Here is a 72,089-nt window from a genome sequence, read left to right as displayed (position 1 = left end):
ATTTGAGAAAAGCTGAGTTAAAGATTTCTTTACTATAGTTGCTAATTTAAGAGGTGCAGGTGGGAAAGGGCTCAGGGGTAAGCCTGTGTGGTAGCGGGTACTGTGCTGTTGAAGAGAATTTCACTTGCTTTGTCTTTCCCCAGTTGCAGGAAGAGGCCGAGGCCGGGGTAGAGGAAGAGGACGTGGTCGCGGCAGAGGAAGAGGGGGTCCTAGGCGATAATGTCTCTCAAGATTACTGTTCAAAGTGATAAGGAATTTGGGGATATTTTTTGTACATGTTTTGTTTGTTTGTCAGTTTTTAATAAACATAAGCGTAGGGACAGAGTTGTCTGCTTATCAAATTAAAGTTTTAGTGTCTACGGTATTCACGTAGTATGTTCAGTTCTGGGAGTCGGTCGCATGAAGTACATAAGTACTAAATGTGGGTTTGATTTCTTTGAGTCCATTTTTTGGGCCCCTTTTGAGATGAGATAAACTCTTGGTATTTCAATACGGTTCTTGTGGGATGAGGTCTAAACCTCATGCTCTTCAGTTTTCCTCTATGGAGTCTTCATGGTAAAAGCAAAAGAATAAACGATTTTGCCTGGTGGTGGTGGTGGCGGTGTATGTCTCTACTCCCAAGCACTCAGGAGGCAGGGGGGAGACTTGATCTCTTGAGTTCAAGGACAGCCTGGTCTACCTAGTCTGTTCTAGGACAAGCCAGAGCTACACAGAGAAACCCTGTGTCGGAAAAAAATGCAAATATTGATTTTGTTATTAATGTGTTTTTCGAAGAGGAAGTTATCAATAGACTATAGTATTGGCTGTCCTGAAACTCCCTAGGTAGGCAGGGCTGGTCTCTTCAGTCTCAGGGGTCTGCCTGTTTCGGCCGCCTAAGTGATGGAGTTAAAGGTATGCATCCCATGCCAGGCCTCATAAGGAGACTTAATAAAAGAGAAAAACCTGTTTTGATAGCAAAATAATTCTTACAGGTTTTTGGCTCCTTTTTAAAAAAAGATGTATTATTTTTACTTGTGTGCATATGTTTGGGTGTGTACATGTGAGTACAGGTGCCCAGAGAGCTATTTACATAAATGCATACATAATGAGGTCTCTGCCTAGATGGTTGTGAGATGCCATGTGATTGCTGGGAATAGAATGTTAGGACCCCTGCTGTTAAATGTTCTTGTCTGCTGAGCCGTCTGTGCAGCCCTGGCCTTGAATTTTCTATGTAACGAAAACTGACGTTGAACTCCAGCTACTCAGGCATCCATCCACCTCTCATGAATTTAGATTACAAGTTTGAGTTACCACACTCATTTTAGAAGTTATCTTAGGTGGTTAAATGTAGAGGAAGATACACCTCAGTATATACATTTTTATAGTGCTTGTTACCAATTATATGTTAGGGGAAGCCATTCCGAAGATATTAGAGCCTTAGTCTGTATTTTTTTAATTACTTTTGATAGGCATATGGGTTTGGTTTGGTTTTTTTAATTAAATTTTCTGGGAGCTAGGGAGATGATTGTATTTGTAAAAAGCACTTGCTGCATAAACAAGGATCTGAATTCAGTCCTAAGAATTCAAAAAAGCCAAGCATGAGTCAGCTGTGGTGGTGTACACCTTTAGTACCAGCACTAGAGGAAGCAGGCAGATTTCTATGAGTTCAAGGCCAGCCTGATTTAAGTTTAAAGCCAGCACTTGGGGTTTAGAGACAAGTGGATCCCTGAGACTCTCCAACTGGCCTAACAATCTGAATTTTGGAAAGCGAGGTAGATAGTGCCTAAGTAACACTCAAGATTGTCTGAGTCTTCACATATTATGCACACATACATAGAATAGTTCTGCAAGGATCATTAGTTTTTAGCGGGGGAGAGGGTCTGGGGCTGGGGAGATGGCTCAGCAGTACAGGTTCTTCCAGAGGATGGAGTTCATTCCTAACACCCACATGGCCTTTCACAACTCTGTAACCTCAGTTCCAAGGGATCCAACACCCTCACCTGGCCTCTGAGCGTTGCATGCTCAATGGTATACAGGCATGACTGCACTGAAAACATCCATGCTAATGTGATATCTCAGTATGTAATGGGTCTCGCCACTGAGCCTGACAACCTGAGCTTGATCCTTGGAATCTACTTGGTGGAAGGTGAGAGCAATTTCTCCAAGTTGGGCTCTGAACTCCATGTGTATATTTGTGTAGCATATGCACGCTTGTGCACATAGACATACACATGCACACAAAATAATCTCCACAGTGTATAATGAAGGACCAGTGAGATGGTTTAGTGGGTGTGAAGGTTTGTATGTTGTTGGCCCAGAGAATGGCACTATTAGGAGGTGTAGCCTTGTTGGAATAGGTGTATGACTGCAGGTGTGGGAGTAAGACTCATCCTAGCTGCCTGGAGGCCAGTCTTCTCCCAGCAGCATTCAGATGAAGATACAGAACTCTCAGCTCCTCCACCATGCCTGCCTGGATGCCGTCCTGCTCCCACCTTGATTATGGACTGAATCTATAAGCCAGCCCCAATTAGATGTCGTCCTTACAAAAGTTGCCTTGGTTATGGTGTCTGTTCTCAGCAGTAAAACTAATACAGTGGGTAAGGACTGCAAGGCTGATGACCTAAGTTTAATCCCCAGATGCCACGTAGAAGGGTGTTTATTTTTGTTTTGTTTTTTTAAAGATTTATTTATTTTATTATGAGTACACTGTAGCTGTCTTCAGACACACCAGAAGAGGGCATCCAATCTCACTATGGATGCTTGTGAGCCACCATGTGGTTGCTGGGATTTGAACTCAGGACCTCTGGAAGAGCAGTCAATGTCCTTAACCACTGAGCAATCTCTCTAGCCCTGTCATCAAGATTTTTTTTTAATGCATTTTCTCTTGAAAATTTTAGTGTCAGTCTTGGTCCATGCCTTTAATCCCAGTACTTAGGAGGCAGAGGCAGGTGGACCTCTGAGTTTGAGGCCAGCCTGTTCAACAGAGCAAGTTTCAGGACTACCACGGCTGCACAGAGAAATAAAACCAAAAAGTTTTAGTGTCTGGGAAGTTTGCTTGCTCTATAGACAGTTTAACAGGAACATACTACAGTGGGTACTTGGTGAGCTCATTCTACTAGAGGTTATCATTTTATTATTTTTGTTTTGTTGGTTGTGGTGTTTTTGTTTGAGACAGGATTTCTCTGTGTAGCCCTAGCTGTCCTGGAACTCGCTTTGTGGACCAGGTTGGAGCTCAGGGGGATCCTCCTGCCTCAGTGTCCCAAGTGCTGGGCTTTAAGGTGTGCACTACCACACCCAGCTGTAAAAATATTTAAAATGTGTGAAGAAAAAATTTTAATTGGCTTAAGCTCTGCAGCATAACAGAAAATGGACTGGATTTTTAACTCGAATCTCTTGACCTACTCCTCAAAGAAGCATGTACTTTTCCTTCATTTTGTACACATATACCTAAATCTCAAGGTGTTTTTTTTTTTTCTGTAAAATATGTGTATTTGTGTGTGTTCATGTGGAGGGGGCACTTATGGGAGGGCCAAGTGAGTGCTGCTGGAGTTTGCTTCAGTCTCCACTGTGTTCACTGAGACAATCTCCCAGTCGATCCCAGAGCTCACAATTCCTCTAATCAAGCTAGCCAGCTTGCTTCAGGGTGCAGGAGTTACATGCAGGCTGGTATGTCATCACATCTACCTGAATTATGGGGATTCAAACTCCTGTCCTCACACAGGTAAATGCTTTATCCACTGAGCCATCTCCCTAGGCCTGAAATCACCTTTTAAAAGATATAAGTATAGATTCAAGGCTCAAAGAAAAATATTAGAAAATCAGAATTCAAAGAACCTTTTAAGTGTTTCAATTATGGCTTAATATTTAGAAATGTAACATTGCAGGTCAGTAAAGCCATGCCAGCATTGGTAGGGTAGAGTGGGTCTGAGACCTAAGACTCCTCACTCCCCTGCCAGACTCCTGGCCTAGAACATGTACCACAGTCCCCACGTAAGAAAACATGGCCTGTGGTCACGTAGGCCCAGAACAGAGTTCTCCATGTTAATGAGGTACCTAGACGTCCCAAGGGCTTAGCCAATAAGCTTCCCTTCTCAGACATTCCTCCCTGCAAAAGGTACTTAATCTTGGGTCCACCCTGAGAAGTGGATACAGTATGGTATGCATCCATTTTCTTCCATGAACAACCACGTGGGGGACATGCAAAGGTCTTCGCCTACAGAGCCACTTCTAAATCTTCCTTCCATAGGCCTCTCTGCACTTCCAGCCTACCTCCACCAAGCTAAAGACAAACACCGCTAGGAAAAGCAGGGTTCCCCTTTTCTCCCTGCCCCAGGCTAGATGCTGTCTCCAGCCAACAGTACCCCCTCCCCACTCTGTTCTCAGATCTTCCTGGACTCCCAGCAGCACCTGGATGTCGTAGAGACAGAGACTCTCCTCAGCTGGCCTTGTTCCTGGGATAAGTGCAGTCAAATTCCCTTCATTCCACCTTCCCAAGAGGCCATGCCCAGTGGTGGGACATAGACCCACATAACATGACCAGCAAACAACACTTTTGTACCGTAAATTTGCTAACACTGCATCATGGCCGACAGCATTTTACTCCTGCCAACACAAAATGTCTATCATCTAAAAGGCACATAGTGGCCTTGAGCTAAAGAACACAGGACAGAACTATCTATACTTAGTGTCCACTGAGTTACAAACCAAAGTACAAAGAAGTGTCTCTAAGTAGACCATGTAAAGGACAATACACAAAAGTGGCACTTTGTAGGCTAGGAAGGTGCTAGTCAGGTGACAGATTCCACTGCTCTGTGCACACCTGTGTCACTGTAAGTATCTATTTCAGGATTACAAATTTTAGCAAGCAGATTACTTACAGAGACTGAATAACTAACATTCACCTTAGTTAACATATTCTGATAGGATTATATCTAAATAACTGGATATGGCTGCCATCTGCCTATAATTCTAACACTCAGGAAAGTTGAAGTATTGAAAGGCTACTCTGAGCAAAGCATAGCAAGACCCTATCTCTGAAGCAAAATATTCAATTGGACTTTCTAAGTGATGGATGTATAGCTTAGTGGTAAAACATTTGCCAGGCATACACAAGCCCCTGGTCCAACCCAAACAGTACCAAGAAAAACTAACAGAAACTGTTGTACTGGCTGATTTTGTGTGTCAACTTGACACAAGCTAGATTCATCAGAGAGGAAGGACTCTCAGTTGAGGAAATGCCTCCATGAAATCCAGCTGTAAGGCATTTTCTCAATGATCAATGGGGAAGGGCCCAGTCCATTGTTAATGGTGCCATCCCAAGTCAGTTGTCCTGGGTTCCACTAGAAAGTAGGTTGAGCAAGCCAGGGGAAGGAAGCCAGTAAACACTACCCCTCCATGGCTTCTACATTAGCTCTTGCCTCCGAGATCCTTCCCTGTTTGAGTTCCTGTCCTGACTTCCTTCAATAATGAACAGCAATATGGAAGTGTAAGCTAAATAAATCATTTCCTCCCCAACTTGTATTTTGATCATGGTGTTTCATTGAAGCAATAGAAACCCAAACTAAGACAACTGTATAGAAAGTTGTCAATTTATCCCAAAATTCAAGTGGCAACACAAACCTGTAATTACAGCACAAGAAAGCTGAGGGAATATGATTGCTGCAAATGGGAAGCTAGCCTGGCTTACATCCTTGACCTGTAGATACATCTATGTGATGAGGTCAGCTGAAGACTCTCTGTGAAACATTTTTAAAGCTGTGCTTGCAAACGTCACTACAGAGAATACAAGTACTCTTGCTTCAGCAACATTGTCTCTAACAATTCCATTGGTATTGATAAAATTTCTTCTCAGGAGACAAAAGTCACATCTACCCCTTTTCTTTTCATGAGTTGAAAGCTTAGTTGAGTGGGTCGTGCCATAAAGGCATCCTTCCCTTTAGTGTATTTTTGGATCAGGTCCTTTTTTGTTGTTGTTTGTTTTTGTTTTTCAAAACAGGGTTTCTCTGTGTAGCCCTGGCTGTCCTGGAACTCACTCTGTAGACCAGGCTAGCCTCGAACTCTCGAACTCAGAAATCCGCCTGCCTCTGCCTCCCAAGTGCTGGGGTTAAAGGTGTGTGCCACCACTGCCCAGTGGATCAGGTTTTTTAAATCTTTCATCACTTTCAGCGCAAGTCTTGACTTCAACATTAAATTGTCTGATGCTCCTTTTCTCCTCAAACTATAAAGATTATACTGATTTTTTTTTTTTACCCTCCTGCTCTTTTTCACTGTATACTTAAATGAAAGTGAATTCTGGTAACTATGTGATAGAATCAATATTAAGCCATCTTGAAATCTCCTCAGCCAAAGAATTAGTTCATTACTTTAAATTTAGCCTCAGGCCGATTCTTAGGACAAAGGAAAAAAGCAGCCACATTCTTTGTCAATATATTGCAAGAATGGTTTCTAGCAGTTGCTATCACTGTTCCCTTCTGAAACCTCCTGAGCTGGGCCTCCACAGTCCACATTTCTCTCAGCACTGTTTTCTTCCAAGCTCCTCCAAGGATGGTCTGCCAAACCACTGGAAGTGTTCACTTTTTTTTTTTTTTCTGAGACAGGTTTTCTCTGTGTAGCCCTGGCTGTCCTGGAACTCACTCTGTAGACCAGGCTGGCCTCGAACTCAGAAATCCGCCTGCCTCTGCCTCCCAAGTGCTGGGATTAAAGGTGTGCACCACCACCGCCCGGCTCAAGCACTTTCCTAGTCCAAAGTCCCACAGTCTCCACATTCGTCCAAAAAGCAGCGTAGTCTGGCTGCTCACAGCAATACCTGTAGAGTGAAAAATTATAGATACTGGGTATATAGAATCCTTTTTAGACATAAAATATTCTTTAGGCTTTCTTTACAAAGGCATGGAGGCATGAAGCAAGTTAAGAATGTAGACAGACTAATTACGGGAACTGGCTAGAATACAATTTAGCCAGGTGGAACCAAGCTGAGAACCATAGTGACAGGACAAGGCTGAAGTAACAGGGCAGGACCACATTCTTGAGGAAGATAAGCGTACAGAGAGTTTTCACCTGACCCTGACTCCCGTAGGTTGGGTTCCTTTGGAATGTTCCACTATTTTCATGTTACACCACCCTAACAACCTCTCACCCCCTCCCCATTCCTTGGTTTGTGGTTTTTCCCTATAAAAACTCCTTTCAAACTGGCTGTCGGGGTCAATTCAGCTCCTGCGTGGGCATACGAATTGACCGGCAGCTAGTTGTCACGCCCTAATAAAATCTCGCAATTGCTCCGGTACATGGTGTCTCGAGCAGATTACTGGGTGGTCGTGACTTTCTGAGACTTGAGAGAGGGTCTCCCCTCTGCGGAGGTCTTCATACCCAATGCTTGGTACCATCTTCCTAGCTATTGTTCTGTTGCTGTGAGAAAACCATGACTTACAGAAGTAAGAGTTTATTTAAGGTTCACAATTTCAGAGGGCAAGTCCATGTACTGGCTGGTTTTGTGTCAACTTGACACAAGCTGGAGCTATCACAGAGAAAGGAGCCTCCCTTGAGGAAATGGCTCCATGAGATCCAGCTGTAAGACATTTTCTCAATTAGTGATCAAGGGTGGGAAGGTACTGCCCATTGTGAGTGGTGCCGTGCCTAGGCTGGTAGTCTTGGGTTCTATAAGAGAGCAAGCTGAGCAAGCCAAGGGAAGCAAGCCAGAAAGTAACATCTCTCCATGGCCTCTGCATCAGCTCCTGCTTCCTGCCCTGTGTGAGTTCTAGTCCTGACTTCCTTTGGTGATGAATAGCAATGTGGAAGTGTAAGCTGAATAAACTATTTCCTCTCCAACTTGCTTCTTGGTCATGTTTGTGCAGGAATAGAAACCTTGACTAAGACAGTCCATGATTTGATATAGTGGGCTTGACCTAATGCTGCTTATATTATGTTAATTTGGGCCCCCCAAATTGTTTGTGCAAGAATCTGCAGGTCCTCACATAAGACACTAAAGGACCCTGCTCCCAGTCGGTTATGATTGGTAAATAAAGTTGTTGGCAGCCACTGGGACTTTTAGGATTCCCAGGCTAGGGAGAGAGAGAGAGAAGGAAGAAAGAAAGAGATCTGCCATGCCAGGAGAAGGAGAGGAAAGATGTCAAGCCAAGAAAGTGTGGGACAGAGAGCAAAGCCACCATGTAGGAGAAGGGGGAGACCCATCTGGATCCAGAATGGTAAAGATGGAATATAGATTTTAGTAAGTAATAGCTTGGGAATATTGAAGGGAGGTTGATTAGCCACGTGGAGGTTGGGAAATGGCCCAGCCATTGAGCTGTTTAAGGCATATCAAAATATATGTGTGTAGCTTTCATTTGGGAACCCAGAACATTGGGGTGGGTAGCAAGGAATGCTGTCACCTCCAGGATCAATTTGAGTATTTAATTGGGTACTGTTAAAACTTGAAGGTGAGCAGGGCATCAGGAGGCAGGCATGATAGTAAAACAGCAGCTGAGAACTCACATCACATGACCACTAGGCAGAAAGAGAACAACACTGGGAATGGCTGGTCTTTTGAAAAGCATGTATCCCATGACATGACAGCACCAACAAGACTATACCTCTTAATCCTTCCCAAACAGTTCCATCAATTAGGGACCAACTATTCAAGCCACCACAAATTAGATATTTAACATTTATAGATATGAATAGCAGTATTTAGCTCATGGAAGGGGCTACCCTCTATATTAAGAGTTAGGTGTAGTTTGCATGACTGTAATCTTTGCCTTTTGGAGATAAAGGTTGAAGTATCAGGAGTTCAATGTCATGCCATTCTCAACTACATACCAAGTTGGAGGCCAGCCTGGGATGAATGAAACTGTGTTTCAAAAATCAAATCACAACATTAACAATAATAACAATATATGTACACACATACACTCACATAGATATACTTTACAGAGAAGTAAATAATTTTAAATAATTTTATATATATTTCCTATTCCAAAGTCCTCTTTCAAAACTGTCCACAATCCTTTGAAAAACAGCATAGTCAGGGCTTTCACAGCAATACCCTACTCCTGGTACTAAGTTTATTTGGGACACAGACACACACACTTTGCAAAAAGGTAGATAATTCTTTTGAGGACATGGTTTCTCTACATAGATCTAGCTGTCCAGGAATTTACTATAAAGTAAAGACCAGGATGACCTAGAATTCACAGAGATCCACCTGCCTGAGTGCTGCAATTAAAGGCATGTGTCATTATGTCTGGCTAGAGAAGTAAATAATTTTAATTATTTTCATTATTACAGAAAAATTTCCTATCTCTGTATTTTGCAAGGCATAAAAATCCCTATGTTTGGGTGGTTTAAAGACAGAGTCAGAAAAAAAAATGTCTATAAGGTTTAGTACTGGGAATAAATCAAATGGAATTTGATTAATTCCCAACTTTATAACACATTTAAAAAAACCAGATGGCATACACCTTTAATCTCTGCAGTTGGGGGCAGAGGCAGGAGGAGTATTTCTGAGTTTGAGGCCAGCCTTCCAGATCACCCAAGGCTACACAGAAAAACCTTGTCCCTGCTCCCCCCCACCAAAAAAAACATAAAGAAAAAGAAAAACATTTTAAAAAAATCAGAATACCCCCAGAAATAGAAATATTTATTTATCTGGAAATCAAAACATTAAAAAAATTACATATGATAACTTTTACTGTATTAGTCAAGGAGAATATTATAATGTAGGAAAATGAGTATTAGTGTTTATTTTATATTTTGCTCTGGTCTTAGAAAAAGTTGGGACCAAATGCTGTGTTTTAAAGAGACCAACTCTCTCTAAAATGTCTAAACAAGACATTTCCTAGGAATTCTTTATCACCTGACCTCACATATTGTCCCCCTCGATTCCAATTAAGCTCTAGGAAGTTGAGCGCTTACCTTGTGACAAGTGCTATATTAGGCTTAGAGTAACTGTGATTTTTTTTTTAAATTATCACTTTGAGTCTGAAATCTGTAGGGGAAACAGACTGCTTCAAAAGATACTCTGAATCATAGAGAGGTTGAAGAAATCTGTGCTCTCCTCATTCTGGTTTATTTGTAAATTCTGCCCTTAGGTTCTACCTAAGCGTCTGAGATTCAGTCGAGCATTATTAAGTATTGAACACAGTATTTATAAGTAACAAAGGCCTATGAAGGGGCTACAGCCAGACTCTGTGTTGGGTTTAGAGGATAAAATGAAGCACAAAATCACATTTCTTGACTTTACTGTACTTCCAATCTCCCAGTAAAAGCAGATATAAAGAAACTTCTAGCAGAACAGTGATAGACACATACCTTAAATCACTGCACTTTGGAGGCAGAGGCAGGAGGCTGAGTTCAAGGCCAGCCTGCTCTACAGAATAACAGCCAGGGCTACACAGAGAAACCCTGTTTCAAAAAACAAAACAGAAAGAAAGAAAAGAAAAAAGAAATAAAGAGAGAGAGAGAAAGAGAGAGAGAGAGAGAGAGAGAGAGAGAGAGAGAAAAGTTTCTAGGAGGTTTTTAGCAGTTCATGTTTGTAATCTCAACATTTGGGAGGCTGAATTTGGATGGCCGCCAGTTTAGAGCCAGTATGGGTTATACACCAAGTTCAAGGGATCCTCGACTGGGCTACAGGATGAGAAAGGAAGCAGAAAGGAAGGAAGTGGAAAAAGAAGGCATTATTACTTCTTGTGACAATTGCCGCAGGCAATAATCATTTCCTTCTTGTAAAGTTTTTGGAATTCCAGTATTTAAGAGAAATCTATTGCATTTATTATTTATTTGCACATACACGTGTGCTTTATGAATATAATGTGTCAGGATTTGCATGTGTCCACCAGAGGCTTCCAGGGGTTGTTGGTTCTCTTTCCACCTCCTGAGTCTGAGAGATTAAAATAACCACGGTCATCCGGCTTGATGGCAAATGCTTTCATCTGCTGAACCATCTCAATATTTTTTATTTTTAAACATTTAACAATTAATTTTATGTGCATAAATACTTTGGGTGCAAGGAACACATGTGGTACATATACATACATGCAGACAAAGTGGTCAGAAGAGAGAATTGGATCCCCTGGAACTGGGGTTACAGATGGAAGAGCTGCTGTGTGTGCCAAGAACAGAACCCAGGGACTCTGCAAGAGCAACAGGTGCTCTTAACAGCTGAGCCATCTCTCCAGCTAATTTTTACTAAATTTCTGCACTGTTCAGGAAATGTGTTAATTGCTTGAGATGTAGAAACCAGGACAAAACAGCTGTCATATTTGTTACTTTTGTTTCACACTAATGGAATCCTATATACATGAATCAATTTGTTTTTATTAAATAGCATGTCAAAAATATCTTTGGAAAGTATGGGGCTGCATAATGTGAATGTGTCATAATTTGCCCACTGTTGTACTAATAGGGTGTAATACTGTATCCCAAAGATGCACACCGTCAGCTGTCTTTTCTTGTGTTTTGTTAGTGTTTGTTTGTTCTGTGGGTTTTAAATTTTATTTAGCTTTTTATTGATTCTTTGTGAATTTTACATCACACACCCCAATCCCACTCATTTCCCTGTCCCTTCGTATCTGACCTTTCACCCTTGCAACCTTCCCCACAAAAGAAAAAATAATCCTGTGGAAGCTGGAGCGTGTCACAGTGTGTACACCCCTTTGTCCACACATCTTTACTTGCAAATAAGAGTCATTTTTCTGGTTCGAAGCCTCTGGCTTCTGCTACACCATCAATACTGGATCCTCAGTGGGACTCCTCTCAGATACCTTGTCCTTGCCCTGTATCATGCATCTGTAGGACCTGGCCCTTCAGTAGCTCCAGCAGTTCATTGATTGGGTAGATCTTATGGTGGTCCAACACAAAGCCCTGGTCCTGGGTGGTAGCTGAGATGGTCGGCCTGCCAGTTCTGCATACACACTACTCTCCAGCACTGCCCCAGTTAGCTTGCCCAATGCTGTAGCCTGCAGGCAAGGGGCAGGACCAGCTCTTCCACTCTCATGCCCTTGGGGTTGGCTCACTCTCAGGCCCTCGGAGCCAGTTCATCCCGGCCTACATCACCAGGGCCAGCTCTACTGTGCTGTCTAAGCAAGGTATAGGGCCCACTCTCCTGAGTACTGCAGCTGGCAAGGGGCAGGGATAGCTTTCCAGCTCTTAGGACAATAGATGAAGGGCGGGGGCGTGGCTCTAGGTTAGGGGTTATCTCGGGTGTGGACTCAGGTTTTAATTAATTTATTTTTTTAAAAAAGATTTATATTTAATTTTTAAGCCATTTCTGCAGTCACATGGGCTTTTTGTTTTTGGAGGTGAGGTCTCACTATGTACCCCAGGCTGGTCTCAAATTCAAATTCTTCCTTCTCAAACCTTCCAGGTGTGTGCCACTATGTTCTGGTGGATTCTTACTCTTAAGGATGGGTAGATTAGGGCTGGAGAGATGGCTCAGTGGTTAAGAGCACTGACTGCACTTCCAGAGGTCCTGAGTTCAAATCCCAGCAACCACATGGTGGCTCACAACCATCTGTAATGAGATCTGATGCCCTCTTCTGGTGTGTCTGAAGACAGCTACAGTGTATTCAGAAATAATAAATAAATCTTATAAAAAAAAAAAAAAAAAAGGATGGGTAGATTATTTGCATAGAATTCCACCTAAGTGAGTTCACAATACTAATGTCTAGTTTAGGAGAACTGGGTAGAATTATAACATATTCTCATTTTTTACTTTAATACTGCTAAAATTTGCCAGGCATCATGTTACTGGCTTTATATCTTTTGGATTGAATTTAGGTTGTTAGACTTGGTGGCCTTAACCTGCTGAGCCATCCTGTTGGTTCAGCTCTGTTTATCTCATTCGATATCCAGAGTTCTTCTGTGTTCTAATGAGATGTTACAGTGCTGCAATAGAGCTAAAACGGAAACATAGACCCTGCTTTTTCCATGTGGAGATATCTTGTGTTTGGGATTACTGGTGTTTATCCATCACACCCAAATGAAGGTACTGGTGTGTGTGCATGTGCATCAGTGTCTGTGTGCATGTGTGTATGTGCACGTGTGTGTGAGCCTGTGTGAGTGTGCAAGCCTGGAACTCATGGCTGTCCTCCTGTCGTAGCCTCCTAAATGCTGGCATTATAGCCATAAATCACCACATCTGACAAGATACTGTAAGTTAGTTTGGTATGTAGAACAATTTGCAGTCTGGCTGCATATCATTGCTTGGCAATACTACAAAGCATTCACATTTGGATTTCTCACATTTTCTTCATGGATGATTAACTAGCATTTGAATATCATCGTCTTGGGTTTCTCAGAGTTTTCTACCCCTGGCTTTCCTGCTTGTCCTGTTTCTTATAGTTTTTTTTTAAATTTATCTTTGTATTTTAAAGATAAACAATTAGTATAATGATTTCCAGAAGCCAGGACCCTCGCCCTTACCCTCACCCCCTACCTTTCCCCACCTGCATAATGTCCCCTGCAGCTTGGCAACTGCAAGATCCTGCTTGGCAAGCAGTGTATAGCAGGGAGACCATAACTCAAAGCAGTGTACCATATCTTCTGAAGAATAGCAGGTAGATCATAATTCAAGGCAGTGTACCATATAGACTATGACATGTTTCAAGGCACAGGCCAAGAAGATTCTGTACTTTTCCACCACCTGGCCCCTCTTACCCCCTCCCCTTGTAAAGCATATTATAAAAAAGCATTTCAAGTTCAAATACATGACTCTTGACAAGCAAATGTTTGCTTGAGTCCTTTCTCTCTCTCCCCCGTTCTTTCAGGTTGCGGTCCTCCTCACCCCCACGAATAACTAGGACCTGCTGGTCGGGTCAAATGATTTTTTAAATTCTTACATGTTCACTTTTGTGTGCATGTGTGTGAGCACATGTGTGTCGTGGAGCATGTGTGGAGGTCAGAGGACATCCTTTTCAGCAATCTGTTCTTTCCTTCTGCTGGGTGGGTTCTTGGGATTTCACTTGGGTCATCAGGCTTAGCAGCAAGCCCCTGTACATGTGAAGCCATAGATACAACAGTAGAGAATTTTAAAGACATATTTTCCATTTGTTTCCTATTCCTAAGTTTATCTCCCTAGACCAAATTACTGTACCTAGTTTTTCTGTATCCTCTGTGAGTCTCCTTGTGTGCATTTTATTGGATATTTTATTTCCATTTCAGATGTTATCCCCTTTCCCCACCCACCCAGAAACCCCCTATCCCATCCCCCCTCCTCCTGTTTCTATGAAGATTACCCTCACCCACCCACCCACTTCCACCTCCCTGACCTCAAATTCTCCCACATTGGGGTATCCAGCCTTCACAGGATCAAGGACCTCCTCTTCCACCTATGCCTGACATATACAGTTGGAGCCATGGGTCCCTCCTTATGCACTCCCAGGCTCATGGTTTAGACCCTGGGAGCTCTGGCTGGTTGGTATTATTGCTCTCCCCATGGGGCCACAAACCCTTTCAGCTGCTTCAGTCTTCTAATTCCTCCATTGGGAACCCCCTGATCAGTTCAAAGGTTAACTGTGAGCATCCACCTCTGTTTATGTCAGGCTCTGGCAGACCTCTAAGGAGACAGCTATATCAGGCTCCTGTCAGCATGGCATCCACATGAGCATCTACCTTTGGTGACTGCACATGGGATGAATACCCAGGTGGGACAGTCTCCAGGCGGCCCCTCTTTCAGTTTCTGTCCCACACTTTGTCTCCATACTTGCTCCTATGAGTATTTTGTTACTCCTTCTAAGAAGGACCGAAGCATCCACACACTTTGGTCTTCCTTCTTTTTTTTTTTTTTTTTTTAAGGTTTATTTATTTATATGAATACACTGTAGCTGTCTTCAGATACACCAGAAGAGGGCATCAGATCCTACTAGAGATGGTTGTTAGCCACCATGTGGTTGCTGGGAATTGAACTCAGGACCTCTGGAAGAGCAGTCAGTGCTCTTAACCGCTGAGCTATCTCTCCAGCCCTTTTTTTGCTTTTTTGAGACAGGGTTTCTCTGTGTAGCCCTGGCTGTCCTGGAACTCACTCTGTAGACCAGGCTGTCCTCGAACTCAGAAATCCACCTGCCTCTGCCTCCCAAGTGCTGGGATTAAAGGCATGTGCCACCACCGCCCGGCTTGGTCTTCCTTCTTAATGAGCTTCATGTGGTCTGTGAATTGTATCTTGGGTATTGCGAGCTTTTGGGCTAATATCCACTTATCAGTGAGCGCATACTATATGTGTTATTTTGTGATTGGGTTACCTCACTCAGGATGATATTTTCTAGTTCCATCCATTTGCCTAAGAATTTTACAAATTCATTGTTTTTAACTGCTAAGTAATACTCCATTGCTTAAATGTGCCACATTTTCTGTATTCATTCCTCTGTTAAAGGACATCTGGGTTCTTTCCAGCTTCTGGCTATTATAAATAAGGTTGCTATGAACATAGTGGAGCATATGTCCTTGTTATATGTTAGAGCATCTTCTGGGTATATGCCCAGGAGTGGTATAGCTGGGGCCTCAGGTAATGCTATGTCCAATTTTCTGAGGAACCACCAGACTGATTTCCAGAATGGTTGCACCATCTTGCAATCCCACCAACAATGGAGGAGAGTTCCTCTTTCTCCACATCCTTGCCAGCATCTGCTATCACCTGAGTTTTTGATCTTAGCCATTCTGACTGGTGTGAGGTGGAATCTCAGGGTTGTTTTGATTTGCATTTCCCTGATTGTAGCGAGCCGTTCTGCTGCTCCAGTCCACGGGTCAGGGAGCAAGAGAGAGAGTGGGGACAAGGAAGCAAAGAATGGAGACAAGACGAAGTCTGGTCAAAGATGAAGTCTGCCTGCTGGAGACAGAGTCTGAGGCTGACTAGCTCTCTGTCTAGTCTGACTAACTCTGACTCTGGGTCTGCCCTGGCCTCTCCCATTATATCTCTCCTGAGTCAATCAAGTGCTGGGATTAAAGGCGTGTGCTACCACTGCCTGACCTTGACTGAAAGGATCAAGATAATTATCAGAGTGTGTTCAGCTGTTGTAAACAAGTCTCTTGTCAGGGTATATGGCTCAAGATAGCTGCAAAGATAATAGCCGCTTTCAGCTCAGAATCGGCTCCCAACAGGTCCCCCTTTTTAAATTTGTTTTTAAAAGGGAAGGCTGGGAAAACTTCGGAAACCGTGCCTGTTTTAGGTTGGAACAAAGGACCCCCAGTCTCCCTTTCCTGTCTCTGGATACTCAACAGCCATTGGTTGAGCTCCTGTCTTAGGATGGTGAGGCCTCCCAGTTTGGGGCAAGGGTCTTGAACTGTTCTCTTACCCATCATTGACTATCTGGCTTAGCGCATAAGTTAGGGGTTAATCCTCATCAGTCTTGATGACAGAGGTTTTGGAGTCCCCTACTTCCAGCCTGTAATAATGGATCTGTATGGGTTTCATTTGAATAGCATCTATCTGTTGCCGTACAAAAGCCATCAGTCTGTTGAACAGCATGAACCCAAGAGACAAGAGGCTTAGCAATGTCTGAATGGTTAGTGCAAAAGCAACACTCTTTATAGGGTAGCACATAACTTTCTCTGTTGGAGGAGTAAAAAGTATAAGCCTCTTCTATTCTGTAGCACTATTTCAGCTAAGAAGGATAATGAATTTTACAAATGCATTATAGCAGATTCCATTCTTTCTAAATCTAAATCTATAGAAGTTCAGAACTAATCATAGCTTTGATCTTAACAAAACAAAGAAAATCTCCATTCCTGTCCCAGTTAATCCTAAACCCAAAAAACAATTATAGTAACTGTGGTAATGGGTTTTCTCTTGAGTCTAAACAATGTACTCCCACTAAATCATAAATTATGAAATCAAAAGTCCAATAGAGCCACCCTGGAGGTGTGGGTGGTGATGTCTTCTTCCGCACTGAGAACTTCCCAAGTCTGATATGTTGGTTGATCCGCTCTTGTTTGAAGACAATTGTGAAGCATCTTCATGTTTCCTGTAAAGAAAAAATATGCCTCTCAGAGGGTTTCTCCTCCCTGGATTTGTTATTGTTGTCTATTTGCTTGATCAGTCTCTCTGGCAGCCAGCATGCGGCATCTGCTGTTTGGGAATATAAGCAGACAGAACCTCTTCCCCAGATAAGCACTGGATCTGGCCCATTCCAGGTTCCAGTTAATGGGTCCTTCCAGAGGACTGTTGCAAAATTCTTTTTGGTATCAGGATGCCAGAATCTATCTGCAGCAGATTTTCATTCAGAATCCAAAGTTAAAAAATTTAAAATAAAGAGTGTGTGATGAAGGATATTTTTTGGGGATCCCTGAGTAGGGTACCATTCCCGATTTTTAATTTTTTCAAATTGACATTTAATGGTTTGATGTGCCCTTTCTACCATACCTTGGCCCTGTGGATTATATGGAATACCCGTTTTATGTAGTATTCCCAATTTTTCACAAAATTGGTGGAATCTGGAGCTTGTATAACCTGGGCCATTGTCAGTCTTGATCTGTTTTGGCACACCCAATACAGCAATTGTAGCAAGCATATGATTGATCACATGTTTGCTTGCTTCTCCAGTTTGTAATGTCACATAAATGAAACCACTGTATATATCTACACATACATGTATATATTTTTGATTTCCAAATTCGTTATAATTGGTAACATCCATTTGCCAAAGACTGTTTGGTATCAGTCCCTTTGGATTCACACCTAAGTGAGGAACTGGTAAAAGTTTAACACATGATTGACATTGTTTGACAATTTGTCTAGCTTGTTCTCTGGTAATTTTAAACATGGCCTTTAAAATTTTAGAACTAAGGTGATGTAATTCATGAGCCTTTATGGCCTGTTCTAAGTTAGATGGCAGATCTGATAAAGTCTATACAAGTGGCTAGATCTGCCTTAGTGTTTCCTTCAGCGAGAGGACCTGGTAGCCCAGTGTGGGCTCTCAGGTGTCCTATAAAGAATTTACACTTTCTCCTCAAAATTAATTGTTGGCACTGTAAAAACAAATCGGCTGCTTCTGAGGAGTGTTTTATTTGTGCAGCAGTTTCTAGCAGAGGAATAGATTGAGCTATATATGAACTATCTGTGTAAATATTAATGGTTTGATTTGGAAATGCTTGAAACACAGCAACAACAGCATGTAATTCAACCAATTGAGCTGACACAGCTGATGTAGCAAAGGAAACTACCTGATCTTTAAAGGCATAAGCAGCCGTTCCTGATGAGGACCCATCAGTGAAAACTAGCAATGCTTCCTTTATAGGTGCATGCACAGTACGAGATGGAAAAACAAATTCATGGCGATTTCAAAATTGAACTAATTTGTCTGGCGGATAATGGTTATCTAGTTGACCACCAAATGAAGCACATGCTATAGGCCAAACTTCAGAATTCTGCATAAGCCAATTAACCTGATGTCTTGTATATGGTTGTACTACGACATCAGGATCTTTTCCAAAATATTTTCGACTGTTATCTCTGCCTAACATAATCATATCTGCTACAGCTGCATAGTATGGATAAAGAACCTTTTTAGGGGATGAGGGAAGATAAACCCATAATATGGGTGCAGTTTGCCAAAAAACTGCAGTAGGAGTTAGTTTAGTGTTAAAAATAAGAAAACATAAAGGCTTAGAATAATTATTATGAGTTACAAATTGGGATGAAATAGCATTCTCTACCTTCCGTAAGGCTTTTCTACCCTCCTCTGTTAGAGGCCTGCCAGACTTAGGGACAGGTTCTCCTTGGAGAATGTCAAACAAAGGTTTCAACTCTCCTGTTGTAAGTTTCAAATATGGTCGTAGCCAATTAATGTCTCCCAACAATTTTTGAAAATCATTAAGTGTCTTAAGGGAATCAGTCTTCAAGGTGGCCTTACTGTTAATAATACGTGGACCATTAATCTGAAATCTAAATAAGTATATGGATCTTGTAATTGTACCTTTTCTGGTGCTATTTGTAACCCGCAGTCTGTAAAGCTGTTTTAAGATCATCAAAGCACTGGAGTACCTGTTCTCTCTTTTCCTGCTATTAAAATATCATCCATGAAATGAATCATGTAGATTTGTTTCCACATGGTTCTAACACTCTATGGCGGAAGCCACAAACTTTTGGCACAAGGTAGGACTGTTAGCCATACCCTGAGGCAAGACCTTCCATTGATATCTTTTCATAAGTTCTCTGAAGTTTATAGCGGGAACACTAAAAGCAAAACACTTTCTATCATTAGGATGTAAAGGGATAGTAAAGAAACAGTCTTTTAAATCTATAACTATTTTATAATAGCCTAAAGGTATGGCCACTGGTGTGGGCAGCCCAGGTTGTAAGGCTCCCATCAGAACCATGGTTGCGCCGGGCAGTGGTAGCACATGCCTTTAATCCCAGCACTTGGGAGGCAGAGGCAGGCAGATTTCTGAGTTCAAGGCCAGCCTGGTCTACAGAGTGAGTTCCATGACAGCCCGGACTATAAAGAGAAACCCTGTCTCGAAAAACCAAAAAACCAAAAACCAAAAACCAAAACAAACAAACAAACAAAAAACAGAACCATGGTCCCTTTAACAGCCCTCAAGTCTTGTAACAATTTCCACTTTCCTGACTTTTTCTTACTGACAAATATTGGGGTATTCCAGGGAGAGTTACTCTCTTCTAAATGTCCTGCCTGTAATTGCTCCTGCACTAGCAATTGAACAGCTTGCAATTTTTCGGGCGGTTAGGGACCACTGATCCACCCAGATGGGTGAGTCATCCTTCCAGGTGATTGGATCGGCACAATGCCCTAGGGGTGCAGCTGAATCAATAGTCCCCATCAAAAATACCCTAAGCCTCTTCTTCTAGAGTTACCATGGACTTCAATAGGATGAGTAATCCCATTTTCACTTTTTCCTAATCCTTTCCCTGGAGAAAATCCAGAGTTTATCATTTGAGCCATGATTACTTCATTAGGGCTGCACATAATCAATCCCAACTGGGATAACAGATCTCTGCCCCAGAGACTAATGGGAAGGCCCGGGATGACATAGGGTTGTATATTCCCTGTATTCCCTTCTTTATCTTTCAATGTCAGCACCTTAGAGCTTTGCTGTGGATTTTGACTCTGGCCAATACCCCTTAAATTAGTTAAAGTTGGGGTCGGAGGCCAGGTGGCAGGCCAATTGCTTTGTTTGATAATCATCACATCAGCTCCTGTATCAACTAAACCTTGGAATGTCTTCCCATCGAGAAATATTGTTATCATAGGTTTTTGTTTAACTATAAGTTGTACCCAGTATGCATCAGAGGAACCAAAGCCTTGATCCCCTCTCTTAGGACTCTTATATTTGTGATTAGTAGGAATCAGTGGAAGTAACAATAGTTGAGCTATCCTCTTTCCTGTAGGAATGGTGACTATATTCTGTATTGCCCTGGCCATTACCTTAATCTCACCTTCATAATCATTGTCTATAACTCCAGGAAAAATTTGTCTTCCCTGCATAGTAGCACTGCTTTTTCCCACTATCAGGCCAAACACATTTGGATGGAATAGTCCAAACACTCCAGTGGGTAAGGCCTGAGGTCCCATTTCTGGAGTTAATGCTGTGTGGGTGACAGAACTGAGGTCTAGTCCTGAGCTTCCTGGGGTTGCACGACTAAGTTCAGAAAGGGATTGTTGTTTGATGGCATGATACTGACTGCCCCATAAGCCTGTTTTGGCTTGTGTTGGCTCTGGGCCTGGGACTGGCCCGTTCCCGTTTCCCTGATTATGGGAAAGGGTGTTTCCTTGTGTATCTGTCTTGGACCTACATTCACTAGCCTAATGCCTTCCACATTTGCAAAGTGGGCATAGCCCAGGCTGTTTTCTGGGCTGTCTCTGGGTTAACTCATTTTTTGCTTTGCAATACTTTGCAAAGTGTCCAGGCTTGCCACATTTAAAACAGGTCTTTTTGTCTCTGTTTGCCAAAAAGTCTCTTACTGATTGTCCTTGCATGGCAGCCGCCATAGCTTAGCCCTGTTGATAGGAAGGCCCTATGTCAGAACAGAGTCTGATATACCCAGTAAGGTCTGTCTTTTTAGTGTCTAATGGCCGAGTGGCAGGCAGGATTGGCATTTTCATATGCAAGCTGTTTCACATAATCTACACCTGCCTCTGCATTACCAAAAATCCTTCCTGCTGTTGTCATTAATCGATGAACAAAATCAGAAAACTGTTCATCAGGCCCTTGTCTGACTGAGGTCAAAGATGTACCAGGGTCTCCCTTTACCAGGAGTTTGCGCCAAGCCTTCATGGCTGCATTTTGAATTTGAGCGAATAAGCCTGGGTCATATTGTATCTGGTTATCACTAGAAGCAAATTGCCCTTCTCCTACTAAGGCTTCAAAGGACCAGCCATTACCTGCCTGAATATTTCTCCTAGCTATCTCTTTACAATTCTCATAATATTCTGATTTCCAAATAAGATAGTCACCACCGATAAGAACTGCTCTCACTAGAGTATTCCAATCACCAGGAGTCAGCCACTTCTCTGCAACAGACTCTAAGATTGTAAGAGTAAAGGGAGCAGTGGCACCGTATTGTGACACCGAATTTTTTAATTCTTTAATAATTTGAAAATTAAACCCTGTGTGATGTCTCCAAGCAACCTCTTGAGCGTCTCTAGTCTCTGATACAGGGAAAACCTCAGCCTGTCCCTCCTCTGGCTGATCTGTGGCTGAACTAAAACCAGAGGGCAGGGGCTGCCTTTGGACTCCGGACTGAGGAACTCGAGGACCTGAGTGATTTTCCCAATTAACCTCGCCCTCTCGAGACATCTCTGTCCTTAATATTTGTAACTGATTAATTAAGTCCCGATACTCTTTCTCTAACTCTATTTGTTGTTTAAGCAGAGAAATTTTGTCCTGTAACTCCTTTCTGGGATCTATAACCACCGTCTCCATAGCAGGAGCATCTGGAGGTGGAGGAGCAGAGGGAGTGGGTCTTCAGGAAGAGGACCATTCAGGATCATAATTTTTGGCTGTCTCGTCCTCTAGGTTAGCAGAATCCGGCTCTGTCAAATCAATTACTTCAACCTTTGGTCATATTTTGGATTCTATACTTTTCGTTTTCTTTTGAACATGAAAGACAGCATTTAAACAGCAAACAGAAGCAAACAATTAACACATGTAAGCAGCAAAGAACAAAATAAAATCAGAGAGTTGAAATCAGACTGAGAGTTGAATTCAGGCTGACTTATTACTTGCCCCATTATTATGACCTACTGATCTCCACACGGCAGGTTCCCACGGCAATCACCTCTGTTTCACTTCTGAATTTTCAGTTGACCCTTCTTCTGGTAACGTCCCTCACTGGGTCTCTCATTCTTGCTGCCCCACGTTGGGCACCAATTTGTAGCGAGCCGTTCTTGCTCCAGTCCACGGGTCAGGGAGCAAGAGAGAGAATGGGGACAGGGAAGCAAAGAATGGAGACAAGACGAAGTCTGGTCAAAGATGAAGTCTGCCTGCTGGAGACAGAGTCTGAGGCTGACTAGCTCTCTGTCTAGTCTGACTAACTCTGACTCTGGGTCTGCCCTGGCCTCTCCCTTTATATCTCTCCTGAGTCAATCAAGTGCTGGGATTAAAGGCGTGTGCTACCACTGCCTGACCTTGACTGAAAGGATCAAGATAATTATCAGAGTGTGTTCAGCTGTTGTAAACAAGTCTCTTGTCAGGGTATATGGCTCAAGATAGCTGCAAAGATAATAGCAGCTTTCGGCTCAGAGTCGGCTCCCAACATCTGATGTCCTTGTGTACATTTTTATTTCTTCACACCTAGTTTTGTATCCTGCTTTTTGTTTTATCCTAATATCCCTTAGGTATCTTTTTATATCACCATAAAGGTTAAACATCCCAAATCTCAAAATTCAACATCTGAACCTTTATTTCCTGAGCCAAGTCTCCTGTGGCCCACATGGAAGAACTGACTGGGGTGCCCTAACCCTCTCTCTCTCTCTCTCTCTCTCTCTCTCTCTCTCTCTCACACACACACACACACACACACACACACACACACCAAATATTAAGTAAAATACAATGAAAATAGTAAAGTTTTGTCAACTTGGAGTGGGACTTCACAAGTCCCTCCCTTATCCACAGTGGAACTGTGACTGCTGTGCAGGTCTTGTGCTTGCAGTCACAGCCACTGTGACTTGATGTGCACAATGGTCCAATAATGTCTGGAAACCACTATAGTGGAGACCAGAGGAAGCCCTGAGCATGTCAGGTGCTGAGTGAATGTATGATGTGGACTTGGACACTTTAATACTAAAGATCCTAGCGTTATACCTGGAGGGAAATGGCAAAGCCCACTCAAACCCCTACTCCTGTCCTAGCCTGAGCCCAGGATCAGGATCAGAGGGAAATGACAATGTTGACAGCATGCGCAGACAATTGTACATCATAATTCCCCCTGCCCCATATTTATGCTAGAGAGTGTTCTCCAATAGAGGCTGCTCCTGTCTATAGGAGCTGAACCTGTTTCCTTGATCCAGCTGATACCATAAACCCTGCCTCTTTTATTTATCTGTAATAACCCCAGCTCCGTGTTCATCTATGTACTAGATGTGCTGAGTTTCCAGGACATCGATTTCCCATCAGAGTAGTCCACCTGACCCCAGATTTTCTGTCTACAATAATCTTTTCTTCATTTCTCCTTTGCCCCCATCAGGTCAAGTGCCTTGACTGTGCACAGCTGCTGCACACTACTTTGCTATAGTCCTTCATTCCCACTGGTTCTCACAATCTTTCTACCACATGATGGTCCCTGAGCCTTGGGGATAGGGGCACTATATGCAGCTAGTGGTTACTGGGGGAGGGGGGAGTTCATTCTCTTTGGAAGCAGCTCCTGACAGGCTGTTTTTCAGTTGATGGCCTTATACTAAGTAGATTCACTTAATTAAAAAAAAAAAACCCATGAAGTTAGGAGGGACAAAAGGCAGGAGTGGGTACAGAAAGAATTGGAGGAAGGAGAGGGGATATATTTGATCAAAATGCTTTATATTTATGTATGAAATTGTCAGTTTTAGAGTGGGGCATGGTTATACCTTTGTGTCTCAGCTATCAGGGATACACCGAAGCCTGAGGACTGAGAGGTCAGCACAGGCTACAAAATGAGAAACAGATCAAAACAAAAAACAATCCACAGTTCTGGAACCATTCTTGGTGGTAAACACCATTAATCCCAGAATTGAGAAGAAGAGGCTGGTGGATCTCTGTAAACTGGAGGCCATCCCGACTGCATGGCAACTCCAGGCCAATCAGGGCTAAACAGACAAACTCTGGCAAAAAAAAAAAAACCCAAACAAACAAACAAACAAACAAAAAAATAGTTTTGGTAGGAATGGTGGTCACAGGCACTGCTGCTGGGACCACAGAAATGGTACAACTTCTATAAAAGGTAATTTGCCAATAAATACCAAATTACTATTTTTTCCTGTGATATTGGGGAGTTGAATTCAGGGCCTTGGACAAAGATATACACTCTGCAGCTGAGCTAATCTGCTGACCTAAATTACAAGAGTCTCTTCACAGATACTCTTGTAGCTCAAGGTGACCTTGAACAACCTCCACAGTGCTGGGATTACAGGCTCTACACTTAGCCACATGATCAATTCTATGTAGTTTTGGGATTTAAACTAAGGGTCTCTGCAGACTAGGCAAAACCTACCAACTGATCTACATCCCTAAGTCTTGAATATATGCTTAAGTAGGGCACTATGTCAACTTTTATTTTGCAAATAGTGAAGCAAAAAGTTTTCTTGATAATACATTCATGAAATTACTATTAGCGTATTTTTTAGGTATAATGCTCTGGCCCTTTTTTCCTGTTTTGAGACAAGGTCTCACTGTATAGCCCTGGCTGGCTGCAGCTCATTATAATCTAGGCTAGCCTCAAACTCACTGCAGTCTACCTGTCTGTGGCTTCCAAGTGCTGAGATTAAAGTTATATGCTACCATACACAACAGGGCTCTACTTTTGTAGATAAAAACTCACAAAGAAACAACTTAAAATGATAGAATTTATTTTAATATGATATATGTATTCACAAATACTATTTTAAAAATAAGCATGTAAATGATAATTATAAAACATAAATCAGCCCTAATTTGATATTATCAGAGAAGACAGCAAATACAGAAGTCAGTCTAGCATTGTTGCATTTGCCTTTTAAAGTCAGAAGGAACACTTAGCACATTATAGTTATCCATTTTCAGTTTCTTGTTACCATGAATGCCCCTCTTGTAACTTATATTCAGATCATTAAAATGTCTTAATAGTTATTAAAGTACTATTGAGTCACCTAAACTGAGTAATCTAAAAATATTAGCCTAAATTAAAACCCTGAGGAATTAAAATCTTTTTACACAATAGTTTTGGTTAAGTGCAATTCTGCTCCATACGGACTACTTAATTTTAAGGTCATATTTGGTAAGGCATAGGGAAAATAAGATTTACAACAGTAACAATCTAAACTATCTTTAGTTTCTTGCTACAAAATGGTTTTATTTTCCTAAGAAGTAGTTTTTGCATGTCATGCTGGACCCCTTTACCCATCTGCTGGCTTATCAGCTTTACCCTCAGTAGTTAAAATTTGTGCACCAAGCTGAACTGCTGTAACAACAGTGGTTCAGGCTTACTGTCACCAAGAAACTACATGTTGGAGAGTTCATGTCCATGCTCAACCATGGCCTGCACAAATTGCTTGAAGACTCGATCCATGTAAGTGCATTGCCTAGGCCAGATTCCCTCCAGAAAACCAATGTGCCCTCCATAGGATGTAAGGACCAAAGCCACATTAGGGTTTTGCTTAGCAGTTTCTATTGGGATAGCTTGAAGAATTGAAGCAGTAAAGGCAAGAGGAAACAAAAAGAGAGGGGAGGAGAGGGAGAGAAGGGAAAAGACAGGGAAATGGGGTGGGGGAAAGGGGAGAGAGGGAGAGAGATCATTAACATTTTTTGTTAGGAAAAGAATACTTTATCATTTCTAATCAGTAAAAATTTTAAACAAATACTTGTAATGTGTATGGCTAACTGCAATGAGTTTGACTAATTTATACTAATTTATACAACCATCTATATTCTTATAACAAGTCATATTTATAGTCTTGTGCTAGATCGTTATGTTTAAAAGAATCAATTCAAGATTTTATAAAATCTAAAAACACAGGTTGTTTCTTGGGCTGCTGGGATGGCTTGACTACCAAGGTGCTTCTGCAGAGCCTGATAACCTGAGTTTTATCTTTGGGACAAACATGGTATAGAGACAGAAGTACCTCTGACGATTCTGTATAATTTTGATAAATCTATTCTGTATAATTTTGATAAATCCATTCTGTATAATTTTAATATAACTTTACATAAATTTAAATTTATGTAAAGTTATATTAAAATGTAAAGATGATTGGTACCTTTATAAAGGACTTAAAATTCCAAATGTAATATACATATAAAAAGCAGACATGTAAAGATAGCAAAAATAAAAAGAAATAAAACTCTGGTCAGTGGTGCTGCGTATTTACCCGTCTGTTGCTGAGACATGTAAGTCTAGATGCTCACCTTTTCTATCTTTCTGATTTTCTGTTTACACTCAACAGAATATAAAGCATTATTGGCAAACAGCTGAAGTGATTTATAACCCACTCTAACAGCAGTGACTGTGTATTCTCCAGCAAGTCTACTTCTAGAAGAAGTTTTAAGGGCAGGAATTAAAGTCATTTTCTTTTTCTCCCAGGCTTTAAACTTCAGACTGTGGGAGAAAAAGTGTGTGTGTGTGTGTGTGTACGCACGTGCTCTCACCCCCTCCCCAGACAAACTAAGGGTCTCATGAATGCTCAGCCTAAGCCCTCCCACTGAGTTTCACCCTGGAACTCTCAGTTTCTAACCCTGATTGCTACAGTCTCGTCAGAACAAAAGGCTTATCCATACTGCAGTCATGTGAACTGTAGGCCACCTGTTTCTTCAGCCTGCAGACAATTGTCCACTATGTGGTAACACTATTTTAAGGGCCTGGGGAAAACATAGGAAATAATGAATTTACCCTATTTACCCTATCGGGTTAAATGTTGGGAAACTTGTTTGTAGCAGAGGCAGCAAAGTATAAAAATGGATGGAGAAATATCAGAACTTATCCAGTGAAGTTATGTGAGGCAACCACCTCGTAGACACTAAAGCAAGTTTCATTTTCTCATAACCAAAGGCTCAATGTGCCAGCTATTGAAAATTACCTCTGGTTAAATGAACGATGGGTGATTTAAAATACTGTATATGCTGGGATTTTCTACAAGGCTTGGGATCTGGGTAGCTTTGCTTTTTCAAGGTGACTGAACTCAGGGCCTCTCACATGCTGGGCAAGAATCCTACCCCCAAGCTCCATCCCAGCCCCAAATAAATGCTTTTAATTAAGTAGCTGGAGAAAATGTTTAAAGGATTTTTTTCTGAGGGACTGGAGAGATGAGTTGGTGGTTGAAAGCACTAGTTGATCTTCCAGAGGACCTGTGTTTGGTTCCCAGCTACCACATGGTAGCACACACCCATCTGTGGCTCCAGTTCCAAGAAATTTGACTTCCTCTTGTGGCCTCTGAGGCACTAGGCACAGACACACATGCAGGCAAAATGCCCCATACACAAAACAGCTTAAAAACTGATTGAAAAAAAGGTGTTTTTGAGCCAGACATGGTGGCTCACACTTGAAATACCAGAACATGGGAGGTTAAGGCAAAAGGATCAGAATTCCAGGCAAGCCTGAGCTGCACAATGGCATCCTGTGTTGACAACAACAAAAGCAATAACTGCCCTTAATAAAATGTCACCCAGAACACCTAGAGGCCAAGCCTACAGGACTCTTACTGTCAATAAGAGAACGTATGTGCTTATTGCTGGTTTTTGTGTTTTGTTTTTCGAGACAGGCTTTCTCTGTATAGCCCTGGCTGTCCTGGAACTCACTCTGTAGACCAGGCTGGCCTCGAACTCAGAAATCCGCCTGCCTCTGCCTCCCAAGTGCTGGGATTAAAGGCGTGTGCCACCACCGCCCAGCTTATTTTTTTTTTTAAAGTCAGGAGGCTTCTTTTTAAGATATATTCCCCCCTTCCCTTTTCCTGCTCAATCTGGCCCCGCTTGTTCCAGCCCAAAGGTTTTTATTTATTTATTATATGTAAGTACACTGTAGCTATCTTCAGACACCCCATAAGAGGGCATCAGATCTCATTACAAATGGTTGTGAGCCACCATGTGGTTGCTGGGATTTGAACTCATGACCTCCAGAAGAACAGTCAGTGCTCTTAACCACTGAGCCATCTCATTATGTATGTGTGGGACAGGATATGATCACATGAGTGAAGTGCCTGTGGAGGTCAGAAGATGGCCTTAGATCTGAAGCTAGAGGTGATTTCTTTTTCTTTTCTTTCTTTTTTTCTTTTTTTTTTTGAGACAGAGTTTCTCTGTATAGCTCTGGCTGTCCTGGAACTAACTCTGTAGACCAGGCTGGCCTCGAACTCAGAAATCCGCCTGCCTCTGCCTCCAAAGTGCTGGGATTAAAGACGTGCGCCACCACTGCCCGTAGAGGTGATTTCAAGTTGCCTGTGTGCTGGGAACTGAACATCAGTCCTCTGTAAGAACAATGCATGCTCTTAACCACTGAGCCATCTCTTCTACCCAACTGCTATTCTTGAATTAAAGACAGTATAAAAGTTAATCTTGGAATAATTTTCTTTCTTACAGCATCCAAGGGAAAAGACTAGACTTTTTCTTTAGAGATGAACATTTAGTCCAAATTTGCTTCCAGGATTAAAGTACTTAAGGACACTGTGTTTCTAGACTCTTTTCCAGGTTAAAGGGAAGAAAACTTCAAACTCATTTACTTTGGGTCTCCAGGAAGAAGAGGCAAACAATGACAGATTCTTCCCAGGCAAAAATGCTGGAGCATAATCTGTTGAAAAACTAGTATTTGAGAGTAATGAATGGTTGTATACACATGTGAACATATAAGATATCAGAGTTCTAACTGGGCTGAATCTGTGATAACAGACAGGACCCTGAGACACTTGGATATATTAGGAAAGACAAGCTTCTGTTAGCTTGCTCTATGTTTTGAGATAATGTCTTGCTAGCCCAAGCTAGCCCAGGCTGCTTTTCATCTTATCAAGCTAAGGCTGGCCCCAAGCTCTTTTCATCTTTTTGCCTCAGTGTCCCAAGTGCAGGGATTACAGGAATGTAGAACCATTCCAGGAAGCTTACAAAATCATAATGGAAGACATTATATGACCAGGCTTTTTTTTTTTTAAATCCTATTTCTTAAAAAACAAAACCAAACCAATATTTTAAAAGTTAAACCAGGAGCCAGGGAGATGAGTTGGCAGTTACTTGCTGCTCTCTCAGAGGATTCTGATTTAGCACCCAACGATCTGCAGCTCTGGCTCCAGGACATCTATCTTCGCCCAGCCTCTGTGGGCACCAACACACACTGCCATCTACTCACATAGATAAATACAGAAATAAAACTAACAAATGAGCCTTTGAAAAAGAAAGTTATTTTTTGCCAAAGTGTGTAGCCAGACGGCAGCCTCTTTTACCGTGGCTGGGTGAGAAAACATCGTCCGCAGCATTCAGGCACAGCACTGGGATCCCCACTGACTTCAGCCTGCGGTTGGGACTGGCATCAGTGTAGTAGTCATCAAGCGTGCGGTATCCAAACATGACCGAGGTGAACCGCTTATCAAACTCTCTGATTGACTTGGCCTGGAAAGCAAAACCAGACAGAATGGGCTCTTGGAGTCACAAGAGGAAATGAACAGATCAGGAAAACTCCATCTCACCTTCATGACCTGGTCCATGTCAATCTGTTCCACAAACATATGCTGGTGCCTGGAACAAAACAGATGTCAAAATGAAAACTTAACATCATCTCTACCTTAGTCATACCTGAAATATATAAAGCAGATAACTGTAAAGCCTGGCAAGGGGCACAAAGCTTATACTGAAATAGTAGTTCCTGGCCCAGTGAGGTCACTCAGTGGGTGAGGGAAGACACCTAATTAAGCCTGGTGACCTGAGTTCTGAGTCCATACGGTAGAAAAAGAATTTACTCACAGATTATTCTCCAGCCTCCACAGCATATGGCCTATCCAAAGGAAGTTAATAAAATATAATGAAAATATTTTGAGTTTACATAATTAGATATAGGAGTAGTAAGTACATTAACATTGATTTTCTTTTCTCTGTTTTTTTTGGTTTGGTTTGGTTTTCTTTTTTCTTTTTTTTTTGGTTTTTCGAGACAGGGTTTCTCTGTGTAGCCCTGGCTGTCCTGGAACTCACTCTGTAGACCAGGCTGGCCTCGAACTCAGAAATCCGCCTGCCTCTGCCTCCCAAGTGCTGGGATTACAGGAGAGCGCCACCACCGCCCGGCTTTAAATACTATTTTTAAACTAAGAAAGAATAAACTAGTTTCATAATAATAAAAATAACTTAGAGGTTGTCTTATAGCAAAGTATATCTATTCACTGCTGCTAAAAAGTCAGTATGTTCAAAAAAGGCTAAGTAAGTTATCTAAAGAAACTGCTTCTTTGTGTGCGTGTGTGTGTGTGTGTGTGTGTGTGTGTGTGTGTGTGTGATGCTATAGTGCACATGTTCCGGTTAGAGGACAACTTTGGTGTAGGTTTCCATTTTCCACCTTATTTGAGACAAGATCTCTTACTATCTGTCACTGTGTGCACCAGGCTATCCCTGTACTGTTTACCACTGCATACACCAGGCTAGACCTGTTTCTATCTCCCATCTTCCTAGGGAGCTGGGACACAGACTTATACCATGTGGGCTCTAGAGATTCAAATGACTTGTGTTCACAGCAAGTGTTTTACCTACTGAGCCATCTCCCCATCCCAGAAACTGCTTTTTCTTTTCTTTTCTTTTCTTTTCTTTTCTTTTCTTTTCTTTTCTTTCCTTTCCTTTCCTTTCCTTTCCTTTCCTTTCCTTTCCTTTCCCTTCCTTCCTTCCTTCCTTCCTTCCTTCCTTCCTTCCTTCCTTCCTTCCTTCCTTCCTTCCTTCCTTTCTTTCTTTCTTTTGGATATAAATTACAGGATATAATTACCAGAATATAAATTACAACTAATATTTTTGTAAACTTGTATTAAACATTGGTCACTTTTTCCTTCCTTCCATTTATTTTTTTGAGACAGCCCTAGCTGTCCTGAAACACATTCTATAGACTAGGCTGGCCTTGAAAAGCATGCACCACTATACCTGGTCCTGGTCACTTTTGTTGTTGTTGTTGTTTTGTTTTTTTGTTTTTGTTTTTTTTTTGAGACAGCGCTTCTCTGTGTGTAGCCCTGGCTGTCCTGGAACTCACTCTGTAGACCAGGCTAGCCTCGAACTCTCGAACTCAGAGATCCGCCTGCCTCTGCCTCCCAAGTGCTGGGATTAAAGGTGTGCACCACCACTGCCCGGCCCTGGTCACTTTTCTTTCGTGATCAATATATATCGGTCTAATAGCAGAGGTAGGAATTGCACGTAGGACATGGAACACAGTGCCCACATATCCTTAGGCCCTCAACTAATACATTAATTCAAATGATTCTTTACTTTTTCTTGCAACTATGCCTGTTTCAACGACCATGTCAGTGATAATAACCGTGGCTGTGATAAAGAATGACACGGTGATTCTTTAGTATTTTAGGAATATTTATAATCAATATTTGCAACTAAGCAAGTAGGTAAATCTAGTCTTAGATAACAATGTTCAGGATAATAGTTTTCATTAAATCACACACACACTTCATTAAATCATATACATATAAAGTATATATAAATACTTTTAAATATATTTATCAATTAATTTTAAAAGGTATCATAGGGCTAGGGTGGGGCTCAGTGATTGAGAATGTGCTTAGCATGTATGAGATCCTAGATTCAATCCTCAGCTTTGAACAAACAAGCAAATAGAATTAGTTATTACAAAAATATCAATAGAACCATCTGTATGCTCTGTGCCAATATGCTGAGTTCACTTTAGGAAGTGCACAGTTCCAGAAAAATGGATGCAAAGACATTATTATGGAAGCTATGACTATACAAATGAACTACATTCTTTTTTTCTTGTTTTGAATACATTTTCTTAAAATGGAAAACAATTATTTATTTGGTGTTCATATGTGTATGCCAGTGTGTGTGTAGTGGTTAAAGGTCTCCAAGAGGGTATGTGTTCTCTCCTTCCACCTGTGGGTCACAGGGATTGGAAGGTCATTAGGCTTGGTGTCAGGTACCGTCACCGCTGAGCCATCTCCCCAGCTTATAGTCTCTCATTTCTGAACACACCATGCTTGTAAGAACATGGGGCACTCTTTTGTTTGTTTTTTGAGGCAGATATGACGGTTTAAATAGGAATGGCTCCCCATAGACTCATGTGTTTGAAAGCTTGGCCCATAGGGACTGACATTATTAGGAGCTGTGGCCTTGGAGGAAGTGTGTCACTGTGGGTCTTTGAGGTCTTAGAAACTCAAGCTATGACCAGTGTGGCACACAGTCTCTCTTTCTGCTGTATGATGATACAGATGTAGAACTCAAGTCTTCCTCCAGCACCACATCTGCCTGTGTGCCACCATGCTTCCCACCATGATGATAGTGGACTAAACCTCCAGACTGTAGGCCAGTTCCAAAGAAATGTTTATAAGAGTTGCTGTGGTCATGGTGTCTCTTCACAGCAATAAAAATCCCACAACAAAGGGTCTATCTATGTAGCCTAAGCTGTCCTGGAGCTCACCTTTTAGACCAGGCTAGCTTTGAACTCAGAGATCTGCCCGCCTCTCTATCTCCTGAGTGCTGAGATCAAAGGGGTATGCCACCAGCCAAGCTGTATAGGATACTCTTAACAATTTACCTGAGAAAAAATTAGGTTTGGGAAAGATTAACAACCAGGAAATCTAAGGAAGCAGCCCAAATGTATCACCAAACACACTCCATGCTAATGTAGTTTTCAGAATAATTTAGACAGCAACCTTCAAAGAAGGGTGGAGGGGTGGGAGGGTAGGGGATTAGGGGTGGGTGGTGTGAAGGAGTGGGAGGGTAGGGGTTTGGGTCGGTGCATAGATATAGGTAAAAGGTAGCATTACTTTTATCTATATTTTTAACCTACAATTTTTGCTATGCATTCATAATTTGGAGAATATTTTGGTGTTGAGGTTTGGTTTTGCTGTCTATTGTAATGCCAGCCATTGGCATTGGTGTAGACCGCCAATACCTGTAGTCTACATGTAGACCTGAGTGATGTATGTGACCCTGCCCCCAAGTTATTTCCGATTAGTAAATAAAGGTGCCAATAGCCAATACCTGGGTAGAAGAGACATACATAGGGTTTAGGTTTCCTTGGCTTGGGGCCAGAGGAGAACCATTAGGGAGAGAAGGTGGAGAAGAAAGAGAAGCCGCCATGAGTTAGGTGAAACATAAAAACGTAGCCCTGAGGGCTGGCCAATTGGAGTTAAGAGCAGCCTAGAAACATAGTAAGTAATTACTCGGGGTTATTGACAGATAAATAGATTCTAACAGCATAGAGGGTAGGTATCTGCCCAACTCTTGTGCAGATTAAGTTATTGTAAATATAAAGGTTGGATATGTCTTTTATCCAGAAACTCAATATCAAAGGTGGGGTAGAAACCCCAGGTTGGGATTAAAAATGATTACAACATTTTGGTACAGAAATAAATGATATAAATAAATATACATATATACATAGTGCTATACTCTGTAATTTTATAGTGTTGGGTTATATAATCTAAAATGTTTGGTAACAGGTTTTAACTATGACTTACTTCTTAACTGAAGACTGGAGGCAAGTTGTCAAGTAGTAATTAAAAAGCAGCCAGTTCAGTGGCCTCTCCAGTGACTCTGAGCAAGCAAAAGTGTTCCAGCCAACTGAAAATGTTGCAGCCGCCATCAGAGGGGTCTTGGATCCAATTTTACCCAAGTAATTCAGAAGCAGCATTCTAAAAGAGGGAGAGACGGGACTGTGACTGGTTACATCTCTTAAGACACCTCCTTTCTAACCATGCATTTCATGAGAACAAGGCAGGAGCCAGTAAGTAATGAATGCAGGTAGTCCAGAGTGACCATGAACACTCGATAGGATAACCTTGAATACTTGACCCTCCTGCCCAGCCTGGGACCTTGTACCATCATCCATGACTACTGTTTTAAGTCTTGCACATTGGAGAGATTGCCTTTGTTCTTTTCTCATATTCATATTCTTAGAATGTTTACATGTATCTATCTGGGAGTGTGTACATGCCGCAGTGTGTGAATGGAGGTTAGAGGACAACTTGCCAGAAGTAGTCACTTTCCACCATGGGGTTCCAGGGGGTTAAACTCATACCATTAGACTTGGTGGCAGACATCTTTACTAAGAGACATGTCAGCCGGGCGGTGGTGGCGCACGCCTTTAATCCCAGCACTTGGGAGGCAGAGGCAGGCGGATTTCTGAGTTCGAGGCCAGCCTGGTCTACAGAGTGAGTTCCTGGACAGCCAGGACTACACAGAGAAACCCTGTCTCGAAAAACAAAAACAACAACAACAAAAAAAAAACAGAGAGAGAGAGAGAGAGAGAGAGAGAGAGAGAGAGAGAGAGAGAGAGAGAGAGAGATGTCATTTGCCCATGATCATATTTCTATTTTAAAGTACATTTTTTCCCTCCTTGAAACAGGATCTTGCATTCTACCACCCACCTATGCACCACGTACTTACTGACACTGCACTTGGCTGAACTATGAGACAGATCACATTTATTCCCCTGCATGTTTCTTCTTATGGTGAAGTAAATCAAATCATAAGAACAGGAAGACCCACCCCAAGTAGTTCTCTAATGTGGCTGCGTACTGGGATCACCTAGGCACTTTGTGAACTACTCCTGGTGTCTGGATCTCATGCACTGAGCTCCGGAGGTCACTGGTCTGTGCGGTCACCATGCACTCACCCATGCACTCGTGTCCCTCAGAGAGACTGAAGTCCTCTCCAGTCCAGGGTCAGACTTTCTAAGCTGTGGCAGTACACCGGCCTTAACTGGTTTTCACTTCCTTGTTATGTCCAGTTACATGCTTTCCTATGTTCCTTTTATTCAATTTTCTCAATTCTAGCCAAGTTCTATTTGAGTAAGAGGGACAAGAACTTAGTTGGAGCTCAACAGTTCCAACTATGAAGGATGATGCCATAACCTACTATAGCCTCTGTATGTAGTTTCTTCAACAAACTAGGTTCTGAAATAGGAGAAACAGCTAAAATACTCTATCATTATCTTTTGCAATTCAAATCCCTTACAAGGATAGGGAACTTTTATGAAAAGTAGACATCTATCTTTTGGAAATAATTTTAAAAATTTTTTTGAAAAAAATTTAAATTATATTATATGTATGTATATATACATACATGTACAGTCTATAGCAAGTTTGTGGAGGTCAGAGAACAATTTGAGGGAGTCAGTTCTCTCTTTCTACTATGTAGAATCCAGGATAAAACTCAGGCCATCATGCAGGCAGCAAGTGCCCTCACCTCCTGAGCTGTCTCAGGCTGGCTTGAAACTCCAGGAATGCTAGAATTACAGATGTGTTCCATCACACAGGACTTGAAAATGACCGTTTAGAATGACCGTGTGACTTGCATATAGTGTTATGGTCACTGAGCCATTTGAAGGACCCTTTCTGTCCTGGGAAGAGTTTACAGTAATGTTCTCTCTCATATGGTGACTTTACACTTCAGCTGGAGTCAGATAATGGACAGAGACTGGTAAAATCAGAACACTTGGAAAGGAGAAGAAAGACACTGAAATAGGCACAACTCCAAAAGGTTGTTATTTTACCTTGAAAGAAGGACCCCATTCTCTCACCAACTGGGGGAGGGGCACATGCTGGGGAAACAGCTAGATGGAGAAAGAACTCATGGACTAAATGGTTTAAACACCAAAGGACAGATTTTATTTGGCAACTGTATATCAAACTATAAAACTAAATAACACACAATGGGGGAGGTGCTCACTCTCTATCCTCAGGAAGTAATGCGAGCTTTGGGTACTTAGTTCTGGTGTGTGAGTGTTTTCTGACTTTACAGAAAGAGACAACTCTTGCACTCAGTTACCAACTGAAACATTAACAGACTTCCTTCTGTGATCTCCACTCCAAGAGGTGCTGTGATCTGAGACTGATGCACTTGCAGGCAAAGCAAGATCCCATCCCATCTGCCTGTTCCAGAATCTACTTAACCTATTGTCTAGGGACAGAGGCTTCATCATACACTGAGGTGAGAAGAACAGACGTTACACTAATTGTAGATCACAGCTGAAAGCTCAGAAGTGATTCAACTGACCTATTTATTATTTTGAGGTACCAGGAACTGAGCCTAGGTCCTCCCACATTCTAAGCACATGCTCGACTCATCTGAAATAACAATAAAATGATGACTGAGATTTAGGTAATAGGGAATGCAGGGGAGAAGTGGGTGATGCTGGCGAAACATACTAACCCACGAGCTGATAATTACTGAAGTTGCAGTAATGACTGCATGTATGTAGGGATACTCTTTAGTTTCATTTTATGTGTTTGGAATTTTCTTTTTATTTAAAAAGTATTTACCAGCCGGGCAGTGGTGGCACACGCTTTTAATCCCAGCACTTGGGACGCAGAGGCAGGCAGATTTCTGAGTTTGAGGCCAGCCTGGTCTACAGAGTGAGTTCCAGGACAGCCAGGGCTACACAAAGAAATCCTGTCTTGAAAAACCAAAAAAAAAAAAAAAAGAAAAAAAAAAGAAAAAAAAAGTATTTACCAACTCACTGGGAGAACAGAATCTGGTTCTAGAACTGCAGAATTTCTTTACTTAACTCAGTTCTGGCTCAAAGCCCACATTTGGCCCCAGGCATCAAGGCACTGGGTGACCCCAACCCACGGCTCACTGGGCATAAAACTCTTGCTCAACTATGCTTTTGTTGGTTGCATCTCTAAAAAAAAAGAAAGTGCACCCACTTGGGAATGTGTCACAGTGCTAGGCAACTAAAAGGGTTGATTCCTTCAAGTAATTTACAAGACATTAATATTCAGCTTGTTGGAAAAGCTAATCTAATGGTCAGACCCTGCCTGAGGTTTCAATGCTGGATGAATAGGCCTTTTCCAAGAGCTTCTGAATAGACAATTGGGACCTCTTTATGTAAGAAGCTAGCCTTGAAAAAAAAGTCATGAATTTATATGACTAAGGGAAAGAGTTCAGCCCCACTCTGTCTTTTCAGGCTCATGTGTGAGCTAAAGGAAAGAGTTGCTACATTGTGTCCATTAAACACGACTTGGGGATTCTGCTTGTTTCCACACTGTTCAGAGTTCTTCCTTTACTAGGTCAAGTTAGACCTTCCATGCTAATGTAAGAGATAGATTCTTTATCAGAATCTAAAAAGCTCTGGCTAGAGCCCATCTCAGAGTTTGTAGTTCATGGAGGCCTTCTATTGCCAACACACACCCTCTTAAGGTGTTCTGAATACTAAGATGGCAGATCCACCCAGAATATAAAGTTAAGAAAAATATTTTCTGCTTTAAATGTTGACTGGCTTTAAAAACATCTAAAAAGAAAAAGAGTGAATCACTTTTATGAATGTGTTTGCTTGCATGTTTGTCTTTGTACCATGTACATAAATGCCCATACAGTCCACAAGAGGGCACTAGAACCCCCTTGAACCAGAGTTGTAAATGGTTGTGAGTTGTCATCTGGGTGCTGAGAACTAAATCCCTATAAAAGCAGCAAGTGTTCTTGACTGTTAAGACACCTATTATCAAGCTCCCCAAATCAGCTTTTGAAATAAAGGCATATGGTCATTTAGCGTGCCTTAGTACCAGTAGTATAGAATAAAATACATTCTAGTATATTCTAGTGAAAGAGAGGTAAATAGCATTAATCTTACAGGATTTGGTGGGGGGTATATATATTAATTATATATTATATATATATATATAATATATAATTAATATATTAAGTCTATTTTTGATGATTTATTCTGCTGATAGGTTAAACAAAGATTTGCAAAAGAGAATTTTTCATTAGATAAAACTTTTTAGCCAGGCGGTGGCACACGCCTGTAATCCCAGCACTTGGGAGGCAGAGGCAGGTGGATTTCTGAGTTCGAGTCCAGCCTGGTCTACAGAGTGAGTTCCAGGACAGCCAGGGCTACACAGAGAAACCCTGTCTCGAAAAAAAAAAAAAAACTTTTAAAAAACAAAATACAATTGTTTGGGGCAGAGGTATGTGGCTCAGTGGTAAAGTGTTTGCCTAACATGCACTGATACTAGGTTCAATCCCCAACACTATAAAAAAATTAATTAATCAATTAAATTAAAAGGTAAGTTTGGATAATGGTAAAGAGGGGTCTAAAGGACTAGAAAATACTAAATAGCTTTAGATTTCCTTCAGCTCATTCTCCCTAAAACACACACATGCACACATGCACACATGCACACACATGCACACAATACAGTTAAACAGTTATTAATGTCAGACATTACTCAACTGTAAGTGTGGCAATTGATAGTTTATAGTTTCAAAAGGGGACCAGAGAAGCTACAGCATGACGCACTTGCTGCTTTCCCTGAGGATCTGAATCCGGTTCCCAGCACCCACAGCAGGCAGCTCACGACTGCCTGTAACTCTAGCTCCAGGGGATCTGATGCCACCTTCTGGCCTTCTCAGGCACTGTACACCCTGGCATGGCACACACATATGCAGGTACACAGACATACACATAAATAAAAATAAATCTTCAAAAAATTCCAAATAAATCCCAATGTAAGGGCAAATGCATAAACCATTTTAGCTTAGCACAGAACTTACAATGGAGAGTAAAAAAATTAAGTTTATTTCATCGCTCCCCAAGAAGGGCTCACTGTACCCTTTGCATCACAGAACCCAGGGAAATTCTAAAATTTGTCTGGGCTGGTTCCTTCCTGCCTTCCTTCAGGTACACATAAGAACTCAAGCATTCATAGTTAAGTGTTGAGCTGGCTTACAGTCCTCCCCAGCAATCCTGAGCAGTGGTCCCCTCTCAGGCATTATAGAAAGAAAACTCCTTACCCTCCCATTGACACGCCTGCTGCCAGAAAGGGGGCCACAGGGTACAGGCTGTGAACGTGGTGGATGACAGTCTCCAAGTCTTCAGTGTTGGCACAGCAGTAAGTCCGTGGTGTCTGGAAAAGAAGGGCATAATTGTTAAAATATTGGCAGACTGATTTGTACAGAATAGAAATGTTTAATTTAAAACAAGCAAAAAAATCACAAATACACAAAAACCTTTATTTGTACATATTATTAAGAGTATGTTACTATTTTCTAGTACACACATCTGCCACTTAAAATCAACATGATTTGGTGGCACTAAGAAAAAAAACTTTGAATGAACAAGGAAAACTGACATGAACAGGACAAACCTGGTCAGTACAAATACCTTCAATTAAAACAGATGCAAATATGCAATGTGTGATAGAAAATGTAGAGAATTACATTTTACACAAAAAATAATGTATGTTCCCTAAAAGGCAAAATAATTCATTATTAAAAAAAACAAACAAGCGCCGGGCAGTGGTGGCGCATGTCTTTAATCCCAGCACTTGGGAGGCAGAGGCAGGTGGATTTCTGAGTTCGAGGCCAGCCTGGTCTACAGAGTGAGTTCCAGGACAGCCAGGGCTACACAGAGAAACCCTGTCTCGAAAAACCAAAACAAACAAACAAACAGCAAGCAAGCAAAAAATATTTTTCAAATAGTGCTATAAAAAAGGTTAAATTGCTGAGTATGCTGGTGTACATGATTTTATTTTAAGTGATTTTTATTGCTCATATATGAAAGAGAATTTATACCACTAGAGCAGAGGTTGTAGACAACTCATATTTCCAATTGCGTGGGAGGGCTTTCTTAGGCTTACAGTAATGAGCCAATCAGTGAATTCTGCTCTTTATCAGAATCATTATCCCTTCCTTTCTGTTCCTCTCAAGATGCTTGTAGACAGTGACCGTTTTCTTAATCAAATGGTAGAGATCCTTAGGGAGATCAGGGGCAGGGCTTTCAGACTTAAGAATTCTCAAGATTTTATTACCAGTCGAAAAATGGACCTGTGCATGTGAGTTCCTCGGGATCACACCTAACTGGGAGAGAGTCAGGCCTTTCTTGGCCAGTTCATTGATCTGTTTCTTCATGTGGTCAGATGTCAACTTCAGGCTGACTGGGATGAGCCTTCCCTGGGAGTGTGCATATGACCCATGATGGCAGAAGTCTGGCAGCAAAGAGAGAACCTGTGACGAACATTTGTCATCCTAGCACGTGGAAGGCACAGTGAGTGGATCTGAGTTCCTGGGCTGTATGGCTGGGCTGCATATAGTAAGACTGTCTTAGAGGCAAAAAAAGACAGGCTAAACTATGGCTAGTTTCTCTCCAGGGAACTGTTCCTCCACCCTGAGTGCTGTCTGCCCAACAAAGAAGTGAGGGTTCCAGGAGCTGCCTTTATCTGGGCAGGGCAGTATAAAATCTGACTTATTAGCTATTTTCTATTATGTTACTGCATCCATTTAGTCTCGGCTCTGCTACACTGCAATAAATGCTTAAAATATTAAATTATGGTAAGCGTATTATGCCTCAATATATAACACAGTTAAAACAAATAGTTTCCATGTGAAATTCATCAACAGAGGTATTGTTTATGGCAGAAAACAGATGCTTCATTTGGGACCTGGGAAGAGGTGAATAATGTATCTGGGAGCTCAGATGAACTGACATGTAACTACATGCTGATCAAGTAACAGTAATACAAACACTGAAGTTAGTTACCACCTGATTTTAATATTGTGAAAAACCATAAGCATGAGTGAGTAGCTGTAGTAAGTTACAGTTTTTAATACCCACCCAATTAAACTCATCCCTATTGCCCACTGTCATCTTTTTGAAATGCATGAGTATGAACTACTACAAAGACAAACCTCACCCTGGCAGAATTTATACTGGCTAAGGTTTCCTAGATAATTAAGTGTGTACGCACCGAAGCCTGAGGGAGGCCTTGTTACTGTATCTATTTTGTAAGTGAGGAAATGGAATTAAAAGGTTGATAGCTCTGATAACATTTTACTAGCTAGGATGTCACTAAGCTGAGATATTTAAACCCCTTTGTGATTAAATGTACTTGTAGAGGGAAAACCGAATGAAAAGTCAAAAAAGAAAATCTTCTACCATGCACATCTGTGGTGACTGCAGAGTTTGTCATGAGAGCTTACATGACAAAATCATTCCTACATGGCATTTGTATTAGACTTGTGTCTACTCCAACTGCATAGCTTTAAATCTGTGGATTAGCCATGAAGAGTCTCCAACATGTACTGCTTTACAGGCTTTAAGTGAAGTATGCATGTACATGTGGGGATGCAGACATACATACATGTACACACAGCTAAAAGATAAGAAAATGCCCTGTGAAAATTCTAGGCCAAGAATCTTAGTGCCAAAATAAGCTGGGTGGTCACCCAGCCTTTAATCCTAGCACTTGGGAGGCAGAGACAGGTGGATCTCTATTAGTATGAGGCCAGCCTAGTCTACAGAGTGAGTTCCAGGACATTCAGAGCTACACAGAGAAACCCTGCTCAAAAAGCAAACAAAAGCACCACCGATGTCACCTTCTTCCTTATTTACACATTGAGGAAATGGAGTAAATCTTAATTAAATGAGCAAAGTTAAGTCATTTTTCTATAGGGCACAAAGCAACAGAAAGTAGATTCTATTTACATTGAGTAAAAGCATGCTTGTAAAGAGCTGAGGTTCCAAGAGATATAGCTATTCTGGGAGATTAACCTGCTATTCTTTGGTAGAAGCCACGCTCAGAATCCTCTTCTGTCTGAGTGGGGCTACACTTCTAATCCTTACTCAGTATCAGACACCTGAGACTTTAACTTTGTTTGAAACTTAGAATATTTAATTCTGCACACCTCATTGGAGGTCCAGTGATCTGTATGCAATTATTTAATAATTCTATTTAAAGTAACTCTGGGATTCTACGTGGATCTGCCCACCACAGGCGGGACTTTTATAATAGGACTCGTTGTGTTCTTCAATCCATCTCTACAGTATGATTTACTTTTAAAATCATAGCCCGCTTCTGTCCCCTTCCTAGTGAACTGCCCACCTTGTTCCTAAGAAAACTGATCTTAGTGTTAGACTATGAATTCAAGTAAGGAATTCAAAAAGAAAAAGCATGTCCCACGAATAAAGTCAGCATTTCAACACATCAGTTGCCATTGATAGACGTATAAAATGACCAAGTGTCAAAATTTATCTGAGAGGGAGTTATCTGTCTCTGGCTCTTTTGCTAGCTCTTGGAACCCCACTCCTGATGGTTTGCCTTGTCCAGTCTCTATGAGAGAGCTTTTCCCTTGTCTTGCTGTATCTTATTTTGTCCTATTTGGCTGCCATTTTTTTTAGAGACCTGCTCTTTTCTGAAAAGGAAACAGGGCACTAGAGGGGTGGGGTGGGGGTAGGGGTAGGTCTGGGGGAAAGGGGAAGTAGGGGATGTAGGAGAAATGATGGGAGGGGAAACTGTGGTGGGAATGTACTGTATGAGAGAAGAACCTACTTTCGATAAAAAATTAAAAAGAAATACAGAAAATGCTCCCACGGACTTGCCTTCAGGCCAACTTGATGAGCCATTGAGATACATGGACTGAGCAGAACAGTGTGAGCCAGGAAGTGCCTGAAGGAACACATCTGGTAATTCTCCCACGACTGGCTCCACCGACCCCTGTGCAGCTTGTTCTCCTCCCTCAGGCCATAAAGGTGTCCCTAATCTTTTCTTGAAGCCTCCTTTTGTTTCTTGCTTTTTTTTAATTAAAGAAATTATGCTGGGGAATTACATTCATAAGATTAATTTAGAAAGTAGGACTACAGCATTTATGGATACCTTGAACTCTTGGGTCCCTATCTCTGAACAAACAATCTGCAAAGACAGAGGAAAAGGTCTTATCGACTCCAAAGACTCCCAGTTGCCCCCAAGAATGTCTGAGGTTCCATCTGCTGGGGCCAGGTTTGTCTGATTCCTACAGTGAGCAGCCTCAGCAAGGGAGGGGCAGGTTCTTATTTCCTCAGACAAAGCTCTGTGGCTTTCCCTCACCTTTGCAGGACAGTTTCATGAAAACTTCTACTTTCTGACCTTTGCAGGGCCACAGCACTCCCTGTGGCTTCTCAGTGTATCTCTGGCCTCTACCAGCAATGTCTTTACTTCTGCACTTTGCCCTCTCCCAAGAAAAGGCTTACTCTAAACTCCACACCGTTGCCAGTCTCCTGGGCTGATTTCAGTTGGAGACACAGTTCTTACCTAATTGATCTTTGCTGACTCATCCTTTGCTTTGCTTTTTTTTTTTTTTTTAATGCCTTCTCTAAGTCTTTCTTGCTCTGGCCTCAGCCACACGAAAATCCCTTCTGAAACAAGAAGTATAAACACAAAACTTCCTCCAGACTGAAACAAAAACCATTCATGCCTATGTGACAGAAAGGATAACCAAGGCCTCTAAATGCTAGAATCAGAACCAGTAATCAATACAGGCCTCTTGTTTTGTGACTCTACCCAAGAAATACTCAAAATGTTGAATGACTAAACTCCAGTCAGAATTAGGTCCTTTTGGAACAAAACACTATTTTATTAAGTTCCAAAAATAGTTATAATTATATCCTTGTATAGCTACTTAAAAAGTATTAGAAATGATATATTAACATATTGTGGGGGTTTGCTGTGACAGAGCTGACCATGTTTTGGGGAGGATTGTGAAAAGGACATTGGAACTTTGTGCAAAAAACGTCATTGAGTGGTCAATGTTTGGTGAGTTATTCTGTAAGAGCTGAGGACAGTACAGAAGATGGAGGCCTGGCTGATGAAGATTCAGAGAAAAAGTTAAAGTCTCTCTCTGGAGCATTTGTTGTTTTGAATTAAGACTCTGGTTCTGGTTAGCTGGGGCTGAAGAATCAGCTGTGGTTAACAGGATATCAGAACTATTAAATTAAAAATTTGCTTTGCTGGAATATCCGATGCTGCTGGGCTGGAGCTAAAAAATTAGCAATGATTAAGAAGAGACCAGCGGTGTCAAGACGAAGCTGCACATCTCCTTCCCCGCCACTGGCTGTCAGAAACTCACTGAAGTCGATGACAAGCACAAGCTGCGCACCTTCTGTGAGAAGCGCATGGCCACAGAAGCTGATGCCCTTGGTGAAGAGTGGACGGGTTATGTGGTCCAGATCAGCGGTGGGAATGACAGACAAGGTTTTCCCATGAAGCAAACATGGCAGAGTGCGCCTGCTGTTGAGTAAAGGCCATTCTTGTTATAGACCAAGGAGAACTGGAGAGAGGAAGCGCAATCACGGCTGCACTGTGGATGCCAATCTGAGTGTTCTCAACTTGGTTATTTTGAAGAAAGGAGAGAAGGATATTCCCGGACTGACAGATACCACTGTGCCTCCTCGGTTGGGGCCTAAAAGAGCTAGTAGAAGCTTTTTAATCTCGTCAAAGAAGATGATGTCCGCCAATGTGTTGTCAGAAAGCCCTTAAACAAAGAATGTAAGAAGCCCAGGACCAAAGCACCCAAGATCCGGCATCACGTTACTCCACGTGTCCTGCAACATAAAGGCTGCCGGCGTATTGCTCTGAAGAGACACTGCACCAAGAAAAACAAGGAGGAGGCTGCAGAGTACGCTAAACTTTTGGCCAAGAGAATGAAAGAAGCCAAAGAAAAACGCCAAGAACAGATTGCCAAGAGACATAGGCTGTCCTCACTGAGAGCTTCTACTTCTAAATCTGAGTACAGTCAAAAATAAGTCTTTAAGAGTAACAAATAGCCCGGCGGTGGTGGTGCACGCCTTTAATCCCAGCACTTGGGAGGCAGAGGCAGGCGGATTTCTGAGAAACCCTGTCTCGAAAAACCAACCCCCCCCCCAAAAAAGAGGAACAAATAAATAATCAGACCTTGACCCCCAAAAAAAAAAAAAAAAAAAAAAAGAGACCAGCACCACTAACATAAAATTTTCTGGGAAGTATTTCCTGAGAGCAATCAGAGCTGTGTTCCAGAAGCAGCCAAGGCTGTATTTCACACTAGCAGCTGAGCTCGACAGAGTAAGAGACACCCAGGTAGTACTGGTTTTGAAGGAATGAAGGAGTTATGGAGAACAGTTGAGGCCTGGCACTATGAGAGGCCAGGAGAGGCCACTGATAAAGTCTCAGTGGCAGTTGAAGGCCTTGGATTGAAGGAGTCATGCAGAGAAGTTGCGGTTTGGCACCATGAAGAGAGCCCAGGAGAGACTATTGGTGAAAGTGCAGCCCAGTTGCAAGGGACCCCAGAATTTTGGAGATGACAGTACCATGGGATGACTACTTAGGACAGCAGCAACAGTGGAGTGGAGCCAGTGGGAGTCTGGAAGACACACTGTGTGCACAGCAGAGGGTGGAGTGGATGACCCAAGCCCTTTGGAGTTGTTCAGAAAATTGTGAGTGGATCACAGATATTGGATGTTATTTATACAGTTAATTTTGGATTTGCTTTCTTCAGATTATGACTGTGTCCTGGTTCTTCTCTATTGAAGTAAGGAAGTATGTACTTTGATAATTTTTTACATAGGAACCCACAACGGAGAGATTTTGAACTCTCGAGAAATTTTGGATTTTTAAAGAGACTGGACTCTTAAGAGGCAGAGGCAGGCGGATTTCTGAGTTCGAGGCCAGCCTGGTCTACAGAGTGAGTTCCAGGACAGCCGGGGCTACACAGAGAAACCCTGTCTTGAAAAAAAAAAAAAAAAGAAGAAGAAAAAAAGAAAATGTCTCCATAAGATCAGGCTGTATGTATGCCTGAGGGCATTTTCTTAATTAGTGACTGATGGGGGAGGGAGGGCCCAGCCCATTGTGGGTGACACCGTCCTGTGCTGGTGGTCTTGGGTTCAAGCAGGCTGAGTATGCATGAAGTCAGTAAGTGGCCCTCCTCCTGAGTAAGTATGAAGTCAGTATGTTCCAAGGTATCTGATGCACACACAGATACACACGTAAACAAAAAAATTAGAATGAACTTCTATTAATTGCAAAAATAGTTTCAGTAAAAAGAATATACTTTTCATTATAAAACAAATGATTATTTTTCAAATTTTTTTTTCAAATTGGAGACCTGTCATTTCAATGTACTTACCAAGAGACTCTCTCCTGCTACTCCTCTGTTATTAAAAACCACACACCTAAAAATGAGGAAAGAACTCTGTTATTTCTCTACATGATTCTTCCTGGTGATGTACTATTGAGATCATCTTACTGGCAGTACCCTGCAGCATTAAAACAGTAACAATGTTGGACCAGGAATATAGCTCAGTTGGTAAAGTGCTAGCCTCGCAAGCATGAAGCCATGGTTATAGTGATAGCATGCCTATTTTGCCAGCACACGCAGAGGCAGGAGGGTCAGAGGTGCAGGTGGTTTTAACACAGGTACCAGTAGCAAGTTTGAGACTAGGTCAGGACAGATGGAGACCCTGCCTCAAACATCTGCCAAACAAACAAACAAACAAACAAACTAAAACGGTCTGTTTTAGGGACTTTTGAGATAGCTTAGCTGGTAAGAGGACTTGCTACCAAGCCTCACTTGAGTTCCATCCTATGACCCACAAGATTCAAAGAGAGAACTGAATCTTGCAAGTTGTCCTCTAAGCCCCACACAAGCACAATGGTGTATTCGTATATGTGTGTGAATGTGTACTAAAAATGCGTGTAATAATGTCATATTTTAATACCAAGCAGTAGCATTGCTTGGTGCTACTCTCTCTAATTAATAACTCTCTCTAAATGATTACAAACCCTTACTTTTCGGCTGTACTAGAGATTAAACCTCATGTTTGCAAGTAAATCACTCTTACTACTGAGCTATATTACCAGAACTAAAGAGTTAAAAAATTCTGTATATGAGTTTGACTAGAAAGTTACATATTAGTCTCATGTTACCTTTTCCTGCCCGAAAGTGTATGTATACTTTAAAACATTGTGTGTGTGTGTGTGTAATAAGCATTTCTAAAACAATTTTAAGTCACATTTACACATTGTTGGTTCAAATGTCTTCTCTACATTGTATCTGTAGCATTATCCATACACTAGAGACCAACTCTTATTTCTCAAGGTTCAACAAACATGGTAACCAGAATTTTGTTTTAAATTAATATTTACTTTAGCAGAGCATAGTGGTGAGTGCTTTTAATCCCAGCACTCAGAGGCAGAGGCAGGCGGATCTCTGAGTTTGAGGCTAGCCTGGTCTACACATCGAGTTCAAGGCATCCAATGCCGCACAGTAAGATTTTCTCCATTGTATTGATGTTATTCTAAGACATGGGACCTCCTACATTGCCCAGGTTGGTCCTAAACTCAGGTTCAAGTCCTGCCTCAGCCTCCCACATTCCACTATTCATGGCTTTCTTTATCTTTTTCCCCCCTAAAAAAAGAATGGCAAGACAGACTAGATATAAATAAAATGTACACTGGCCACAAAGATTCACTTGCATAAACACCTAAGCCATGCCTGTGCCCTTTAGCCTGAGGTTCCTAGTCAGTAAGAACTACTTTAGAAAGCAAACAGTAAGGACAGATTCAAACAGCTTCTGGGGCAAGATGTTCTATGCCTGCCACTGTGACAAAGCCACAAAGCCAGAGAGGGGAAAGGACAAGATGATTTGAAGATGCAAAAGCAGCCTGTCCACCTGGGGCTGTCGTCCAAACTGTAGACTGGGCACTCGAGCCTCCCTCCCCCAATACCCTCACACGCTGTGACTGTCTACCACCCTGGCAGAACACAGTTTATACACTTTGCAGGGTCACTAATATTAGAAAGAGCATTCATTCAAAATGCTAATTAAACCGAATCTACTGAACTAAGCAAATCAAAGCCTACAAGAGATAAAAGAGAAACAAAACAGTAATATGGTCCTTCGAGGAATGCCTTCAGTTAGACTGGAAACCTCTGGGCCATATTCTTAGCTGACAGGGGTCCTATGACCTGCCACAAGAGTGTCCAATGTCCAATGAGTGATACAGAAAGTAAAGCTTGGGTTCAGCATGGCAAAGTTCATTAAGGAAGATTTCATGGAAAAGGCAGATAAATCTTATGCTGACACAACAACTGTAACAAAAATACAAGGTAAGACTAAAATGTCCTAAGTGTCAGGGAAGTAAGATGTTATATTAGTTGAAACATGGCTACTCTGGTGGTTTAAATGAGAATAGGCCCCATAGGCTTATATATTTGAATGCTTGATTCTCACTTGCTAGAACTGTTTGGGGTTAAGAGGGATGGTCTTCTGGGAAGAGGTGCGTCACTGAAGGTGGGCTTTGAGGGTTCAAAATTCCACACCAGGCCCAGTCTAGTTGTCTCTGCCTCCTGTTTGTGATCAGATGTGAGCTCTCAGCTACTGCTCCTGTGTCATGGCTGCCTCCTGCTGCTATGTTCTCCACTAGAATGATCATGAACTAACCCTCTGAAACTCTGAGTAGGCTCCCAATCAAATGCTTTTTTTTTATAAGTTGCCTTATAAAAGGTCTCTCCTCACAGCAACTGAATAGTAACTAAGACAGCTATCTAAAGGATAATGAATGTGCATGTGTGTGTCTGTGTCTATGTGTATGCAGGTGCCTAAGGAGGCCAGAAGAAGACATAAGATTGCTTGGAGCTGGAGTTATGAGTTATTGTGAGCTACTTGATGTAGGCACAGGGAACTGGACTCAGGTTTTCTGCAATAGTAGCAAGCATTCTTAACTGCTGAGCTATCTCTCCAGCCCTCAGTACAGAATGCAGGGTTAGAGAAGGTAACAAGGGGGTTCTAGTTCTAGAAATGTCAGAGCAGAGCTTATCAGACTAACACTTCCACAGAGTATTAACTATAATCTTTCACAATACAGGTAGAGAACAACACCAAGGCAAGCAGAAATGGTAAGCCAAGCTGACAGAGAAGAGAAGAACACCCGGGAAGAGCATTGGGAAGACTCCCTGCTTGTTGGAGATTCATGCTAATGATTTGAATGCGCATGTCCAGACGCTGAAGGTCCTTGTCCCCAACTAGGTTTTGATCTATCAATAAAGATGCCAACGGCCAAATAGCTGGGCATGGGATGGGACACTGAGAGTTGCAAAGGCAGGATGCAGAGAGGAATGAGAGCATTGCTCTGACTTGGGGGAAGACAGATGGAACGCAGTAGCAGGAGATAAAGCCACCCAACCATGTGAGACTCTCTGGTACGTGGCCACTGCCTACAGTTATGGACCATGGACTAGAGATAGCTTTAGGGTGAGGGGGGTGCACGCCGTCTGGGAGCACAAAGAGGAATATGGAAAACTCACCACTACATATGGTGCACAGTGGGTCAAGGACCCACTAGTAAATAATTTAGGGATTCTGAGATGGAATACACACACACAAATGGTATAAGTCTAGGAGGGGGGAGAACTGGTTTCTCAGCAAGCACATAAAACTAGAACAAAGGAACATAGCCACTGGCAGGGATTTAACCAGCTGTCTGCTAGGAGGAGACAGTAAGAAGCAGACAATAAAGCTGCCTGCCTCCAGCCACCAGATAAATAAAGGATAGAGATTTATAAATCTAATTTAATTGTTTTTAAGGGAATATACAGATTTTTCCCGAGCCACGTGGGGATTTCTTCCCGCTGTTCAAAACTGATAGAGCTTAAGATGAGAGACAGAGAGCTAGATGGAGACACGGCAGATACTAAGCTCCACAGAAGGGAGAAGTTAGGAAAAGTGAATGAACAAATGCTTAAAGGTATTTAAAAGTCTTGCAAGGGCAAAGTCTTGGGATCTTTGAACATGGTCTACACAGGATTTCTGGGGTTGTCAGCAGCCTGGTACAACAAAACTTAGAGCCTGTAAACAGGCTTATACAGTAAGTAGAAGGGAATTCATTAAAGTTTATTATACAGAGATAATAAATATTGAGGCATTCAATCTTTTAAAAAGTCAGATCAAAAGCAGAGGGTAGGCAGCCTAATTTATCTCAGACAGTAGAAGCTTAGGCCTTAAAAATTAAATAAAGAAAAAGGGGCAACTACCATATGTACCCACAGAGATACTGATCTCCATAGTAGGGTGGGTTTAAGTACACACAGATGTATAAAATACTGAGGCTTTTGATCTTAAGTTATAGGTCAAAAAGCAAAAGGTGGTGAAGAAGCACTGTCTCAATGGCTAATATCTGTTTATGTTGCTTTAATTGCTTTGAATTGTTTTAATTATCAAAATGCATGTGGTTAAGAGTTTGGTGGTTATACTAAAATTCCTTTGGGAGAGAGGTCAAACTATACCTTTAATAATTTCTAGTTACTGGATCAAGGACATGCTATTTTTAGAGAAAGGCTCTATATTTGTGTTGAGAGGAAAGGAGAAAAGGCTTCCTTCCAGAGTGATATGGATCAGATATGATAGGTGAAGACCACCTAAAGATCTCAAAAAATTGAGAAAATCAAACAAAACAGGTACATTGATCTGCTGATTCCTCAACATGGGAACAGCCCAATAACTGGCTTAGACATAAAAATGTCTCTAGCCAAAACTTCAGCTAAAATGAGACAATAACTCTTATTGGTTATGGAACCCTTACAATCCCTCACGCCCTCCTTCGTATGGCATGAAGACTTATCACAATTGGTTATTATAAAATTAACTCATAAAAACAAGTTGTCTTTCACCTGCTCAAAAAAGGAGCAACATTTCATCATTAACTGACCTGTGCACCCTGCACAATCCATACAAATATCTTTAGTAATTATTTATTTTACTTTATGTATAAGAGTATACTGTAGGTGCCTTCAGAAGAGGGTATTGAATCCCATTACACATGGCTGTGAGCCACCATGTGGTTGCTGGGAATTGAACTCAGAACCTCTTAACCACTGAGCCATCTCTCTAGCTCCCATACTAATACCTCAATGGTACTAAAATTTTGGTTGTGAGATTCATATATTACAGAATGTATAGCTTTGACAAGATTCATTTTCAGAGGTGCTGAACTGACCTGCTGTTCCAGTCCCCTGCTTCCTGATGCTGTCCAGAGAATTGCTTCCAGAACAGCTTCAGGACTGCTGCTTATTCCAGATGATCTAGCCTCATCCAACCTTTCAGATGGATCCAGTCAGAACTTCAGTCAAGCCCTGAGGCTTCTAAGCATACAGAGACTGGATAACAGATGCTAAAGCTAGCTTTCTTAAGTCTAACCAATTTTCTTATTTTCCTCCCCCTCCCCACTCCTTTAAAGAATTTCTTGTCACCTCTATTTCAGGATGAAGAAGCCATGGAGAGTTGTCAGCCTGATTCCTTGGGTTTGGGTGTCTGGTTACGGTTATTTTATAAATTATAGATAGGTTGTCATTTTAAGGGGTCATTTGGGAATGGTCATAATTTTGAACAGGGAGGAAGTAGATGGGATGGATTACTAAATTTATTCTTGAACAAAACATTGTGTAGCCATAATCTTACCTTGGTAAAAATCTTTGTCACTGATGTAAAACTGAAGTTATAATTTCTTACATTGGTACAGAATGTATATATTGATAGAGAATTAAGGTTTTCCTTGGTATGGATCTGTATATTGGCACAAAGACTGAAGTTAATACTGTTACTCTTAGATAGGCATTGAGCCTGTGCGACTCATTTAAGAACAAGATGATTAAGTAACTCATGTTAAGAGCCAGATAGAAACTCACGGTCAGGTTAGAGTCTAATTTAATTATAATAAAGTGCTTCCTTTTTTTTTTTTTTTTTTTTGGTTTTTTGAGACAGGGTTTCTCTGTGTAGCCCTGGCTGTCCTGGAACTCACTCTGTAGACCAGGTTGGCCTTGAACTCAGAAATCTGCCTGCCTCTGCCTCCCAAGTGCTAATAAAGTGCTTTCAATTTACTCAAATAGAAATGAATAATAGTCGCTATGGTTTAACAGTTCAAATATATTTTACATAGATAGTCTACGAAAACATCAGAAATCCACAGAATGTGACATTTAATGTTATTTCATTATTAAGGATCATTTGGCAACGAGACATGTCTGCTCCTGACCTCCTGACAGCTTCCCCATTCTCCTCCAAAGAAGAGCTGAGCCCCTTCACCTCCAGGGGAGGTAGCCACGGGCAGAATTGCCTATTTCATCTGCAGACAAAATACTGTCCAAAAAAGGATAAACAGCTGGGGCAGTTGACTACTAATTTCTGCCAAGACAAGATAAGCTAGTCCTTCGTATTCCTACGGCATTTCTGGGTCTGCCAGATGGCTCTGGGCCAAAAGGCTGAAGACCAACGTTATAAGAAATTAGGGGACTGTTCAGCTGTTTCTACAACTGTGTAAGTTTGAGAAGCTATGTTTGATGTTTTCTGTATTCCTTAATACTTAATTCATTCTTGAATTTCTGATGGGTTGAAGATTAATTATAGTTCCATAAGCAAACATGTTGTTTAACATTAAAGATATGATATAGAATTTAAAACATGTTTTTCAGATGGTGTTACATGCTAAAATCAAAACATAATTCAATATAGAATCGTAAACTCTTTAAATTAGGAATGATGGAAGAGTACTTTATCTTAATTGACACATATGATGGACTGGATGTGAACTGTATATCATACTCTATAATTTACATAATTGTTGTGGTTGTTCTCAATTTATGTCTGAGAGACGAGTTTTGTTTTTGTTTTTTAGACAGCAAAGGTGAGATGTTGGAGATTGGTGCTAGTGCTTTGAATCTGTGTGCCCAGATGCTGAAGGTCCTAGTCCCCAATTGGTTTTTGATCTATCAATAAAGATGTCAATGGCCAATAGCTGAGCACAGTGTGGGACACTGAGAATGGGTAGGACGAAGAGAGGAATCAGAGAATCACCTGAACTGGGGTAAGAATGGAACAAAGTATTGGCAGGAGATAAAGCCATCCAACCTTGTGAGACTTCAGATAAGTGGCCACTGGCTACTTCCATGATTGGGCCTGGGGTAGCAGGGGGAGGTTTAGGAGTGTCCAGCCTTTGAGGTAGCAAAGGTATTTTAAAATTAACTGGCGTGTGTGTGTGTGTGTGTGTGTGTGTGTGTGTGTGTGTGTGTGTGTTTTCCATTTAAGGATCCAAGGTAGCTCCTGGGTGGGTGTGTGCATGCAACTGGGTGGGAGCACAAAGCAAAGTAGTGAAAACTCACCTATATACCTGCTTAGCTCTGATGAAGATGGGAGTAGTTGGCATTTTTCAATGCCAGACAAAAATCTAATAGAAATACTTGGTCTTATAAGCTTGAAGAATATAAAATTTGGGAGAACTATTGCACTTGATAAACAGGGAAGACACAGGAAGAGCTCTAAATTTTAAATGAAAACTGGGCCTGAATCTCTCCATAACTTCCCTGTTGGCCACTCCTACCCAGTGATTCTAAGCAGCATCTTTAAGGCTGTAAACTAGACAGAGCTTCTAATGGCTGCTTATCACAGACAAGACAGAGTTTGAAGTTTGAGTTTGGTCAAATTATCTAATTGATAAAATAAAGAAAACTCAGCATTATCCAAGAAAATGTAATAAAATCTAGATTTTTTTTTTTTGAGACAAAGTTTTCTTGTGTAGTCCTGAATGTCCTGGAACTCACTATGTAGACCAGACTGGTCTCGAACTCATAGAGATCCACCTGCTTCTGCCTCCAAGTGCAGGGATTAAAGGTGTACCACCACTGCCTGGCTCAGAATCTAGGATTTTTGGTTGTAAGCCTAGGTTTAATGGCTTAGCCATCTCTCCAGCCCAAGAATCCAGGATTTTAAAGAGAGTGTTTCCATAGCATAGCTCAAAATTAGTGAGCCATAAAGAAATAGGAAAACAAAACCTACACTCAAGAAATAAGACAACTGCCCCTGGTATCCAGGGGCAGAGTCAAAGAGAACATAGAATACTCGGAAGTTGTGTATATAAAGAATTAAAAAGGAAAATCCCAGCTGAGGAACAGCATCCACTAAACATGGAAATTCCTGAGGGTGGAGAGGTGGCTCAGCAGTTAGGAGCACTGCTGGCTCCTCCAGAGATCTGGGTTCAGTTCCTATCACCCACATGGTGGTCACAACTGTCTGTAACTATAGTTCTGGAGTATCTGAAGCCACCTTCAGGCCTCTTTAGGCACCATGCACACACATGATGTACAGACATATATGCAGACAAAGTATTCCTATATATAGACAAAATGAAGATAAATGAATCTTTAAAAAATGGAAATTCCAGCCGGGCAGTGGTGGCGCACGCCTTTAATCCCAGCACTTGGGAGGCAGAGGCAGGCGGATTTCTGAGTTCGAGGCCAGCCTGGTCTACAGAGTGAGTTCCAGGACAGCCAGGGCTATACAGAGAAACCCTGTCTCGAAAAACCAAAAAAAAAAAAAAAAAAAAAAAAAATGGAAATTCCAGAAAGCTGATGACATAGCTAAATCACAGAGTACTCAGCATGCACAAGGCAAGGTAACTTTCCCTAGCGTCATAATAAATGGAGCCTGAGTTGTCCTTTAACAACATAAAAAGAGGCAGGTAGGTTGGAACACCCTACACTCGGCCCTAGCACTCAGGAGGCAGGCTGCCAGCATATCTCTGTGAATTTAAGGTGAGTGTATCCTTGTCAACATGGCAATTTCCAGGCCAGCCAGGGCTACACAATGAGACCTTGTCTACACACAAACAAACAAACAAACAAACAAACTAACTCCAATATCAATATCAATATCAATATACATGTAATTGAGATTCCAGAAAGAAAAGACAAGAAGAATAAAAACAAAACCTAAAACCTCCAAACTTTCCAGATTTGATATAAAAATATCTAAACTTATAGATTCAAAGAGAAAGAGGGAAAAAGAAATTTTAAAAATCTAAAGTGAATTATAAATGGTATACCTTAAATCTACTATATCAAATTAATATAAACAGACTAAAAATCCCAATTAAAAAGTAGAAACTGTCAGACTAGATTCTAAAAAAGAGGTCCAATATGTATATACATATACATGCACATACACACATACATATTTTGTATATAGTTTGTGGAGTTTTGTTTGTTTTGCTTTTCATTTCAGGGGTTCTCTATATAGTTCTCTGTCCTGGAACTTACTGTGTAGACAAGGCTATCCTTGAACTCACAGAGGCTCGCCTATATCTGCCTCCAAAGTGCCACAACTAGAGGTGTGCACCACCATGGCCAGCTTGATTTTTCAGTTTTTTACAGCCTTTTGTAAGCTGGAATTGAAATCACTGTGTAGCTAAGGAGGATCTTAAACTCCTGAACCTCCTGCTTCTCCTTTCCAAATACTGGAATTATAGCCTACTATATCTGCTATTAAGTCTTAAAATCCAGATACTTTGAAAGTTAAACAATGAAAAAGGCTGAACATGTAAACAGTAAGCAAAAGCCAAGCATAGTCATAATAATATCAGTTAATTAAATACTTTGTGGCATGAAATTAAAAATGACCTATCAAGTTTCTGGCTTAGGCTCAGAGAAGGGACAACAGGTACTCTGTCAGATTACGAAGGTAAAAGTCCCTGAAGAAACCTCAAGAAGCTGGCCAAGGAATCAGAGGACAAACACAAGACTTCCAAACAGAAACAAAAAGAGGAGTGGAAGAAGTTTAAGGAGCTAAAGCAAAGGCTGAGTAAAAGGGCTCCCTGACTATAGGTGAAATTAAAAACAAGGCAAAGAGCAAGCTCACACCTGAGATCATGATGACTCTTGGGTCATTCCTAGTTAAATACCTGCAGTCCCTGTTATAACATCCGTTGCTGCCTACAAAGTGATGACATGGATGCTCAGAACGGAACTGGGGTTCTCTGGAAGAGCAGCAATCACTCTGAACTCACTCCCAAGCAATCTCTCCTGCTCAACATTATCTTGGTAGACAATAGTTATGGCATGTTAAAGAGCTGCTTATTTTTTTTTAAAGATTTATTTATTTAATTATATATGAATACACTGTAGCTGTCTTCAGACACACCAGAAGAGGGCATCAGATCTCATTACAGATGGTTGTGAGCCACCATGTGGTTGCTGGGATTTGAACTCAGGACCTCTGGAAGTACAGTCAGTGCTCTTAACCACTGAGCCATCTCTCCAGCCCAAAGAGCTGCTTATTATGAGCTGAGCACCTACACATCTAAGGGTATGAAAGTTGTCAAAGGACCTTTGTGCTGGTGCATGCCTATCATCTAGAATACGGAGAGGAAAGCAAGGGGCATCAGGAATCCAAGGCCAATGTTAGCTACAAAGAGAATTCAAGGTCTTCTTCGGCTACATAACAACCTGTATCAAAAAATTAAGTTGTTAAGGCTCCTCAAGAACTAGTAACGCCGGGAAGTGGTGGCGCACGCCTTTAATCCCAGCACTTGGGAGGCAGAGGCAGGTGGATTTCTGAGTTCGAGGCCAGCCTGGTCTACAGAGTGAGTTCCAGGACAGCCAGGACTACACAGAGAAACCCTGTCTTGAAAAACAAACAAACAAACAAACAAAAAAAACAAAAAACAAAACAAAACAAAAAAAAGAACTAGTAACATTCCAAACAGCTTTTATTCAGCTCGCCACTTCTCTGTCCCCTACCCTCAAAGGCTACATTTAATTGCCACAAGCCAAAGCAGCAATTCCAGTTATCTTTGATGAAGAGTTAAACCTTAGTGGTCCTGTGGATTTAAAAACCAGAACAGCCAGTTACTATTTTATGAATATGGTTAAATTTTTAGTCATGATATTTCTAAAACTAGTGGCTACATGGACAAAAGTGTCAAGCACTTTCTGCACTTCCCTCAAACACAGCTGGCATCAAGACTGTCCTTTCAAGAGTCGTCTCACACCATTTTATTGAAATCTCCCTTTCAGCCCTGTTGCTTCTGATTTGAAATTTACTCAGCAGCTTTCTTATGCTCTTGTATTTTATCTTACTTATATGAATCCAGTCCAGGTCTCCACATTTTTTTTTACATATATTTTGTCAACTAAATATGGAGCCAACTTAGCTGAGTGCTAATAGGTAACAGAAGTGTGACAAGACCAGGCACGAAGCATGAACTGGAAGTTAACAAAGACGGCAGAGGCCTGTCTGTCTTGCCTTTGGATTGCTCGCTGGCTGACCAGACATAGTACCCTAGGCTTTTTAAAAATGGTGTCTTTCGGGAATAGGCTACCCAGTGTACCTCGCTTCTGTCTGGCCTGGCCACAACGTCAAGGCTCTTTCTTACACGAGAGAATAGCTCCCATTCACTCCTGTGGACTCCAAGAACAATACTTTCAAAACTTTTGTTCTCGGTGACGGACCAACAGGTCAATGTTCTTTATACAGACTGGATGGGAGCCTCGTAAGTCTAAGAGGTGGAAGGAGTTTCTACAAAAAAGAAAATGGAAGAGCAAGGAGATCAGAATAAAATGTTTCTGGAAGTATATGGAGTGTGTAACCCTGGGATCTGAACTCAACCTGACTCAAAGATCCCCTGACCCACCTCACTGTCCTTGTTATGTAAGTTAATAACATTCATGTCTCCTTTTCCAAGGAGGATGGGAGTTCTGAACACAGAGTGTATCTCTTGGGCATGCCAACTCTGATAAAAAGAACCCTGACCATGAAAGGTTAGAGGTCATTTTTGTTTTTGCTTCTCTGTGTATGTGTGTGAGGATGAAAGCAAAGCCCTGGACATGCCAGGCAAGGACCTGCCAACTAAGATACATCTTCATCTCTGAGGTGTCTCTCACAGTGGGCAATCTGACAACAGGGTCACTTGTCAGCATAAGTATTTTCTAGACTATCATTACCTAATCTAAACCTTTCACCAGCGTTTTCTAATATGCTTAACCTAGCTAGTCTCAAGAACAATGAGTAGTAATTATTTCTCATACTTAAAAAATGTTATTTTTACAAAAGGTTAGTTACCAAGATAGAGAGTTAACTTAAAATAATTTCTAATCTAGCCTGGGAGAGGTAGTCAGAACTCAGTCTGCTGTTTCAGCAGCTCAGTTTCCTCAGTGTGGTGGTACCCTTGTCCTTCCTCACCCTTCCTCATCCTTCCTCCCTTAAGGAAGTCTTCACATCACCTCCAAGGTACCACTAATAATGCTGATCACTGAAATCCAGACATCGTGGTTACTACACCCGTACATACAATCACAAGCAGAAAATAAAGACACACTTGAAAGCAGTCAAATTTTAACCTTAAACTGCTGGGAGCCGACTCTGAGCAGAAAGCGGCTATCATCTTTGCAGCCATCTTGAGCCATATACCCTGAAAAGAGACTTGTTTTCAACAGCCTACGGCAGCTGAGCACACTCTGATAATTATCTTGATATACCCATGATTTCCTTTCAATCAAGGCCAGACAGTGGTGGCACACGCCTTTAATCCCAGCACTTGAGAGACTCAAGTCAAGACTCAAGGTGAGATTAAAGGCGAGACTCAAGGCGAGACTTGAGGAGAGATATAAAAGGAGAGACTTGAAGAGAGAACAGGGTAGACTCTGTCTCGTCTACATTCTTCGAGTCTCCGTCCCCACTCTCTCTCTCTGTGGCTAGGCCCTGACCCTCAGACCGGAGCAGCAGAACGGGCCGTTACATTAAACTATCTCCCAAATGAATCTCTCCCCTTGCTGCCAATAAGTGGGTTCTGCAGTGAATCAAAAGGGCATTGTCCTTCAGAGCACAGAACAAAAAGTAGGAAAAAAAAAGTCATGAGACATGCTTCAAAACACATCTTAATGTGCCTTGACTTTACTCCACTTTGGCACTGAGGATCCAACCCAGGGCCTCGTGCATGCTAAGCAAGGGTTCTAACACCCTGTCCAACTTGGATCTTGCTGGGGCCATTGTTAGTTTGCATTTTCCATCCCTTGTAACCAACTCTGGCTCTGCAGAATGCACACTTCCCAGTTTCTGCACACACTGTCACTTCAACTAGACTATAGGTTCCTAGGGAATATAAGCTCTGATACTGCATAGCACCAAAATACTTAATGACTGACCTAGATTTCAATGAGCTTGTTATTACATAATTCTGGATGGGTCACTCCTTAATATTAGCTAGGGGCAGAACATAATGACAAATGAGTTGTTTTTTTTTTAAAGGCCAAGGTAACAGCTGGTCCAGATATAGTCAGATTCGCTTTTTCCCCTTGTTTTTGTTTTGCTAAAGGGAATCAATTCAGAGAATAAAAAGAGGGTTTAAGAAAACATGGTATTATTCTGGTACATAAGCTACTACTACATGTGGGTTTCTTTTATTTTTTTAATTTCATTTTCTTGATGAGTGTTTCACTATGTTGCTCAGGCTGGGCCCCAAATTCTGCGGCTCAAGTGATCCTCCTGTCTCAGTCTCCTGAGTAGACTATAGGTATAGCATCACGAAGAGAGATTCTGTGTGTTTGTGTGTGTGCATTCATGTGTGCATGTGGAGGCCAAAGGACAACCAAGAGTCCTCAAATTCTCCTTTGTTTGAATCAGGGTGTCTGTCATTACTGTCTGCTTCATATGCCAGGCTAGCTGGCCTATGATATCCTGGGCTTCTCCTGTCTCTAGTACCATTTCCTGGGAGGAGCAGTAGGAACCACACCTGTGTTGTATGGTGTCTGCTTTTGTTGTTGTTTTGTCTTTAAATATGGGTCTCTGGGGTCTCAAACACAACTCCACATGCTTGCATGGCCAATGGTTTTATCATCTTGAGTCATTTCTTCAGTCTCTGAATTGAGTTTTTTAAAGAAGCCAGAATAGGGGCTGGAGAGGTGGCTCAGCAGTTAAGGGTACTAGCTGTTCTTCCAGAGGACTCAGGGTCAATTTCCATCATCCACATAGCAGCTCACAACTATCTGTAACTCCAGTTGTAAGGGATCTAGAGCTCTCAGACAGACATATGTGCAAGCAAAAGACCAATGCACATGAATAAAAATAAATAGATCTCTAAAAAGCAGCAGCTCCAACACGATGATAATATCTGTCACTTGGGAGTGATAATGTCTGCCATTTGTAGCACTTGGGAGGCAGAGGCAGAGGCAGGAGAATTTAGAGTCCATACCAGCCTGGACTACATACTGAGTTGTAGGCTAAAAGTGAGACCCTATCTCAAAGAAAAGACTTTTTGTTATTAGAGGGAACTAACCATTTCCCAGTCCTCTGATTTGTATGAGATGTTTTTCTTGTGGCCCCAACCTTTCTTATTTCATGTGCTCTCTAGGAAATGGATGTCTCAACAGATTGATAAAACTGCAAAGAATTTATCAGTCTCCTCCTACTGGACATACTGTAACCATGGTGCTATGAATAGGGTCACAGTAGGCAGGTCAAATACTCTCCTTCTACGTCTAGTTACCTTTGACCTAGTTAGTAACACCTTTGCTCATAATTATCTTATATAAACTTTGGCCTAGTTTCCTTCCCATCAATCATTGATTTTCAGTGAGTGGAAAATGTGTTTACATCGACTATAAGCCCTTCCATTTCATTCATCCACAGGCTGGGAGTTAGATTCTCTCTAACGTCTCAGTCTCTTACTAGACAGCATCCACAGTTCCCTTGTGACCTGACAGAACTCATGCCCCTCCCAAGTACCCTATTTTACATAGGGTAACGAGTAGAAGTGGATCCTGGCATCATATGGATGTTTATCTCTGTCTACAAACCTCTGTTTTAGGAGATATTATAGTGATGTCCACACATTCCTCAAAGGACATGAAGTGTGGCTTGGGCTTCTAATTATAAAATTTACCACTCTGAAGAGAGGCCAGAAGATGACAGAAAGAAGACAAACTTTTCTACAGACATACTTTGTACAAGCAAGTACTGTGTACACCCCAACTAAGTTCTCTAAAGCAGATGGGGGAGCAGCTAATGGCTTGAAATATTCTCTAAGTGGCTCGGTGAGCCCGACACAGGAGTCCAGGTCCGAAAACCTTGCCAGCTGCTGAATCCTCAGCCAAACCCCAATAACTGAGCTCCTTTTCGCCTCCTTAGGAGGCAGCACAGCTTTCTTTACAGCTTTCGGATTTATGTTTCACTTCAGTGGTCTCTGAAACTCCCTGTACTCTGTGGTAAATCTAAAAAACATTTTGTAATTTGTAATCCATGCTCATTGACTCTGAGAGAACTATCTGATTTACCCTGATCTGACTGGTGGAACGTTGCAGAAGGAATACTGTGTGAGTTCTCAGCTGGGCCTCAGAGGTGACAGCTTCTGTGCTTGTTCAGTAAAAAAAACCACCAACAGAACAGTTCAGGGTGAGCCTACATGCAGACAAAGCACCATGACAGCTGAGCTGAGTGGCCCCAGCTGAAGCTCCCCCCAGCATCTAGCTGTCTTGACAGCTGACAACATATGCATAAATGATTCTAGCCAAGACTCCAAGATACCTTCAGGGACCGAAGCCCTAACTGCCCACCTCTGGGACTGAGCAGAGCAGTTATTTTAAAGCACTAAGTGCTTGGGAGGCTTTGTTAAACGGCAAAGCTAACTGATACAGTCACTCCAACTTAGAGCAGAGACTTGAGGCTTTATTTGTAGAACCCAGAAACTTGAGTGTGTGTGTGTTGTATGTACTTATTAATATGGGTATATGCATGTGGGTACATGTGTGTGGAAGAAAGTGGTTAATGCATGCTACCTTTCCTCAATCACTATCTGCGATTAGTTTTTCAAGGGTCTCTGAGTGAACCTGAAGTCCATCAGTCTGAGTAAACTGGCTAGCCTAATGAGTTTCAGTGCCTTGACTTCCATCTCCCTGGTGCTGGGGTTACAGAAACACATCACTATGTCCAGCCCCCACCCTCCTTTTTAAGATTTACTTCTATTTCATGTGTATGAGTGTTTGTTAGCATATTATGTATGTGAACCATGTTGCATGCCTGGTGCCCATGGAGCTCAAAAGAGAGTCTAGAATTAGATTTACAGGCAGCTGTGAGCTGCCATGTGGGAGCTGGGAACTAAACCTGGTCCTCTGCAAGAGCAGCCAGTGCTCTTAACTGCTGACCTACCTCTCCAGTCCCGGTGCTCATTTTTTCAAGTGGATTCTGAGTATCTGAACTCAGGTTCTCATGTTTACTGTGCAGGAATTTCACTGACTGAGCCATTTCCTCAGCCAGATAGAAGACTCTTGGCAACTAAAAAGAAATGGTACTAGGCCCCAGGGTCACTGATGAGCTTCCTGATAATACCTTGTTCTTTCTTCCTTCTCCAGGCAAAGGCCAGTCTAATTCTGCCCAGAACTCCTCACTTCAGACTGGTGCTCACATAGACTACATGAAACCCTGGGTTAGGTCTGCGTAACCTCCTGAACCCAGAGTAGGGACAAAGTAGTCACAACACTCTAAAGGCTGGAGGAGAAGGACCAGAAGTTCAAGGTCATCCTGGAATAGTTCTGCAAGCTGCTGACAAGGAACTGGCCCAACCTTCTCTTTCGCATAAGGTCTCAGATTAAAACACAAGGTTTCTGATTATTTCTGTCTTCCCTACATTTTGGCTACATTGTAACTTTGAGTTAGCCTGAGCTACATGAGATCCAGTCTCAAAATTGGAGTGGGGAGTAGCTTTATAGACCCCCAGCTTTTTAGCATGACCAAGTTTGAGATGTAAATTAGAAACAAGCTTTTTAACTGGGTGTTGTTTAGAAAAGAAATAATCATAGGTTCTTGCTACTTCCTAGCAACTGAGTTCCAGAACATTGTATCTGAGCTTCTGAGAGAATGCTCTTTTATGGACAGAAGAGGCTTCTTTGCTTTTTGATCTTTGTAAGATCAGAGTTAACTTGTTAAAACAGAATTTTCTACTGTGCCATTTCCCTCTTTACATCAAAATGTTTTTATTCACATAAATTCAACCTCAGTTTTTCATACAAATGAGTGTTTCCAGTTTAGCAAGAGTTGACTCTAAACACCAGTTACAGATCATACCATTGCAATATTACCTAAAGAAGACTAACACACACACACACACATACACCACTATCTTTCATAACAGCCCTGCTTTAAGACTCTCGAGCTGAATCTGAAATGTAAAGCTGCTAAGTCACATGGAAAAATTGTACCTGGTGGCAAAGTTGAATAATAGTTGCTCAAAAATGCTGTGGTATCAGCTGGCCATCAGCCACAAGCACCTGCAAATTCAGGTGGACAAAAAAGGAACTGATTGCCTGTGGAAAATAAGGATGATCTACAAGCTGATATTTAACATTTTTCACACTTGGACCTAAAGCTAGGCAGATAAGATCAGCAAATCTAAAGTCCAAATTCTAAGTGTGGTGTGAGAGCCTCTGTATACTGTCTCAGGAGCTGGGAGCTGTTATTCTGCATGGCACTGTCTCCATTGAGGGCCACAGCTGTATATTGGAGGGAGGTAACTCTAATTTCATTTGTTCATTTATTCTTGGTTCGCCAAGAATTGTTTCCTGTGAGGTGATCAGTTAGGAAAGGGAGACAAAAGAATCAGATATAATAAGTATATCTTATAATATACTACATAATAAGTATATAATAGTTTAACAGATTGCTTTATTTATTCATGAAGGTGTGTGTGTGTGTGTGTGTGTGTGTGTGCGTGTGTGTGTGAAGGGGTGGGGGAAAAGTATACACCTAAGGGAAAAAAACTTTTGTTTTGCTTTGGTTTTTTGAGATAGGGTTTCTCTGTGTAGCCCTGCCTATCCTGGAACTCAATCTGTAGACAAAGCTGGCCTTGAACTCACAGAGACCCACCTGCCTCTGCCTCCCAAGTGGCAGGATTTAAAGGCGTGCTGGTGGTGGGATGAGGGTTGCGATAGTGTTTCTATGTACCCTCATAGCCTAGAGCTTCCTACAAAGAGTTAAGCTAGCCTTGAACTCACAGAAATCTGCTTGAACTCACAGAAATCTACCTGCCTCTGCCTCCCTTTGCTGGGATTTCAGGTGTGCCCCAGTATGATCACTCAGCCTGAAATATTAACATATCTGTAAGAATTAAGTGAAAAACAAGAAACAATCTTTCACTGTTACCTGTATCCTAATTCTTCACTGAGATGGATCATATGAAGGATGTAGGATTCCTTGCTTGTTCCAGTGAGGCCAGGCAAAAGCAAGATAGTAGGTCTGGTGCTGGCATCTGCATAGCATGCACTGTTATTGTTATCAAACCAGTCCAATGAGATCTGTCCTCCGTCTGCTGTTTTAATGAGTTCGCTGCAAGTGACAGTTCCAAAGGCATTACTGAACAGTCCTTTCAGTTGCATCTTGGTGTTTTCATTCTATAAATATGACATTATCTGGTCATCTCAAAATAACTTACCTACATTCGCAAATATATACATATCTATAGAAGTCACCTTTCATTACAAAAATATTATGAAGATTAATGCCATATTTCCAGCAGCCCTAATAAAAGAGGTAAAAAGTGAACTACAAAAGGGGATATTAGGGTAATTGGGGTGTGTGTGTGTTAATGTAGTAAAAATGCATTATATACATGAACAAAATTATCAAAGAATCAAAAAAATATTTTAATTAATTTAAAAAGAATAAGCTTCAAAGAACTTCAAATATTTGGGTGGGAGTGTGGTAGAGCCCCTGGCTAGCATGCACAGGGCTTTCCATTTATCTGTGGTACCACATACACACACACACACACATAGCCCTTCATATCTACTTTCATTATTTCCTTACTACTCTCAAATGCCTAGTACTTAGCCCCTATTTGATTGAGGTCATACAGATATACCAACAGGGAATTAAGAGGAAGTCTAGGGGTGACTAGTTCTATGCTACAACTCTTCTGACTCAATGATGCAACCCCTCACTGAGTACCTTACAAAATCTGCTTCTTGAACAATTTCTCACATAGCATCTGTGAGCCCAATATTACAAGTTGGCAGGGAAAAAAGGAACTCTGGAAAGACTAGATGACTCAGGGAAATTAGTAACAGACACCATTTAAATCTCCTGGTTAGATATGTCCCTGTCTATGTCTGCAACACCTTAAAGACATTATCCTCAAAAATACATGTGCTTTTTACTGAGTTCTTTTGTGGGGAGACACACAAAATCTAAAGTTATTGACAGCTGTCTAACCCCTATCCCAGGATCGTCAACATATGAATACATTCGTGTATCTCATCAAGGTGTCTAGGTCCTCAAGAACAAATTAGAAACAGTAACACGGCTCCCCTTGGCCCCCCAAAGCGCTTCTCATGTCCCAGAAATAAGCCAGGACATTCATTCTGTCCATTCACATTAGGATGAAAAGGAGAGAAAACAAAACAAAACGGTGGGGAGGAGCAATACCTCAATATTTTCCTGCAGCTGGAGGTAGGTGGGTAGACCCGGCATCCCTCCTATTTTCTTGTCTCTTTAACATTGTTTCTTTTGTTAACCACAGGTGTATTAACTAAGAACTGGAAGCGGGGAATTAAAACCTGTGATTTAGAAGGCACATCTCAAGATGGACATTCACTTACTTCCTATACTGCACCGGGGGCTTGGCAGTGATGAAGGGTCTCAGCAGTGTCTGTCCTCGGCTCTCCCAGCACCAGACCGTCGGGTAATAGGTTTCTGTCACCACAGGACAGTGGTCCTGCAGGAAGCGGCTGAAACTCTCCCCTCCAATCACTAACTGGGGTTTCTGCCGGGAGAAGCAGCATCGGTAAGGGGTCCAAAACAAAGTTTATGGCGGTCGTAAACCAGCAACCAGCGGACTTAGCAGTATCCCCACCCGAAGGCCGCGCGCAAGCCCTCCGATTCCATCTCCCCGGAGACTGACGCACAGAATTCACAATCACAACAGTCTCAAGCTGCGCTCAGTCGCATCCCGGGAGAAAGGCGAACTGAGTCCGAGTGCCCTTCCCGAAGTACCGCAGCTGTGCAGGCCGGACCGAGGCCAGGAGGACCTAGTGGCAGGACTCTGGACCTCAGCGGTAGGCTAGTGTCGCCGGCGCACCCGCGGGTCCCCAGGGCCTCCCACGCTCCACTGCCCCCGCCCCCGGCTCACCTTGGCAATGCTGCTCAGGTAGTAGCAGGCATAGGCGACGCTGAAGCCCAGGATCAGCGACAAGCCCACGCCCGAGCCGAAGAAACCGACGCGAACCTGGTGCTCCAGGTAGAGCGCCAGCTCCCGGGACAGCACCCGCAGGTCCATTGCCAGGCGCTGCATGGCGCGAGCCCGGCGCAGCTGCAGCGGAGGCCAGCTCGCGGGAGCGCTGGGGACCAAAGACGCGGGGCGGAGGAGCGCGGCTTCGGTCTCAGCCAATGGCGGCCTGGGAGGCGTGGCCCGGGCAGGCCCGCCCCACCCCACCTGAGAACCTTCCAGACGCGCGCTGGAACGCCCCGGGGCCGTGAACCCGCCACTGTCCCTCCAGAGCCCGGAGAGAGAGCGCGAGCCCAGAGGAAAACAGGGCTGGCCGCCCCTTGACCTTGAATTAGTAGACTCGGACCAGGTCGGGAGCCCGTAGTTTGCAGAGGGCCCGCACTTCAGATTCCAAAGCAGACGCAGAAGGAGAGCTTGCACGACCAGGGAGAGAATCCTCTGTCCCACTGGAGCTTGCATCCGTAGGGAGACTGTTTAAAGAAAAAACATCCCATCAATTGCAAGACACTCATGGTGGACTTTCAGTCTCCCGGTGAATCTTTTAAATAGCTAAGTGCTATTAAATGAGAACTAGGTCTAGAAAAGGTCAGGTACTGGAAATAGGATTCAATCATATGGCTGATTAATTAACTCACAGGTGTATGACTACCTAGGATGCGCACAGGAAACCATTTATGAAGTAGGCTCTCCTTAGGCTTGTTTGTGGCAACATAACAGAAGGCTGAGAATAAAGACGTCTGAAACAAGAGTAGCAAGATTGCAAGATTAAACGGGGAAACAACGAAGAGCTGCTGAGACTAAAAAATGTCACAGAGTTCTAAATTATTTGAATATATTGCTTTTTTTTTTCTTTTTAAAGACAGAGTCTTATGTAACTCAAGCTGGACTTTTAAATTTTGTATCATGTTTTTGAATCAAATGTAAACAACAATAAAGGACAAAGAGAACTGTATTAGTTAACATTGTTTCAAGGTTAAAAGCTAAACCACAGAAGGCATCCTATCTTCTAAACTTTGGAGGAATGTCTCTGCTGTTTAGTCAGATCTGTGAAGGTGAGGTGTGTAGGTGGAACTCTGTGAGCATCCTGTACAGAATATATTGTAACAAGGAAGACTGAGGCAAATCTGTGCCATGTCACCTTGCTAATAGTCTATAAGCACTATTCCTGGATTTCATTGGAAATTCATCAATTCCCATATCTTAGAGGTTGGGATTTGAGAATTTTTGCTTTGATTTTAGTTTCAGGTGCTGAGAACTGAATGTGTGGCCTTGTTCATAGTATGCATGTGCTTCATCAATGAGCTATGCCTCCAACAGTGGAGAAATACACCAAGGCTCACAGGGATGGCATAGGCTTGAGAGCATCTATGGCTCACCCAGGCTAGCAGAATGTTAGGAGCACTTCCCTTCTTGCTTTGCTGGGGATCTATGCAGCTCTCTGGGTTTAGTAAGTGATGTTTAACCTGGCCTAAATATCCATATCAACATTCTAGGTGCTTTCTCCTCTTTGTGTGCCATACAGACAGACTGGAGGGGGAGAAGGGATTGGGGCTTTGGATTCTTGACCTGGGAATTTTTTTATTTTAAAGACCTTTCTGGTGATAGATACACAAATGCTGCCTTTGCGAGATGAATGAATTCCTCACTTAGAATGGGGAAAAGATGAGAGGGTGATCCTGTGGCTAGACAGGTGTGTAGGCCACACTATTAAATGGTTTCTGATAGACTCACTCTTGTTCAATGTCTTCCAGCAGGCTTTCTTGGCTTGTCTCCATAGCTTCATTCTTTTCAAGAAGTCTCTTTATTTAGAGGTAACTACGTATGTGTCAGACTTTACCAATGATGAAGATGCAGGATGCTGGGTATATGGCAGCCAGGTTTCAATGCCCAGAACTGAAAAAAAAAAAAAAGCAGAAAACCAGATATGTACTGTAAGCTGCAACTCAGGTGGAAATGCTTGCTTAGAACCTAACTTTCACATTTTTGTTTTGTTTTGTTTTTGAGACAGGATTCCCCTCTGTAGTCAAGGCTGACTTGAAACTCACTGCTGAAATTATAGGTATGGGCCACCATGCCCGTGTGTGTGTGTGTGTGTGTGTGTGTGTGTGTGTGTGTGATATTATACACACGGTGGCCCATACCTGTCATATATACAGAATCAAGTATATTTACTAACTTATAATTGGACTGCAGTCCCCAAGCACATTATTTTATTTTTTAAAGTTTTATTACATTGATTGATTGTGTGTGATGTGTGGTGTGGTGTGTGTGTGTGATGTGTGGTATGTGTATGTGTGTGGTGTGTGGTTTGTGTGGTGTGGTGTGTGTGTGTGAATGGTGCTCCCATGCAAAGGTACATATATGGGGGGTCAGAAGACAACTTGTTGGAGTAGGTTCTCTTCTTCCACCATGCGGGTCCTTGGGGATTTAATTCAGGCTGTCATATTTGGCATCTTGGCACCCTTACTTTGGGCTTTAGCCACTGAAGCTCTTTCATCTTGGCTACAAACGTTTGTTCAGCCCACCTCTGTTGTTTAAGAAATTCCTCACTGTCTAGTCCCACAAGGGATTATTTCTAGTACTGCTATAGGCTTACTTGGCTATTCCCCTATCCAAAGCCTTAAGCTAGCTACTTCTCTAAAGAGCCATGGTTTAGTCTTTCTTTTTTTAAATCAAGAACGATATAACTAATGTCATTGGAGCCCCACAACATATACGTGTCTACTATCCATAATCTGCAGTTGTTTCTATTTGCAACCATCTGAATATACAAAGTAGCTCAAGATGAATTTCTGAACTCTCACATAAGTTCTCTGAGGAAGAGTTACATCTCTTAGCAATGGTTTTCTATCTGCAATAGGGTGCTCCTATATTTCAACCTTCTCAGGTCTGTAAGTCAGCAACAAAATCCAGTCAAGAAGAGCTTATGGTTTGTATTTACAGAGAATTCCAGAGTGGAGAAGCAGAAGCAGACAATGAGAACAAACCCGGTTTTACTCAATTTAAAATATGCTATAGTACTGTACAAATTATTATAAGAAATAACAAGTGTCATTAAATTGATACACTTTTGTAATGGCTCGTTCTGCTGCTCTGGTCCGAGGGTCAGGGCCTAGCAAGAGAGAGAGTGGGGACAGAGACTCGAAGAATGGAGACGAGACAGAGTCTGGTCTATTCTCTTCTCAAGTCTCTCTCAAGTCTCGCCGAGTCTCGCCTTTAATCTCTCCTTGAGTCTTGACTTGAGTCTTGACTTGAGTCTCTCAAGTGCTGGGATTAAAGGTGTGTGCCACCACTGTCTGGCCTTGATTGAAAGGAAATCATGGGTATATCAAGATAATTATCAGAGTGTGCTCAGCTGCCGTAGGCTGTTGAAAACAAGTCTCTTGTCAGGGTATATGGCTCAAGATGGCTGCAAAGATGATAGCCGCTTTCTGCTCAGAGTCAGCTCCCAACACACTTTTTGTTAGTAAAATACTGTGACCTCCAACTTTAGCTCTGTATCTTATTGTTATAATCACAGTCCTAACATGAACACTATGATTTCGACTAACAGGCACTACCTGTGTTTTTTGGGGGTTTTTTTGTTTGTTTGTTTTTTGTTTTTTTTTTAAATGGTCTTACTGGGGCTGAAGAGATGGCTCAGCAGTTAAGAGCATTGGCTGCTCTTCCAGAGGTCCTGAGTTCAATTCCCAGAAACCACATGGTGGCTTATGACCATTTATCTGATGCCCTCTTCTGGCACGCAGGTGTACATGCAGATAGAGCACTCATACATTAAATAAATAAATCCTTAAAAAACAAAACCAAAAAACAGTCTTACTATGAAGCCTTTACTGGCTTCAAACTCATAGTAGTCCTCCTGCCTCAGCCTCTCTAGCTTTAGACATAAACTAGAGACTATTCATCATAGACATACACTACAAAGTCTAGCCTAACATGTATATTATAGGCTCATTCTACTGTAAAAACTAAGGATGAAAAATCCCCAAGGTGAGAGGAGTTAAAATACAGAAAGAAAGAATGCCTATGTGGCCCAGAAGGGTGGTCAAGCGTCAGCTGAGTCTGGGGCCTTAGACCTCACAACAGTCTGTACGTTCATACTGATCTTTGGAGTCTAAAGTAGAAATGTGTGCATAGCTTCTCTCAACACTAACTTGTGTTTATTAGATTCAGAACCAAGCAGTATCCATAATAGGGAGAAAAATGATCCCTCCTTCATCCAAGGTAACTGGCATCGTTTGGGAATATCTTTGTGTCAAGAGGATTAATAGCCCAGTGGGGTGGGGGAGAGACAGAGAAGAAGAGAAGAATGTTCTTTCCCTTGGAAAATGCCAAGGACATACTTTTATGAGGCAAGGAAGGAAGGACGGAGAAAAGGAAGGAGGGAGACGGGAAGAAAGACAGGCAGATACAGATTATGATACAATAAGACAAAGGTCGTATCAGAACTATGGTTTAGCTCCTCTAGTTCCACTGCATGCAAAGAAGCAACTTTCTTTTAAATATTATCATCCACCCGCGCGCTTGTCCTGACTGTCCTGGAATTTGGAAGGTAGCAATACTTTTGTCTTTGCTTTTTGACTTGTGGAATAATACATATGTACTGCCATATCATTCTTAAGCAAGGCAACTCTTCTAAATTGGATTTCCCAAGGTTTAGCTGTACACACACCATGTGACTGAGAGGATATAGTCCTTGATGGGAAAAGGAGACTTGGCACTGCAACACAGGTTGAGGCAGTGTCCTTTCTTGCCTCAAAAAACACCGTACCCTCACAAGGAATCTTACTTTCCTATTGCTGTGACAAAATAGCATGATTAAAACAACTTATAAAAGACAGCATCTAATTCGTTTTATGGTTTAGACAAGTGGCTCTCAACCTTCCTAATGCTGTGACCCTTTATTACATTTCCTCACGTTGTGGTGACCCCTGAGTATAAAATTACTTTGATGCTACTTCATGACTGAAATTTTGCTACAATTATTGATCATACTGTAAATACTTGATATGTAGGATATCTGATATGCAATCTCCAAAGGGATTGGCTACCACGTATTGGGAGCCACTGATTTAGAGTGTTATAGTCTATGATGGAGCGAAAGCACAGTGACAGGGCAGCTGGGAACACTCATCTGATCTTTAAACAGTGGGCATAAAGAGGCACATTGAAAATGACATGGGCTTGTGAAACCTCAATGCTCACCCTGTCAGTAGTATAGCTCCTGCCACAAGGCCACATTTCCTAATCTTTTCCAAGTAATTCCACCAACTGAGTATTAAGTATTCAAACATATGAACCAGTGGGGGCCATTCTCATCACACACACACACACACACACACACACACACACACACACACAGTCCTGTTTCATCCCCGCCCCTGGATGAGGGGTCAGGATATGTGACTGTGAGGGAGTATCACTATCACTCTGGTGACTATTACTTCAAAAGACAAGGATAAAAGGAATTCTGCAGGTGTAGTTGAAGGTCTCTAGTCAGTTGACTTTGAATTATCAAAAGGAAAATTATATTGGGCAGATCTGATCTAATCAATTGAGTCCTAAAAAGGAGCTCTGAATCAGAGGTAGAAGAGGTCAGAGGCTGGACTGCTGACCTTCGAGAAGCAGCTGAGTTCTATAGTTGCAGTTCAATGTACTTTATAAACAACTCTGAGCTTGGAAGAGGACTTCAAACTTCAGACTCGACTACAGCGTGCCTACAGCCTCATGGGACCCTGAGCAGAAGGCTCAGGTAGTCATATCTGGAGTTTTGATTCACAGAGACTGAGAGACAATAAACAAATGTGAAATCACTGTATCTGTGGTTTATAAAGCAGCAATTAATTAATATAGTCTTATCAGTCATTTCCATTCTATGATACTTTCATCTATTTGTTTGTCTTTCTCTCTTGTTCTCCTGGATGTTTCTTATCAGTTAAAGAAGCTCAAGTCTGCCGGGCGGTGGTGGCGCACGCCTTTAATCCCAGCACTTGGGAGGCAGAGGCAGGCGGATTTCTGAGTTCGAGAGTTCGAGGCTAGCCTGGTCTACAGAGT

At 41.9% G+C, this 72,089-nt stretch overlaps 2 protein-coding genes and 1 pseudogene across 2 annotated transcripts in view; 2 read left to right on the top strand and 1 right to left on the bottom strand.

Annotated features, from left to right (window-relative positions):
* The window catches only part of Snrpd1 (small nuclear ribonucleoprotein D1 polypeptide), a 13,492-nt gene extending 13,128 nt beyond the window's left edge, over positions 1 to 364 (top strand). Inside the window, exon 4 of the mRNA XM_028759524.1 lies at positions 144 to 364. Coding sequence (XP_028615357.1) covers positions 144 to 220 — 77 coding nt within the window. The 3' untranslated portion in view covers positions 221 to 364. The remainder of the gene's footprint in view (positions 1 to 143) is intronic.
* A 24,581-nt stretch (positions 365 to 24,945) lies between these two features.
* Positions 24,946 to 66,141, bottom strand: Abhd3 (abhydrolase domain containing 3). The gene is made up of 9 exons (XM_028759507.1): positions 65,940 to 66,141; positions 65,410 to 65,573; positions 63,956 to 64,138; positions 46,129 to 46,174; positions 39,013 to 39,125; positions 33,735 to 33,908; positions 29,751 to 29,799; positions 29,508 to 29,673; positions 24,946 to 25,770 (listed from the first exon to the last, which is right to left on the bottom strand). The coding sequence occupies exons 1-9, from the start codon at positions 66,099 to 66,101 to the stop codon at positions 25,592 to 25,594; spliced, it is 1,236 nt and encodes a 411-aa protein (XP_028615340.1). The 5' UTR covers positions 66,102 to 66,141; the 3' UTR covers positions 24,946 to 25,591.
* LOC114614065 lies at positions 42,134 to 44,773 on the top strand (annotated as a pseudogene).
* Positions 66,142 to 72,089: the final 5,948 nt, after the last annotated feature.

Source organism: Grammomys surdaster, unplaced genomic scaffold (assembly GCF_004785775.1).
Source record: "Grammomys surdaster isolate TR1022 unplaced genomic scaffold, NIH_TR_1.0 126298, whole genome shotgun sequence".
NCBI lineage: Eukaryota > Metazoa > Chordata > Mammalia > Rodentia > Muridae > Grammomys > Grammomys surdaster.
Note: the sequence above shows the minus strand (reverse complement) of the source record. Positions and strands in the feature narration are given on the sequence as shown.

What these genes read in the sequence shown, in the direction of transcription:
- Abhd3 (XM_028759507.1), bottom strand. Translation starts at nt 66,101, where the DNA reads ATGCAGCGCCTGGCAATGGACCTGCGGGTGCTGTCCCGGGAGCTGGCG. An exon ending in AGTGAAGAATTAGGATACAG is followed by an intron (nt 46,175 to 63,955) that starts GTAACAGTGAAA and finishes CCTCATTTTTAG; the next exon opens with GTGTGTGGTTTTTAATAACA. An exon ending in TAGCAGGAGAGAGTCTCTTG is followed by an intron (nt 39,126 to 46,128) that starts GTAAGTACATTG and finishes CTTCTTTTCCAG; the next exon opens with ACACCACGGACTTACTGCTG.